General features: G+C 39.9%; 1 long non-coding RNA gene across 4 annotated transcripts; it reads right to left on the bottom strand.

Annotated features, from left to right (window-relative positions):
• Nucleotides 1-26,295: 26,295 nt before the first annotated feature.
• Nucleotides 26,296-65,001, bottom strand: LOC123371860. Of its 4 annotated transcripts, none has more exons than XR_006579963.1 (5): nt 64,885-65,001; nt 64,568-64,672; nt 63,416-63,566; nt 58,315-58,419; nt 42,528-43,361 (listed from the first exon to the last, which is right to left on the bottom strand). It is a non-coding gene; the product is annotated as an uncharacterized LOC123371860 (long non-coding RNA). The 4 variants fall into 4 exon arrangements; XR_006579962.1 differs by having other exon boundaries at nt 64,568-64,775; nt 64,885-64,990; XR_006579961.1 differs by lacking the exon at nt 42,528-43,361 and adding an exon at nt 26,296-26,370 and having other exon boundaries at nt 64,568-64,990.
• Between the last annotated feature and the right edge of the window lie 7,088 nt (nt 65,002-72,089).

The raw sequence follows: 72,089 nt of genomic DNA, 5'->3' as shown, positions 1-72,089 counted from the left end.
CTAGAATCACTGACAACTATTCATGCTCTGAAAATGATTTATTAATCACCCATAACTTTATAAAATTATTTTAAAGGCTCTCCTCATAGCCACAGAAGTTTTCTGAAAGAAGACTAAAGTCGATGCTAAAATTTCAAACTTCCACCTTAAAAAAGAAAGAAAAAAAGAGTACTCAGTTCACTCACAGATAAGAATAATACATTTTAAGGCCAGAAGAAACAAAATATAATCAAGCCCTAATGGCATATATTTTAGAAAGACATCCAGTCTTGATTTAAAGACTTCAAGTGACAGAGAATCCATCATGCCATTAGGTATATTGTTCGAATGGTTAATTATCATCATTGTAAAAAAATGTGCAACTTGGTTTTAGTCTGAATTTGTCTAGTTTCAGTTTCCAACCAATGGAAGCTATAAATCTAAAATAGCTTTTGTTCAGACTTACAGCAGCAAAAAGAAATCACCTTTGGGCAGAGACCAACTGTGGACATTTTCAGTCCAGGATGTAAATGTTTTGAAAATGGATGAGCTTATGATGATAATGGGCAAAGATGAGGGGCAGGGTAGGTTGCTCTGAGTCTTTTCTTCCTCCCCGCTCCAGCTAGAATGCAGGTGGAGTTTGGGCTTGGGCTGGAAGGTTTGGTGGGGAAGACAATTTCTCCCCCTCTCCCTCATGCCATTGGCCAGGGTGAATGGACAGAAAAGTGAGTTGATTGTTTCTCACTCCACCATCCCCTTGCTGTATGTGAAGCCCACAGGGTGTGTAGTGGCCATTTTACTGTGCCCTGCCCTGTAAAGGAGGTATCGTTTGAATTACGTTTCCAGGATCCTGTGAATCTGACAGATCACTAGTTTGTGGGCTCAGAAAGGAATTTTTCCTTGGGACAAGATTATCAAGGTACCTGATGATTTTTCACCTTTCTCATTAGCATGCTGGAGGCCTGATTTTGGGTTAATGAAGAGCAAAGAAAGGCTTTAAAAGTTGTGTTTAGTTTATAAGTAGAATTTGTAATGTCATTGAAACTTATGGCTGGTGTCCAGCATGGATGAGAATCTCCCAGAAGTAATATGAGACACGTAACTAGCCGTCTCTATTAGCCTGGAGGAAGAAGGGGAAACCTTAAGTCTTTGTAGAACAAGGTCCCCTTCATCTATATCCTTATTCACCCTCATGGGTGATGCAAGAAAATTGAAAAGTGAACTGAATCCTTAGAGTTAGGCTGAAGGTGAGACAATCTTGAACATTGGTTATTTGATATGGTGGCCATTTAAACAGTGCACTGGACTCAAAGAATTGCCTGGAATTTTAAGATGGGGTTAGACCACCCATTGATGTTAAAACGTTAATAAAGTTGTGGCCTTTTGCTTTAAAATCCATCTCTGTGTCTGAGCTACATGCTCCTGTATGTCCTATGCAATGGAAATACTTTTGTAACCTTAACTACAATAGGAACTACTGGACTCTGGTTGTAATAGTGGTAGCATTTATACATGAATACTAATGTGGCTGTGCAACTACTCTTTATTTCACATTTTAAAATAAACTATCAAAAACACATTTCAAAGCTACATGTTAATAATGGACATTTTTGTGGTGATACATAACATGTAGATCAGCTGTGTATTTGTCAGTAATTTCCCTATAAAGAAGGGAAAATGTCAGCTCCGTAGCCTAATTACCAGTTTGGATAAAAATGACTGGATCATTGGTCACTGGAAATCTGCATATAGTCTCTATGCAGATATTTATTCCCACCTTCAGAGCTAGGTGGACAGAGAATGGCGGCTGCTGACTAAGGGCCCAGCTCAGCAGGCAGAGGTTCAGAAGTAAGAGTGGCAATACCTTACCATGCCATCCTTACTTCTGCACTGCTGCTGGTAGCAGTTCTGCCTTCAGAGCTGGGATCCTGGCCAGCAGCTGCTGCTCTCCAGCTGCCCAGCTCTGAGGGCAGTGCTGCTGCCAGCAGCAGTGCAGAAGTAAGGGTAGCAATATTGCAACAGCTCCCCCTCCCCCCCACAACCCCTTATGGCTCAAGACCCCTACAGTTACAACACCATGAAATTTCAGATTTAAATAGCTGAAATCTTGAATTGTACTATTTTTAAAATCCTGTGACTGTTAAATTCACGAAAAAGGACTGTGAATTTGGTAAGGTCCTACATATGAATGTCTGCCACATTTTCTGACTTTTAATTGTCAACCATGTTTATAATTGTACATAATATTGAGCTACACTCATTTCCCCCTGAACTAGCCGCAAACTAAAAACAGAATAGAAAATTATTGGTTTTGCTCATGTCAAATTATAAATGTGTAGCTGCCATCAGTTTCCAGATCTTCCTATTAGCAAAACAGTTGCTTTGCTTCTGTTGATATTTCTGAATTAACTGAAAACAAAAAAAGCAGATCTGGTTTCAATCAGCTCTTTCTACTTGAAAATGTGATGCAGTTTATTATATTGTCAGCAGTATTCCTTAATCATAAGTAACCAAGAATGAAAATACTCTCAACATTGACAGAAAAATATTCCAACATTGCCTGTTCAGTTTGGCTACACCTCTCTGTCATCTCAATACCCTCCACACAGAGGCACTGCATAGGAACTGTCTGCAATGGCTTTCTGCCAGCTTTGGATTTCCACCCACCCAATCACATACAATATGTTGTGGGAGTCTCCAGCTAAGTTGATCCACTGACTTTGTCTCCCTTTTTGATGCTGAAGTGACACAAAGGGACAGGAATAATTGAACAGGGTCTGGTTCAGTAACTATAATCTTTCACAACAAAGGAGCATAGGAATATTAAATATCTTTCAAAGCAAGGCATGAACTTCACCTAAGACACACGATTCTTTGCAAATCCAGAGAACACATTTTATAACTAGTAGCTGCCATCTTCTCAGTGTGGTTAGCTAAGGTACATGTGTCAAAAGAGGATGTGTCCATGTCACCTTATAACAGAAGGCAGTCCCGGAAAGATTTTTAAAAAATACCCTTAAACTGGTTTATATTTTATGTCCTAAAATTAAATAACCAAAATAATAACAGAACATGAGCTAGCATTTAAAATATAATTAAATACATTTTTAATATATAACCCATGTACCTAATAGTATAAATATGATTTTTTTAATCATAGAAATCTAGGGCTGGAATGGACCTTTGACAGGGCTTCTAGTCCAGTCTGCTGTACTAAAGCAGGACAAAGTCTAGACTATTCCTGGCATTTGTTTGTCTAACCTGTTGTTAAAAACCTCCAGTGACAGAGATTCCACAACCTCCTTAGGTAACTTGCTCCAGTACTTAACTACCCTTACAGTTAGGAAGTTTTTCATAATGTCTTAAATCTCCCTTACTTCAATTTCAGCCCATTACTTCTTGTCCTTTCCTCAGGGGAACAATTTTTCGCTCTCCTCCTCATGAGAACCTTTTACAGTACCAACATCACCTAACAAAGCTACTTCTAGAGTGTCTCCCTTTGAGGCAAAGAACCCTGGAATACCACCCCTGAAATAGTAGTGCTAACCTTGCTACTTAGAATGGCAGTGTGAACATGGGTATATGCATGTACACAGCATTATATTTGTGTCCAGCAAAGCATGAGTACTCTTGGGCACAGGTATAGGGAACATAAATGAGAATTAACATGAACTAGTGCTTGGGTATGAATGTCAGTGTAGACATAGCCTTTATGTAGTAGTTGTTACTAGACTAACAAAACTAGGCATTTCACAGATGGGTGGACCTGAGTCAAGTAGCTGTGATCCTATCTTCCTTAAATTTCAGAGGATTCATATCTGGATCTGCAAAGCAGCAAAGTTTGGAGCTGGATTCTGTTTAGACTTTCCCAAAATTTGATGGCACTGAGAACTAACGTGCTCCATTCAACCCCATCTCCATGTAGTTATGATTTTGAGTGGGAATTTTATTTATTAAAATCTTTTATTCACACCTTAGATAGGCTCCAACTTTCTTTATCGGGGATGGTCTATTTGTAAAGCTCCATCTGAGTACAATGGAGGTTTTTTATTGATTGATTTAGATGTAAGAAGTGAATTTGATTGTGCTAGCAAATACTGCAGAAGGCATTTGACAGTTGACTGTATTGTACTAAGGAAGATGTAAAATCAACACAGATTTCTAGAAGCCTTTTTGTCTCTGTATTGTTTCAGTTATAGGTAGCACTCATATTTCATTGCAGGTGTCTTTCATCTGCTCTAGGGAAGATGACAAACTCCTGTATTTGTCATTCAGCACAGTAGGCTTAAATTATAAAATATTTTAAAAAATTGATTAGGTAAAGATTTTAGGGGCTGGCAAAGAACAATGTGAAAATCTGTCAATTTTTTAAAAATGAAAGTACATAGGGAAAAGTAGAGAGTGATGAATCTCACATCAGCAGAATCAGTTTATTTGGTTTTAATTGAACCTTAAATCATTTTGTCTGACAAAGAAACAGTATGGACTCTGTAGCAATAATTAGTTGGAAAATGATTTGTAGTACATAATTCTCTCTACCACACACACTGCTCTTCAATGTCTTGCATAGAACTGGATGTTAAAAAAACGTTATTATAGATCATGGTTATCAGTACTCAATGTTCAAAAGTAATAGAGATTAGATCTTAGTGAGAAAAATTTGCTGATGTCTTAATGAATCAGAAACCAAAACTATGACTTACCATGCTCCCCTTCTTTCTAATTTGTTTATTAACATTCATGGAAGCACATTTCATTTCTATGAAGGTGTGTGGAAAGTGTATTAAGTGAATTAATTTACAGTGAAAATAAAATTTTGGAAGCAGTGGCAGTAAAAGCAGTTCTTCTACCTTTCCCCAGTCTATATTATTTATAAAGACCTCATCAGTGTTGTTTACTGTCCCATACAATGGTGCTGGAACTAGCGGTACTGGGGGTGCTGCTGCACCCCCCTGGCTTAAAGTAGCAATAACAACCCAAATACATGGTTTCCTTTATCAGCACACTCCACTATAAAAATTGTTCCAGTGCGTCTGTTCCTATATTCATTTGTTTCAGAATCTACAACTCCCATGAGGCACCACAGCAGTTCAGAAAGAGGGAGAGATTCCAAAATGAAATATTTTGGTTCAGGAAAGTTGAAGTGAGATGTTTCAACATTCCATATCAATTTTTTTTGGGAACCTTTAATTCCATGCAAAGTTTTGATATTTTGTCTCATATTGGGTTGAAAACAAATATCAAAACATTGGAATTTCCCGTGGGATGGAAATTGTTTTTCAATCAGCACTTTGTGGAAACAAAGATTAAAGTAAACAGATGCTTAGGCATTCACTGCAGCTCCTTTATCTAACAAAAACGGAGGAACAAAGGAGGGAGGTCACTATGTAGCTCAGAGGGATGGCTGGGGGCTAGAAATAGATATATAGCAAGAGTGTTTTGCTGTGAGTGTCTTGGAGACAAATAGATGCAAGGAAGCTGTTTTATGGAAAGGGAAGAGAAGGCCAGAACAAGGCTCTGGGAAAAGAGTTGCCTGTATGCAATGTTGTTCCTATAACTGTTCAGGGAAACAGGATGAGTGTACAGCTTGCAGATAAGGCAACTAAGAAAATATCCTGACTCCATGTCACCATTTTCTTATCCACATGGAAGCCACCCTACAAGACCCCAAATTTCAGCTACTGACTGACCATAAAGTCAGGAAAATGGTGTGTATATTAACAATATATTCAAGCAATTTAAAATAAGACTACTACGTATCATGATACAAGTTAACAAAGACAAAGAAACAAACCACCACCACCCACAACAACCCCGCCCCCAACACACTTCCCCCCCCAAAAAAGAAAAGAAAACAACGAACAAAAACTCACCTACCACCATGGAGTTTTCTTAGTTGGATCCCATGCTTCCATTTACTAAAGATCAGTTGTTGTTCTCTTTGTATCTGACTGAAGTGGTATAAACATTCAGCAATATCACCCTATATTTTAACCATTCAGTATAACAGTTACATTTTGTTAGGTAGATTGGAGACATAGTGAGCCTCTTTTTTGAGGGTTACATTAGTATTAGAAGTGAGCTATATTAATTATGCAGACAACTGTATTACGGGTTTTAGTTTCAGAAGTATACTCAATACGGGTGAAAGAAGTCCTTATCAGCCCAGTAAAGGTGTCAAAACATACCAGTAACTAGTATTTTCTCAGCACATTCCTATGGGGTAAACTGTTTAGCTTTGATCCTTTGATTTATCAAGCAGTGAAGTTAAATGATTACTCATATTGCAAAGCATCATAAGAGTATTCAATAGAGTTGCATTAAGATTCTCTGTCTGAGCTTAGATGAAAAGTAAACCACAGTTAAGTTTCAAAATCAAGACCTCTTATGTGACTCCTGAAGGATTCATCTGATAAAAATTTCATGTTTGAATGATATTTTCATCATGTTGTTTGGTTTTAGTTTTTATTTATTTATTTTGCACTGTATTACCATGCCTATACAAAATGATAATTTAAGCAAATTGTGGTCTGAAAAATAATGAAGTGCAGCACAACTATGGGAACAGGACAAAATCAACTTTTTTTTAAATTCAGAATACATACTATATGAACCTAAAGAAATATATAACAATAACCTAACAGAGTTCTCAATATGACTCCTCTCCACATCTATAGCACATGATATGGAAACTTCCAGTATTGTATTTTCTCCCCAGTGCATGTATATTAATCCCATTATATTTAACAAGAGTTACAGTATATTCACAGATCTTTGGAAAATACTTTTTTGCATAAATTTGGGAGTAAAAACCCAAAATATTATAAGATATAGATAATTTTATGCTTGTGAAAGGATCTAGATTTATAGTGTGGTCAGGCGATTTGAAGTAACATTTGTGAAATATGAACATCAGGGATACTACTAATCCCATTTTTGGTATGCAACCCGATTACATCATTCAATGCTCAGTTACAGACAAATGGTTTATTTGCTGAGAGAAGAAAAACAAAGACCTATGAAATCAACTTCTTTCCCTATCAAACCTATTTCTTCTTTTATCTGTCTATAGCTTCTAAGGAAATGGAGTTTTCTGTGACAAAAAAACCCAGACATTTCCTTTTATTCAGAGGTCTCTCCCACAATACTTTTATCCTTTCTTCTTTAATGTAATAATATAATCTCACAGTACCAATATTAAAGTTTAGATTTTAAGTGATTGTATTTTCTAGACCTGGAAGGGACCTCGAGAGGTCATCTTGTCCAATTCCCTGCACTCAAGGCAGGACTAAGAGAGGTGTTGGTCTAACCTGGTCTTAAAAATCTCTAGTGATGAAGACTACACAACCTCCCTAGGCAATTTATTCCAGTGCTTAATGACCCTGACAGTTAGGAAGTTTTTCCTAATGACTAACCTAAACCTCCCTTGCTCCAATTTAAGCCCATTGCTTCTTGTCCTATCCTCAGAGGTTAAGAAAAAACATTTTTTCTTCCTCCTCTTTGTAACAATCTTTTATGTACTTGAAAACTGTTAACATGTCCCCTCTCAGTCTTCTCTTCTCCAGATTAAACAAACCCAGTTTTTTTCAATCTTGCCTCATAGGTCATGCTTTCTAGACCTTTACTCATTTTTGTTGCTCTTCTCTGGACTCTCTCCAATTTGTCCACATTCTTCCTGAAGGATGTCAGCATTACAGAGTAAAGTCTTGCCCTTAGATTAGAAAAACAATATTCCACATTCATTTTTAGCTTTTAACATTAAAATAATTGGTGTACGAGGCTGAGACTGCCTAATTTCGGTTAAGGTGAACCTCTACCATATTTGGATGGTCTTCAAAACAGATTTGAGAAAATGAACAATCCCATATACAGGATATATAAAAATATGTCTATTTGACAAAGTAAAAGTATATAATGACTTTAATGATTATAAAACTTCTTAAAATAAACTGATTTAGGACACTGAGAAACAGAATAGGAAATGTGAGAAGTAATGATTATAATGATTCAAGGTCATATTTGCTTTGTGAATATCATATTACTCACATTTTTTCATGTAGTGGACAGTGTGTTCCCAACTAGTTTAGAATGTGGAAAATTCTGAATCATGTAAATGTTTAAAAAGTGTCAAAATACACAAATTCTAGTTTAATTTATATTTTGCTGCCAGTACAACTACAAAATAACCAGTGTAATTTGTATATTAAGTCAAAGGCACTGAACTCAAAAAGGTTACATAATTCTCTATTGGTTAGCTTTTAGAAAAGCTGAAGAGAAATGTGCACAAAGATATGCTACAAAAGTAGTGTTAAATTCATTTACATCAAGTGCTCATTTCTGCCTCTCTTATAGTAATAATTGGGCAAATGAAGGTCAGATGAACTCTATCTCCATTAAATGATAGAGTTATGACAAGGCTTCCTATGTCCCAAGTGTATATATGTCCCTGGTAAATCAACAGTTCCAGCAGCAGTGCTTCCCCTCAGTTAGGAAATGCTGCTTCTGCATAGTGCACTACTTGACAGTGACCTGACAATCAGCTGTAATTAACTAGTTGAACAAGTCCAGATGAAAATTTATAGTTTAGTGGTCATCATCTGGCCCAAGGACTGTATTTTTGACATCCCTGTCAGATATCAATGTATAGTATTTAGGAACAATGAGTACTTTGTACTGCAGTTCACCAGAGGACTTCAGATTCCAGGTTTGTCAATATAGCATCTTTCATGAACAACAGAGGCCTGATCAAACTCACAGTGAAATCAGTGGGAAGTTTTTTCCATTTATTTCAATGGGAGTTGGATCAGGACCTAAATTAACATACATTCATTTTTATTTGGAAAGTTGTTTTCTAAATTTTTATTTCTCACTTATTCATGCGTTTTACATTAAACCACTGGAAAAATTTTGATTTATAGGAGGAATAGCCATCTGATTGTCATTTTTATCCCATGTTAATGTCCCATGTGGATAGTTGGTAGATAAAATAGCAGATATTCATCCTTTAAGATGTGAATGTTCCAGACAAAAATAAATAAATGAATACTTATACTATTTGGGACTTTATATGTCAGGTCATGAACATGGAGATATTTGCAAAAAATCTATTTTCTAACTCTTATTTCTTTGGCTAATATATGTCTATCCAGATTTAACAAGACTAAAACCAAACTGACAGAAAGGAAATCTTGTAGTATGATAACCGTCTAACAGGATTCTGAATAATCTCGGTAATGATAGCTTGAAAAACTCACCGCACATGTGGCATATATAAAACTGTTTCCTGTGATGCTGTATGGGAAACATCTATGCAGCAAGGATAAAAATGATAAATCATAGAGAATGTTTTACTTTGCTTTTGGTGAAAACTTTCTAGGACACCATCAATTTGCTGATTACACTTCAGTTTAAACATTTTATACCTGCCATTGTCAAATGTACCACATAGGAGCTTAGAGAGGGAAAAATAGTTTATTTATATTCTATATTTGAGAGGACTTCATGTTTTACTGTCTACCTTGTATGAACAGTTTCCCCATTTTGTGTGGATGTTTAAAAGTGACACATCAAAGAAAAATATCACAGAAAAATAATTTTTTAAAATGTAAAAAAAGGCGGCAAAATCAGGGACAGGAGTAATACTTGAAACAATCTGACTCATTTTAAAATCAGATTGTTGCATTTCAGCCTAATGATGCCCCTTTCATACTATAGTGGAATCATTTATGCAACAGGAATTAGGATTCAATCAAACTGCCACTGAAGTAGAGGGAAATCTTTCCATTGACTCCAGTGGGAGTTGGATCTGGCCATTAAGAACTAATTCCTAAATTTTAACTGATACTATGGGTGTTCCTAAAACACAAAATTGTAATATGTTGTTCCATACTTGCAGAATGTATACTTATGGAGCATTACACGGTAGAATTGTCTGCAATGGGCCAAAGCCTTATTTGGCATACACTAACACTAATGTAAGTCCATTGAAGTCAGTGGAGCTGTACTGATTTATACTAACTGACGATCCTCTAAGGGTTCATTTTTTTCATTAACAAATAAGCCTACAAATATCTTTAACAAAGCATTAAAAGATTATTTTCCTGGCATCCACATCTGTGAAATGTTGCAGCTTAAGCTATTATGACTCCTTTACACCTATGCAATTCCAATATTTTCAAACTCTGGTATCTATTAGTATGTACCTGTGAATCCCATTGTCTTCAATAAGGTTACACAGGTGTAACTAAGGACAGAATTTGGCTTTGCAACTGGACCTTAGTTAAATTTCTGTTAATTCATGAACCTGAATGGAGTCCATCTCACTCTCCCTTTGCTCTGGTGGCTCTACAGTGGCAAAAGGGAGTAAATAGTAGAAAAACATTATTTTTGTCACTAAGGGCAGTAGTTAGGACTCCAACTACACCAAGGGAATAAGGCTATTCATTAACAAATTACCACTTTTACAAAGTTACTTTGCTGAGTAGAATCACTCTTTACAGCCATAAATATTGGACCTGATTCTCCTCTCACTGATGCTGGTGTAAATCAGGCATAACCCTACATTAGAAAAATAGAATTTTACAGTTGTAAACCAGAGTGAGAGGAGAATCAGTCCCAATGTCTGTCCATATACTTGAGAAATGTTGAATAGGTCTAAAAAGTAGTTGTTACTCAATGGTGGTGAAAATAAATCAAATGAGAAATGACTGTTTTTCTCTAAAGCTAATGCATAATTTCTCAGCGAAAAAGGAGTCCCAAAATGCTGATTATTTATTATGCTAGGTGAATGGATAGTTTAAGGCAGTGTTTCTCAGCTGGTGAATCATGACCACCACCACACCCCCAAATGGATCATGAAAGCAATCAGGTGGTGGAGGGAGGGGGGGGGCGTTGAAAGGCATTGATAATTTTATTATAATCCAAAGCAAAGAAAATCTTGCTCCCCACTCCCTGCATGTCCTTACCCTTGAAAGTCAAGTATTCATCCTCTTGAAAACACCTCCTCTGAAACCTTCCCGCACCATCAAACATTGCTTAGGGCATAGCGAGGGTTCCATCAACCCTATCTAGCCGAGGCTATGCTTTGCATGTGTTCTATGTTATCCCATATTTTTCCCTCTCTAAGTGCTGTTTGAGGGAGGGATTCTTTCTGTTGATCCCTTTTATGTATTCCGCCAGCTGCCAAATGGCACAGTTGTCACGGCAAGTGCTCTGGTTTCATTCTTAACACATTATTTCCATCTTCGCTCTGGATGCCCTCAGAGATAAAGAGCTGCTGAACTCTCCGATGAATCTCAGTATCTGTTATAACTACATCCCATTCTCCACCTAGTATTTTCCTGAGGCATTTGCTTCTGTAGCTATTTAGGCACCTGTCTTTACCTTGGGTGGATTTCCAGCTTTCACAGCCATATATCAAGGTGGAAATCACATTTGAGTTGAAGGTTCATAGTTTGTTCTTCATGCTATAGGATTTTAATGACCATATCTTGTGCAAGCTTGTGAATGCAGCTGCCCCCCCAATACAACCAAATAATACAACTAAAGAACAATAAAGACAGGGGTGGCAGGGAAGACATGGACCCACCCAAATCCTCAACATCCGGCGTGTCTGGCTGTACAGGCAGCTCGTGGTCCTCCTCAGGACTGCAGAAGTCTTCTACGGGCAGCCCTGCTTCTGGCTTTGGCTGGGGGGTGGAAAGGGAGGTGTAACCCTCAAAAGTTTGAGGGCCACTGGAGACCAGCCCTACATTTTGATGATTCTATGGAATTCAAAAATACAATACACGCCCTTCTCAGAATAGCAACATAAACCAAATGATTAATGCAATTGAAACCACACTGAGGACAATGGAGAGGTTTTTTCCAGTGCATTACAGATTCTCTTATTTCTTATCTCTAATCTCACTTTGACTTCAATGGGACTACTCACAGTGCACAAAGTTAAGTACATGTGTGAATCTTTGCTAGATCAGGGACTCACTGTGGTGATTGTATTGTGAAACCCCTGCTACATGCCAATGCACAGCATGTGTTAAATGTATATTAGGGAACCTTTATTTTAAAGGATATCACTTTAAGTCTTGTGCATTTCAAAACATGAGTGAAGCAACCTCAGATACTATACATTCCCCTGAGCACCCTGCCAAGTTTTCTGATTTTACAATCGAATTTTTCTAATTTAAATTTAAAAAAATGTCTCCCATGTTGCTGTGTGAAAGACTCACATGCACAACAGGAGATATGCTACTGGCTTTGGTGAAACAGTGAACTCTCTACATCCATAGACATAGTGCTCTCAAATGTATAAAGTAAACAAAATGAAAAAAAAATCTCAGAGATAGTAATTTTAGGTGTTAGTTGTAAAAGTGTAGTTAAAAATATCAGAACATACTTTGAGTGTGTCCTTTTAAATCACTAGCTTTTATTATTCTCTTAGGGCTGGTCTACACTGAAAAATTACATTGGCATAGCTAGTTTCCCGGGGGTGTGAAAAATCTGTACTCCTGAGAGATGTTGTTAAGCTGACCTACACCCTGGTGTAGACAGCCTTTCAGGGAGGTTGATTACCTATAGTGACAGGAGAACCCCGCCTGCCACTGCAATAAGTGTCTACACTGAAGCACTATAACCATGCAGCTGCAGCTGTGCCGCTGTAGTATTTTAAGTGTAGATATAGTGTTAGCCCCTTGGCTTTTGTTATGTCGAGTTTATCAGAAGTAATAGAAATTGGATCAAGTCATCCTGATAGCTTGTTCCTAAAATAACTATTCTGATTCTTCTTGGCTGGAGAAGTGTCTCTCAGTAACATGGTTTACAATATGATGTGCCTTTTGGCTAATTTATTATAGCGAGGCTGGCCACACTGCTTATTATTAAGGTTGTCCAATACTGCCTATTATAAGACCTGTTTTCAATTGCTCATAACTTTGCCAAACTTTAACAATTTGGGCTGAATTTTTCCATGGTGAGTTTTCTGCCTCAGGCTGTAAGTTTTTTGGGAAAAAAGAAATCAGCCAAGATGGTTCAATTGTTTCTGAGAACAAGGCTAGTGACAAATACATTGTCTAGCAATGTTAAAAGCATTATGGTGACTTTTTGAGAAATTCTAGCACCTCCAGAGTTTGGATCAAGGACTTTGTGCAACCTTAATTCAGCCCCCTTATATGTATGCATTAAACTACAGTCTTTAATTGACATGATTGCACACTATATACTGCATACTATATTTTCTACATTTCTTGACAGAAAACTGTTCTGGTGAAACATTTTCAACTAGCTCTAAGCACAAATCTGGGAAAGGGTGAAGAAAAAAAATATCTACAGCTATACCCACAAGCTCAAGATCTTTTCCTCCGACCCCAGACAAATAAAGTAATTTCGGTCTTTTCTTACCTTGCATTTGAGAGCTAAGTATCTCTTACACACACACAATCATACATCTTTCTAAATTTAAAATTATTTTCTATACAGTTTCAACCTCCTGTGCCCCACTTATGATGAAAGAAATGCTGTTTTGGAGGCTTGCAATTATAACTGTTAATTAACTTCAACAATTGCTGTTGTACTGGCTGGCTGAATTTTGTTTTTGGACACTCTCGGAATCTCAGAAGGTGTGGCTCCTCCCAAGCAGTGTTGCCAACACCAAATATTCAAAAATCATGAGAGACATCTGATTTGAGCTTTTAGCATTCTCATTATTAAGCATTTCTCATTAACTATGAGGACAAGAACTTTACTTTAAAAATGACAGCTTAGATTATTATGTAATCAGATGACTCAAGACAAAAAAACCAAATATTGCAAGACTTGCAATAAAATTTTGAGTATGGGAATGGCCCTTGGCCCAGGAAGTAATTCTTAAATTAGGTCAGAGGCATATTTTTTTCTGTCTCTCTCAAAGAGAAAGTTGGAATGTAACAGCAACAACAGCAGGTGTATATGAGCTTGACACATCTACAGAACTAAGGAAATCTGTGTTTAAACAGCAGTTGCAAATCCTTAAAAGGTAGATGTCATGATTACTAAATAGCTAATAGTTTTAGATCTTTTCATGTGCTCTTAAGGAGCAACAAAATCCATATATACATTAAAGAGTAATTTATGTTCAGCAAGGACATGACATCCTCTCTGTAGCAAAGAGAAAAAAACACAGACAGTATTTCTAATCTCCATGCAATAAAAAAGCAATTATAAAGACTCTGAATTGCATTATCTTAAAATGCAGTGTGGTTACAGTTATATGGGCTTATACACCTTAAACATATTAGTTGAATTCCTACACTGTATTTATCAGAGCTAAACAGCTTTTCCTTGTTGCCTATCTCCACAACAGTACAGCGTTTGCTACAAATTCTATTTTACAATTGGCTCCACATAATTCATTTCTACTTGTCCTTAAAGTTTTAGCATTTTGTATTTTGCTAAAATCTAAGATCTAACTATTTTAACACAGCTTATTTTATAATGTTTGGTATCTCTTATACCATATAAATGTGACAGACAATAGCAATAATTTAAACTAATCGAATCTGCATAATTGCTACACCATCTAATTTGCCCTCTAGGGTGCTCTTTACCAAAATGAACAAACAAAAATCATCTTTGTCAAGACATTATTTCCTTGTTTATTATGGATATAACTCAAAATACAAATTCTATCATTATTCGTTAGGTTTTTTTGTTTTGTTTTTGTTTTGTTTTTGTTGTTTTTTTTAATAAACACGTTCATTTTAGGCCCTGGCTCCAATCCTACACTACCTTGTGTGTGGCACAGTGAAGCTGTGCATACAGTGACAATGTGGTGAAGATCATAGTAGAAATCTCAATGCAATATGATCACTCCCTCAACAATCTCCTCCCCCCTCCAAAAAATCCAACCACCAACAGAACAAGCTAGTGGGGTGTATGCAGCCTATGTAGGTTCTTCCACATAGTGAAACAATCTAGGCCCATGATTCCCTCACATAAATTATCATTGAGTAAAAGAGTGAAAAAGACATTTTCTCCCTTTTCTTTTAGTTTCACTGCCAGTTCCATAGCAGTGAAGTCATACTGGACTTACTGTGAGTTACAGAGGGGCATTCTTCAGAGAGAAGTGGTAATTCAGTTTAGAGGTTCACATGCAGCTCCTCATATCTGTACTCTAAAGTCCAGAGTGGGGGTGAAACCGATGACAGAGGTTAAAGGGAATAAGAAGGGTTTTTACTATATATAAAGGGAAAAAGAAATCCTAGAGAGAAAATAAGCCCATTTAGAACTGAGAGAAGTGATTGTTTTGATGAAATTATATCAAAATCATCTACAGCAGTGGTTCTCCAACTCTTTTATTCTGCTGACCAGTTCATAAGAGAGATATTCCTCTCTCCTCCCCCTTCTCTCCCCCACTATTAACCACCTCCTTTGCCAGACTCCCACTTCCCCGGTGACTGGTTCTAAACTTTTTTTCTTCCGCAGACCACCAGGAAAGGCTCCACTGACCATTGGTTTGAGAATAGTATGTGGTTCTTGAAGTACCATTTCAGAATAACTAATTACAGTATTTATTGCATCCTGGAGCATAGAATCAGAGTTTAAGGCAAGAAGGGACCAATGGTTCATAGTCTGACTGCCTATATAACACAGGCCGCCAACACCACTCAGCACCTGCACCAGGGGCGGCTCCAGGCCCCAGCATGCCAAACGCGTGCTTGGGGCGGCATGCCGTGGGGAGTGCTCTGCCGGTCGCCAGGAGGGCGGCAGGCGGCTCTGGTGGACTGTCCGCAGACATGCCTGTGGAGGGTCCGCTGGTCCCGCAGCTCCGGTGGACCTCCCACCTGTGGGACCAGCGGACCCTCCGCAGGCATGTCTGCGGGAAGTCCACCGGAGCCGCAGGACTGGCGACCGGCAGAGCGACCCCCGCGGTGTGCCGCTGTGCCTGGGGTGGCAAAATGGCTAGAGCCACCCCTGACCTGCACACTAAACCCAACAACCAAAATTAGACCAAATTATTGCAACCTGAAGAGACTAAGTTATTGTCTCACACAGGCAGAGAACAGGAGTGACTGAAGTGAACCAATGCCCAAGACCCCTACATAGTTGGGAATTGATTGATATACCCAGATGATCTGGCAAGCAATCCATGTTCCACACTGCAGAAAAAAGAGGAAAAAACCCAAGGTCACTGTCAATCCTCTCCAACCCCACATATGATGATCAGTTGTACCCTGAGCATGGAGGCAAGAGCCAGCCAACCAAGCACAGACAGAGAAGTATCAGTACCTAAGGGCAGGTCTACACTAAGGGCGGGGGTCGAACTAGGGTACGCAAGTTCAGCTACGTGAATAGCGCAGCTGAACTCGAAGTACCCTAGTTCGAACTACTTACCCGTCCAGACGCCGCGGGATCGAAGTCCGCGGCTCCAAGGTTGACTCCGCCACCGCCTTTTGCTTAAATAGCTCTTCACCCTCCATGCTGTTTAGTCCTTTGACCCATGTATAGAGAGAAATCATATCCCCTTTCAGCCTTCTTGTTTGCTAGACTAACCAAGTCAAGCTTTTCCAGCCTTTTCTGGTCATCTCTGCACCTCTTCCTGTGCCTATAAATACAAATATTAAAGATGATCTGTTCCAAGACTGATCCTTGAGAAACTCCAAAAGTATCCTTCCTCCAGTTCAATAGTTCACCTTTCACCACAATAGGCGACATAGCAGACATTTAGCAAACTGACAGAACAAATGAGTAAGACAGCCACTACTGACACATACTAGATACCTATTACCTAAAGTGTACCATGTACAGTCCATGTTTCTAGTAATTTCAAAGTTTATATGATTTAAAGTAGGATGTAGGGAAGTTCAACTGTACTAGCAGAAAATATCCATTATACTATCCACTATCACACACACTGTCATAAACAGATAGTTAAGGGTTAATGTCTCTTTTACCTGTAAAGGGTTAAGAAGCTCAGTAAACCTGGCTGACACCTGACCAGAGGACCAATAAGGGGACAAGATACTTTCAAATCTTGGTGGAGGGAAGTCTTTTGTTTGTGCTCTTTGTTTGGGGGTTGTTCGCTCTTGGGACTAAGAGGGACCAGACATCAATCCAGGCTCTCCAAATCTTTTTGAATCAGCCTCTCATGTTTCAAACTTGTAAGTAATAGCCAGGCAAGGCGTGTTAGTCTTATTTTTGTTTTCTCAACTTGTAAATGTTCCTTTTTGCTGAGAGGATTTTACCTCTGTTTGCTGTAACTTTGAACCTAAGGCTAGAGGGGTTCCTCTGGGCTATATAAATTTGATTACCCTGTAAAGTATTTTCCATCCTAATTTTACAGAGATAATTTTTACCTTTCTTTTTTTAATTAAAAGCTTTCTTTTTAAGAACCTGATTGATTTTTTCCTTGTGTTAAGATCCAAGGGGATTGGATCTGGACTCACCAGGAATTGGTGGGGGAAGGGAGGGGAGGATGGTTAAATTCTCCTTGTGTTAAGATTCAAGGGGTTGGATTGGTGTTCACCAGGAACTTGGTGAAAAAGCCTCTCAAGGCTGCCCAGGGAGGGAAAGGTTTTGGGGGGACAGAAAGTGATCCAGACACTGAAATTTCTGGATGGTGGCAGTGTTACCAGATCTAAGCTAGTAATTAAGCTTAGAAGTGTCCATGCAGGTCCCCACATCTGTACCCTAAAGTTCAGAGTGGGGGAGGAACCTTGACACACACACACGGGGGAAAATGAGAATTAAATTGTTCGGGTGTAAGTACTTGTTGATGACTGAGATTGGTGTTAGGTTTATGATGACCACAGTGACAGTTTAAGCATGCTCATATAGATCAGTCCAGTGCCCGCACCTTTTTCCAGAAGCAATTCTGTGATTGCAAATATCTTCCAGAAAAGCAGAAACACCCCCACAGACCCATATACTCTTCTCCTCAGCATCCTCTTCTCCCTCCAGAAGCATGTACAATTTGGCCTTTTCATGGTGAATTCCCCTGCTGTCCCAGAATTGTGGGCCAATTCTGAAACCCTTACTTACACTGAGTAGTACCTTCCTTAGCAAATAGAGACTTGTGCAACTAGGTTCCATCTAACCTAGAGACCCTGAGATTCTCAATTCCATGCATATATAGCTGTGTCACTCCATGTTAATGTCACACTAGATGGAAATGCATGTGATATATGGGATTGGGATGTATATATAGCACATATCAGAGTGCATGGGATATACATCTAATGTATATTAGATGGATGACATCTAATATATATGCACAAAATTGGAACAGTACTAAATAATGTACCAACACAGATCCAATATTGTAAATGTTGATTTAATATCTAGAGTTGGGTCTGAACCAGTTCTGAATATCCACAAACTCTGGGAAACTTTTGCTTTGTCTCTGAACTGTGCAAGTGGCTTTTAATTTTATAATAAACTGAATCAAATACCATTTTAAAAAAACACCATTGAATTTTGGAAAAATTAATATGTAGATTTCAACTTTTCATCCTGGATCTATTTCCAACCCATTCTCACACCTATAAAGATGCAGAAAATTAACGCATAACTGTTTGGCAAATAAAAGCAGTGACTCTTGTGCACTACATAGAGTATTGCTGCTTACACTGGAAATACATCCTTGGAGACTGGCACATCTTAGCAAACCAGAATCCCCAGATCATTGGGCTTTTCCACTTCAGTTTGCTTTTCAACTGTATTTTTACTGTCTTAATCTTTGATTTTATTGAGGTTCCCGAGGGAGGATTTATACCAAAGTGGAAACTAACAATGCAGGTCTGTCTCAAGGAAAATTTGTAAAAATGCAAAAGGTTAGGAAGTGGGGGTGGACAACAATGAATATTTTATTAATCAAAACAGGCTTAGCAAGCTATATAATGAAATGCACTTAACATGCTTGTTGGGGGCCAACTTAAAATTAAATGAGCTGGTGCAAAGTACCCAAGAGCCATGACTTATTAATTGAATATAAAAGGGCATGCCTTTCAAATAAATGCACGCTTCAGATCCATCTTCAATCTGCAGTAAGTACTTCCCTGCTTTAACTATGGGATGATTAAAGAAACCATTGCCCATTAACTATTATTGAGGTTGTGCAAAAATAACCCACCAAAACTGGTGAGGTTTAAACCCCTGTGATCAGCTTCATAAGAAGTTGTTTTATGAATAAACTCCAGTATTACACACCTAACCAAAATAGTCTGCTGCTCCTGTTTCACAAGTAGGCCAACTTAATTGCAATAGCATGAAACTAACCCAGAATCAGCAATAGCTTTTTTTAAGTTCTAAGAGGGTCACACAGTTTAAATATTTGATAATCTGGATGCTAAAAGCATTCTTTATTTTCATTTACCAACTACTAAACTTTTATATAAGCAAGTAGTATAACCCAGTAGCATAACCCATATTTTTTATTCAGCTTGATGGCTTCCTTTGATAAACAAATGCAGCTATAGTAGGCAGGTTCAATAAGGTGAACTTTTAGGAATGCAGAGAAATTTAAATTGGAACATGCTCACTGTTTCTCTCTGGGGTTAAAATGATATCAATCAAATGCACAAAGAATCCTATTCATAAACAACTGCCCTGTGGAATGAGGATACAGGCTACCCACAATTTGTACCCTTTTTAGGGCTCTTATTTTAATATATATGTAAAATCCTTGGTGGGTGTGGAGACAAGGCCTCTACCCCAAAGAATTGATAGTCTAAATAAGAAAGTGAAACACACAATGTGAGGGTAGGAAGAGGAAGATATATATTCACAGCTGGATTTTAGTGGCATGTTACTCCAGTCTTCCCAGAGAAAGAATATTCCTTTTTACAACACCAAAACCTGATCTGCACAGGGAAGCTGCAAAGTAGATCAGGAGATGGAACAGGAAGGGGGTGAGTGAGAGAGGGGAGGCAGGAGGAAAGAAGAGTGCATAAACACTGACTCCCACACAATTCTCTTTCCTAGGTCTGTCTGTCCCTGTTTCTCTAGTAGGGCTTTACAAGCAGCAGGTCTTACTCTAGCCCCCCAAAAGGGGGCACTTGTTCATGTTCTTCTAATTAAAATTGTTGTAGCTGGGTGAGGGGGGAAGGGAGAATATTCATTTCAGTGGATCCCTCTTCTCTCTCTCTCTCTCTCTCAAGTCCATAATAGAACTGTCAGTTGGCAAGACTGTCTCTTTGGAATGCAGCATCCTTTGAAATTTCTTCCATGGCTGGATGGAAGATGTATTTTATGCCCACAATTTCCTTTTGTGCCTGACAAAACAGTGGGGGTGGGGAGCGGGTGAATGGAATGAGGGAAGACAAGAGGTCTGTAGGTTCTTAAATTTTTTAAAGGATTATCTGTGTGTTTGCTTATGGAAGCATTACAATCAGCATCAGGGAAATAATACCACTAGCAGCATTTTGACTTGCCAGGGAGCGTGTGCACTGTGATGTTATAAAGGTCACAGAACTTCATTAAATTGTATTCAAAATTCAGATGCAAAGTTATACTCATTCAGAAGTGATTGTTTTGTTCATACATTTATTATCCAACCATGATTTTTTTTAGGTTGGTCATGATGATATACTCTAATATTAATAGCAAAGAATCCTGTGGCACCTTATAGACTAACAGACGTTTTGCAGCATGAGCTTTCGTGGGTGAATGCCCACTTCGTCGGATGCAAGACTCTTGCATCCGATGAAGTGGGCATTCACCCACGAAAGCTCATGCTGCAAAACGTCTGTTAGTCTATAAGGTGCCACAGGATTCTTTGCTGCTTTTACAGAACCAGACTAACACGGCTACCTCTCTGATACTCTAATATTAATGTTTCAAAGTTCAGTTGATTTTTACAGTGTGTGTGTGTGTGTGTGTGTGTGTGTGTGTGTGTGTGTGTGTGTGTGTGTGTGAAACAAACATTTGACAATTTTTTTTTCTAATGAGGAAAATGTATTTTTATTCAACTTTACAGAAGTTGAGTGGACTTTCCCCAAACATTACTAAATGATTCCCCTATGAGGGGAACCTGTTACATGGAAAATTTCATCCAAAAAGGGATTTTAAGGAATGAAAGAAAACAGGGTGTTATTACTTAGTAACCTTAACTATTTTATTAGTATTAATTATTAATAGTGCCTAGAAAATCTAGCTGATATCCGGACACCATTGTGCTAAGTGCTGTAAATAATGACACAGCCCCTATCCTGGAAACTCACATTGTATAGATATGATCCTGCAACTGACTCCACATTGGCTGTTTCCAGCACCCATGTGATGCCCCACTGATGTCAATGGGAGTCCACCCATTGAAAGTTAACTGCAGAATCAGGGCCTAAGTAGGTTATGGGGGAAAATATATTCCCATTTTACAGATAGTAAACTGAGTCCCAGTGAGATTAGGGTCCCACTCCTGCAATTTGTTGCATGTGACTAGGGTCCTTACAGAGCTCCACTGACTGATGGACACTCAATGTGGGGGCAAGCCTCCCTCATATGCAGTTAATTGCATAATCAGGACCTAAGTAACTTGCTTAGAGGAAGGCTGGTGCAGAGCCCACCCTGGAACTCAGGTCACATGAGTTCTAGTCTGCTGCCTTGACTACAAGACCATCCCTTCTCTTTAATATAGCTTTTGATACCAAGAAAATTCTTATAATATGGATTTTCTTATTTTAAATGTTCTCTTTCTGATCATGAATTATTCATGACCAGAGTACAATTTTCCTGAATTAATTCCTTATTCAAATTTCCATACTAACATTTTTGGTGAATAATTCTTAGTCAGTAACTCACTGATAAGCAAATTCATTGCTAGTGTATAAGCAGCAAAGAGTCTTGTGGCACCTTATAGACTAACAGACGTTTTGGAGCATGAGCTTTCGTGGGCGAATACCCACTTCATCGGATGCATGCTAGTTAGTGTATGACATTCAGAATTTGAGTCATAATGACTGGACAGATATGTCACATTGTACATTTCTGTTCCCTGACTGGATAAGCATTACTCCTATACGCAGATTTAAAGTGTGGTTACTTGCAATTAGAAATTTAAAATTCACTTTCCACAAATAGTCTGCAATCACAAAAAAAGCGCTAGTGAACATTTCTGGCATTAAACCCATTTGTTAGAGTATTTGTGAAAAGCAAAGGGTAATTAACACAATTGAAGCAATTTGTGTATAAAATGCAATAATATAGGCACAGCAATTTTGTTTGCAGTACTTTTAGGTATTCACATTTCTAACATGTACTTAATGCACTTTTTAGGGGTATAATAGTCCTGTCGAATCTGCACTGTCAGAGTAGTCTTTCTGTTCTGTTGTATAAGAATATATATCCTATATTGACTAAAGTTCAGTTGTATGAGTGTGGGATCTCAGAAGAGAATTTTGCATTTAAAATAGAATAATCACAAAAAGTCAGAAATATGCAGAAATTAACTTTTAGACAGTAACAAACAAAATGATTGCATTCTGTCCATGTTGAAGTCAGGGCATTTGCATAAGCATTTTTAGTCATATCTTGATTTGGTTAATTAAGAATAATGTATGTTTAATTAAAAATATGCCCTAACTTTGATCTTTTGACAATACTATCACCAGTGAATATAAAATATTTCAACATGCAAGGAAAGGATTAATTCTAAGGGAATTATTGTTCATAAATTGGAATGATATTATCTCATTAAGTACTGCATGCTAATTTAATTGATAACATTGTTTCTTTTTAACAAAACCCAAGCGTGATTACAAATCTAGAAATTATTTGATACATGTGTTATTTTACTTTGAGGGGAAAAAATGAGTTTTTGTTTTTTTTTTAAATATACACAAAAATCCCACAAAACATTTGTATTCAATGTCAGGGGCGTGGAACTATGCTGATTTACACCAGCTGAGGATCTGGCCCATAGTATTTATTAATATTGAGATATTTCAAAGAAGAAGTTGTTCAGTGGTGTTGTGACAGGTAGTCTGCCCCTTAAAAATACTTATACCTAGTGCTCAGCCCACTCCATCATGTGGCATGGCCCTTTAAGATTTTGAGAGAGATATACAAGGACATAAGAAATATTGATAGAGGAAGTGGTCCCGGAGATAGATGTTGTTTGGGAGGTTATATATACACTGCAATTAGGCACCTGTATATTGGTCCCCTTCTCGCAGCTCACCCCCAATTGGCTGGGTGAGAGTGAAGCTGTGCCCTCACTTCTGTGCAAGGCTTCTGACCGTGGGCCCTTAGGGTATGTCTACATACATAGTCAGGCTCACAGGGCTTGGACTAGGGGGCTGTTTAATTGACCTGTAGATGTTTTGGGGTTGGGCTGCAGCCCAAGCTCTGGGACCCTTCCACCTCGCAAGGTCCTAGAGCCCATACTCCAGCCTGAGCCTGAATCCCTACAGTGCAATTAAACAGTCCCTTAGTCCGAGCCCTGTGAGCCTGAGTATGTATGTAGATATGTATGTAGACAATTAAACAGTCCCTTAGCTCAAGTCCCTTACCCCGAGTAATCTGTCACGGGCCAGCCATGGGTATATAAAATTGCAGTGTAGACAGCCTTTCAAGAGGAGTAGTGAGGGCAAAAGAAACCTAACTTGTTTAAAGACTGAGCTTGATAAGTTTATGGAGTGGCTGTTATATGAGGTTACCTACAATGGCATGTGGCCCATCCACTACCACTATTAGCAAATATCTCCAGTGGCCAGAGGTGGGACACTAGTGGGAAGAGAATTGCTTCCCAGGTGTCTGGCTGGTGAGTCTCACCCACATGCTTAGGGTCTAACTGATCACCATATTTGGGGTCAGGAAGGAATTTTTCCCAGTTTAGATTGGCAGAGACTCTGTTTTTTGTTTTTGTTTTTTGCCTTCCTCTGCAGCATGAGACAAGAAGAGGTCACTTGCTGGTTTGAACAAAAGTAAATAGTAGATTCTCTGTAACTTGAAGTCTAAAGACTTCATTTAAAAATGAAGACTTGAGGACTTCAGTAATGCCAAAGGTTATGTGTCTAGTACAGAAGGGGGTGGGTGAGGTTCTATGTCCTGTGATGTGCAGGAGGTCAGACTAGGTGATCATGATGGTCCCTTCTGGCCTTAAAGTTTGAGTCTATTAAATAATGAAGTAGGCAATTAGATTATGGGCTGTTCCTGGTGGCACCTTCACAGTTCATGAGTGCAGTGACATCAGAGTATATGCTCCATAACTAATCAAAGGACTATGTGACCCACTGTACCTCACACCTAAAAGAATGAGCATGATACTTGGGGTGAAACCCTGGCTCCATTGAACTCTGTGTCAACACACTTATTGATAAATAGAGCCAGAAGTTATCTTTTACATTTGAATTTGCTTGTGGGGGGAAAAATAGTTTTCTGACAAGCAAAACGAATGAACAGATGAGAGAAAGTGAGTATGAACAAAAAGGGGGATATCTGTAAAGGATAGTGAAGATTTTCACATTACTCTGCACCCTAGTGTCAGTATATTTGCACAATTGCACTGTTTAAGTTTCTCTCATAAAACTAGTCTGTGTTATACATGCATTAGATATGTATTCAAAAACTCAAGTAACAAGGAAGTGATTGCACAACTAAACTATTCTATACATGTGCAATCTGCTTTTTGTAATAATGTCAAGTGCCTATGTAGGTGTTTTTTTTTTTTAAAAACCTACCTTGTTTATTCTCTAATTACTTAGGAGCTCTAAATGTTATCTGACGAAAAATGTAATGGATATAATTAAGGGAAAGTAAATTAACTGTATAATTTAATTTGATCCAGTAAGTAATGCAGTCAGTATTGTTCCCTGTCATATACAAGTGAACGCCAATTAGAATTGACCTTTTGCATGTTAATTTGAAAATGATTGCAATATGTGATCCACTTCACAAGAGTAACTTTATGAAATATTTTATAAGGAGTTATTACTGAGGAAAGGGAATGTATCATCTTTAGGTTATTTTGTAAGCTCATTAACTTAATACATAACATACATTGCATCTATGTTTCTATTAATCCACTTCTGAGGACTGCAGTATCGGTCCTTTAGATTCTTGGTAATTTATGTTTGTAGAATGAGAAACTGTCCCAAGATTATATATGCATTCTTTCATGTGATCAGTTCTGATTTTTTTTCCTTTTGTATATGAGCTTAGTGCACCTTACTTATTGACCTTGGAATTATATACCATTTATTTTGATTTTCAGATTGTAAACGAGGAGATAAGAAATACATCTAAATGCATATGTATATGATTGTTTAGGTTGTTTTTAGACTCCAAAATGTTTATAAAACTATAGAACACTGGATTTTTCAGACAGAGAGAAATGAAATCTGAGGATAATTAAACACAGCTACATTTTCCAAATGCATTATGATGAGAGAAAGACCTGTTGAAAATCTCTCTCCCCCCCCCCCTATGGCTTAAAAATTCATAATCTAATACATAGTGCTACTTACCAATGATACTATCAGAGCTCTAATGTCTTGCACTGGAAATCAATGTGAGAAATACTGTATAGGAACAACAAGGAGACCTTTAGAGTTCTTGTTCAAAGGTGGGATAAAACATTAGTGTGCTGAAATTTGCACTGGGGGTTCATGGTGGTTCTCATGAAATGATTATTGATCTCAATCAGATAGTGCAAGTGCACATCCTCAACTCAGTGGTACCTCCTCATGCCTGGATACAGCATTTCAGGGGGTCATCATTTATGGCATTCTGTTTAATCTTCCTTATATTTGCAACTTCTCTCAACACCCTGTCTGGGTGTGCTGTAGCTTGGGTCTCCAGCCAGGTCAGGTAGCAATATAAACCCCTTCCGGGGTAGCACACACAAGTCCAAATAAAAGTTTAAACAAATCTTCAAACTAACAGCCCTTCCGCCCCTCTCAGGCTTCAGTGTTGTTCCCTTATTGGATCTACCCAAATCTGCTCCTGTGGTGTTTTTCTGCTGTTATAGTCTGCTTAAACCCCATCCCAGGGCTTCTTTCCACCACAAAGAAGTCTTCTCTGCAGACTCTCCAACTGAGCTCCCTCAGTCTACTTATAAGGCCTACCTCTGCTTTCTCTTGCCAGAGGGCAATTAGTTAATGCAAAGCATGACTAACTGGGTCCTTTCCCTTGCCTTGCAGGTGACGAGAGTTAAGCCCCATCATGGATGGCCACAAACTAACTCTGAAATGTTTTTTGGAGATCTGAGTTCCGAAATTCTCACACCTACAAGGGAAGTTCCCTCCCCCTGCCTTCACAGGCTCTCTTTCCTTCTTTCCCTAGCCATCTCCCATCAGTCCCCAGGTTTTCCTTACAAACTGTTCTCTTCTGTGGGAATCTAGTTGCATCTTCTGCCCTTCACTAGGTCATCACCTCATCTGCTCACCTCATCTTCAGCCTTTGGAATGGAGAGAAGGCCTGATCCTGTAGAGAAACAGGCCAAAGGCAAATGTAAACTCTCATTTTCCCACTGCAATTGGCTCTACACTAAGCCACAAGGACAGGTGAGCCCCATAAAAACTAAAAGGGTGCTAGGGAACTCTGAAGGAAATTAGCAACCACAAAGAGGAACGAGCTTCAAATCATGGCAAAGCCTAGTCTGCCCTTCTCTCAAATCAGAAGATTGGGAGGCAGCTGATTTGGTGCCTAAGGTTGTGGAAGCATGATTTTTCTTTAACATTTGCTAAATGGGCCATACGTTGGAAGTTATGACAAAAATGTTTTTCAGTGAAAAATGCTGATTTTTGACCAAAAAGATTCTGGTCAAAAACAAAGGGAGACTGGGAGAGACAGCAAGAGACATTGTAAGTAGCCAATAGCTTGGTGGTTCGGGTACTCATATGGGCAGTAGGAGAACCTGCTTCTAGTCCCTGTTCTGCCTGATTCAGAGCAGCAACTTGCACCTGTCTTCCACGTTCCAGGTGAGTGCCATAACGACTGGAATATAGACTCAGTCTCTCTCTGGCCCAATGAATATATAAAATTCTTTATGCAAAGTGGAAAAGTTCCAATGGTTGAGACTGACACTAGCTTGTTGGTTAGTGATCGAATCTGAAATGTGGGAGATCTAGGGCACATCTACACTGCTCGGCAGTTTGGACTACAGGAGTATGAATAGCAGTGCGCACGAAGTGTTGCATTGCAACTCCCCCATCTGAATGCTGCAGGTGCAAACTAAAAGATTCTTAGTTCGAATAAATGTAATTGTCTTCAAAGAGGATTACATTTATTCAAACTAGGATAGTTTTAGTTCACACCCACAGCATCCACACAGGGGAGTTGCAATGCAGCATTTTATTGTGCACTGTTATTCACATCCTTGTAATCCAAACTGTGGGGCAGTGTTGAAATGTTCAAGGTTCAAATACCTGCTCCTTTTGAGGCAGAGCAGGGCTTGAACCTGGGTCTCTGACACCCCATATAAGTGCCCTAATTGTTGCAATATTGGCTATTCTGGGACAGGTCTCTTATTTTTTTTCCCTCATGAAAAATTTCAAAAGGTCTCCTTTTCATTCTGCCACAGAACAAAAACTCATTTCAAAACACTGAATTGTTTGTGAAACAGAATTCCTGTTTTCTAATCAGCACCTAACCGTAAGAGCCTTGATAATCAACTGAACTCTACGGGCCTGACTCAAACCCCAATGAAGTCAATGGAAGGACTCCCACAGACTTCACTGAACTTTGGATCAGGGCTTAAAAGAGGATTCAATCCTAAATACTTTGCATACGTTTGACAATTGTTAAACAAGTGGGTAAGGTTAGTGTTTGTAAATTTCATGTCTCTGCTTCTGTCAAGAAGACAATTTTCCAGATAAGTAGAGTATTTTGTTACTTTGCCTGACAAAACCAGGAGAAGAAAGTTATATTTTGACACATAGAACCAACAGCTTCATATTGTTTGAAATTATAAGTTGTTACACGGATCACTCAGGTAAAGGGTAAAGTGTCTCCCTCCCCCATCTCGTCTGGAAACTAGAAAAACAGCTAGAACCTATTGTACAGGACTCTGTATCTATGATCTTTGCAGCTTGACAGTTTCAGAGATAAGCTGTCTTCACACATACTTTACTAATGAACTGGTAGCTGTATATTCATTTTCCAGCCTCTGCTATACTTGAAAAACATTGACTTTATGCCAGAATAAAGGTTTAAAAAGATTGTTTAAAACGATTCATCTACTTTGAAAGTCAGTCTCTTGCATTCATTGTAATGGGAACAAGTTTATAATGCATATGACAGTAGAAAAGAAATTATAGGAAGTTATGTGCCATATGCTACCCTATGTGATTTTTTCCCATATAGGGGACAAGAAACAGTTTTTATACTCAAGAGTTTTCTGGTTCCAAGGACCTCCTACCCTCCATGGAATGAAGTAGTTCACACTACTCTGCAGTTCACACTTAGGAAGACTCACAAAGATAATCCGGTAGTTTGCAGGATCAGGCTGTTAGAAAGTATTATCTTACCAGGGACATACATTTGGTTGCATGCTCAGAAAGTTTCTTATATTATATGGTTCTATGCTTGTGTATCTTACAAATGTGTGGTTTTGGTAAGCTACGGAACTCAAGCCAACAACTTCTAACACACACTCTGCAAAAACAATAGAGACGTATATATTTGTCAGAATAGACCAATTCTGAACTGGTACATCTGAATGATGTTAATGCAGTTACTGATTCCACTTTATCCACAGGTATCATACAAACTCTTTACAAACATTTTTATTTTGGATGGACCAGGTACAGATGGTATTTTAGGTACAGCTGGTATTGCCACCTATGATTAAAGGTGCAAGACACTTCCTATTATCAGACCTCATTTTCCACTGCTTATAACTTGACTAAACTTTAACTGCTTGGGTTGAAATGCTACATACTGAGCATTTGTCTCAGGCTGAATTTGTTTTTTCAAAATTTTTAGTCACAATGATTTAACTGTTTCTGAGAATAAGTCTAGAGAATGCTATACATGCCATTGTAATAACTCCTACACTGAGGGCTGAAAGGACTAAGGTGGAGTAAGCACCTACACAGACTCTAAGCCTGCTGAGGAGAAATCCCCAGCAGCTGACCCATGGGTGTTTTCTGCTCTTTGCACTTTGACTGTGAATATGGGACATGAAATGTTAAACCAATGAATTTTTTTGACTTTGGAGAGGTTTTTTTTTAGTGAGATAGAGAAGGAAACAAAACTCCCACACCATTTCCAGGAGAAGTTTTATAGTTTAGCATAAGCCAATGCAGTTTTGCCAACAAAAGTTTAAAAAAAATATAATTTATCACTAATGTGAAATTTGAAAATTAAAGACGAATGTGTTACCACCACAAAATTTCACAATGCGTTTTCTTTCCTCATAATTCACTATGTATTTGAGAATTCTCTTTTGTTGCTGACCTTCCAAAGAAGAGTAAAAACAGAGAAAATTAAGAACTTAAAACAAACAAACAAACAACAACAAAAAAACATAGCTGGAGTCAGCAGCTTGATCAGCACACTACATCTGCAAATACGTATGTAGAGTAGTCCCATTGGCTTCAGTTGGATTATTCATGGGTGTGAAGTTATTCACATGCTTAAGTGTCTAAGATCAAGACCCAAAGAAGTATCTTTAAAAAACAGATGTTTCAAATAATCAAATCTTCATTGTTCTGAAGATCTCACATTAATCAAAAATGAAAAATGCTGTTAAAATTACCATAAGGCTGAAAATTCTAGATTCCCTTCTGTGCCAGAGCACTGCTTGACACAAGAAAGAACGGAAGTTGGTGTACGGGGAGATTTTGGCAAACCAGTAGAGTGCCTGAAACCACTATGGCTTATTGTTAAAAGCAACCTATTAAGCAGTCTCAGCTTGACCAAGGCAGGAGAGGAGGGGGTTTGGGGTGCCACAGAAAGGGCAGCTTGACCCCATGTCCTTCCTGATAAGAATTGTGTTGAAGTTGCTGATACATGCATTTTAAAAGAGCAGGATGTGCCCCAGGGGTCTCAAGGCTGCAAACTCTGGAAAAACCCACACCTGGTTAATCAATAATCAGAAGGAACCTCTTTCTTGACCATTGAAACTGCTTACTTAACAAGTTTTCTTTAAGGGACATGTCATTCTATTACTAATGTATAAATAAGGGGAAAAAAGCTTGAGATAGTTGGACTCATTTGGGGACTCTTTTGGACTCTCCCTCTGGATACATCTTGCATTCCCCACTGGCAGATAGAAGATTTTGCCACCAGAAGCCTGCCACTGTGTCACTCAAGAGCCACACTCAGCTTTGGTAATTATCAAGGGTTGGGGGTGATTTACTAACTTGTTGCAGACATGTGTAAGTGCTTGAGACTAAGTAAAGTTTAGCTTTAAGTGAAAGCACTCTTGTGTTGCCCGGTTTGTGCCAGCCATCTATCGGTCGGACGGCCAAGTCTCCCCTGATTTATTTCCTGACACCACCTAAAAGTTACCAAGAGCTTTGTGTTGAAAGAACCCCGGGTAACATTGGGGGACAGGCACCAGGGAGCTAGTTATGGCTCTCTGGTCCTTAGCTCAGCCCCAAAGAGACTTCAAGCTGCAGCAGGCTGCTTGTAGATCTCCCAGTGGTGTGGAGGCCTTTAATGGCTCTGTGCCAGGAGAGGATGGGCCTACGGATCATTGCTCCTCCATGTCCCTGCCAAGCCCTCCCACCTAAAACACACCTCTTACAACAAGAGAGCAGCACTCAGGTCCAGCACAGAGTTGCCCTCTGACAGGGGGATTCTTTTCTGGCCATTAGCAGCCTGTGTACTGCTTGAGTGTGGTCCGAGCACTGCCTGAGTGGCCCAAAGGAAGCATAACAGGTTAGAGAATCTGGCCATAAGAAAAGACGCTTTTAATTGCTCTGTGAGGAGATCCAGTGCGTCACACACATTGTACTAATAAGCTGCTAGCTGTATATTTTATTCAATGTTCAATGTCTGCTTAAAATCATGATTTCTCTAGCCTTTATTTTATGCATTATAACAGTACCTTATATTCAGAGAATTCTTTGCTTCCGGGAGCATCCTGAAGTGACATAATGCTGATCCCATTGAAGTCAATGAGAGTATATTTAGCAACAAGATTTGAGTCTATATAAAAAGGGTTAACATCAAACACATTATTAAAATACAGCCACCTCCAGTGCTATCATATTTTTTTTGCGAGAGAGAGACTAAATAATTTATCAATTTTTAACTATAATAGAATTTATACTGACAAAATGCAATTATCCAAGTTGGAACTTGGCAAGACACTGGGATTAATACCATTAGAACTGCAAAAGTGACACAAGTTTTTTAAAGATGAAAGTAATCAATTTGATATCTAATCCAAAAGATGGCTTCTTTAATCACACCTTTAAGGGCTTTGCTGAGTCTAAATTAATGTGGGCACAATGGCAAAATGAGGACAGACACATGCATTGTATTAAGTGGCAGGTCACAACTTTTGTAAAACTTTAACACAGGGGATGAATGCTACCTATCCATAAACCACTCTCTCCTATACCAGATAATTAACTGGTTCCAGTGTGGGGATTACAGGGCTCCTTACCATATAACCTGTAATGCAGGGTACACTTTCCTCAGGACTTAGCTCTGAGTTCTAGTACCCTACCCCACACACAGGGGATAGAGTGCAGTCGAGTAGGGACCTCAGCCTGGAGGCCAAAGAGTCTAACCTTACACATAAACCCAAGACCCATCACCAAAATCCCAGGTATTTTACCTCTGGGAACTATTCATTGTATTATCTTAATTGCACTAGAAACCAGCCACAAGTTGCAAGAAATAAACAACTCCACCCCAGCACCTTATTTAGGAATTAAGCACATTCCTAGTTAACCCACTGTGACTGGAAAGTGGTTTGAGAAAGTAAAAAACCTCCTGGTCCTCTGCCAATTGGCCTATGTGAGAAAAAACTCCGTCCTGACCCCCTAACTGAGTGATCAATTAGATACACATCATCTGTCAGGCTGGCTTCCCATTCCTAGTTTGGATGGATACAGTGGATTGCTAGAACAGCCATCACAGCCAGCCCCCATGCTGGATTAAATCTTGGAAACAGCAAACAGAGCTGTAAATGGGAGGAGTTTGAGTGGGAGTTCTGTTGGAGGAGAAGGGAGGAGCAAGTCTCTGGTCCTTAGGAACAGTGAGTTTTTTTGTGGGTATTGTGTGTTTTTTCTGTCGTGTGTGGTTTTTTCCCCCTTTCTTCAGTTTGTAGAGGCTAGTAGGGGTGAGTGTGCTGTGAGGGAAGCACAGCTCTGGTTATGGGGGCAGGACTTTCCTGATTAGGGGGCCGTAAAGGCAGCCAAACAGCCAGCCAGAGCATAGGAGCAGCAAACAGAGTTGGAAACAGGGGAGTTTGAATGGGAGTTTGGGGGTGTGGTGTTCTGGTTTTGTTTTGGTGTTTCTTTGGGTCTTTGGTTGTTTTCTTTGTTGTTGTTGTTGACCAAGACACTGGCATTAATACCTGTAGAACTGAAAAAAAAACTGCCATAAGCCTTTTAAAGATCTGGAGAACAGAAGGGTGTGCTGTCTGCTATGATATGGAATGTGAACATATAGATTATCAGGGTTGGAAGGGATCTCAGGAGGTCATGTAGTCAAACCTCATATTCAAAGCAGGACCAATCCCCAGGCAGGTTTTTACCCCAGTTCCCTAAATAGACCCCTTATGGATTGAACTCACAACCCTGGGTTTAACAGGTCAATGCTCAAACCACTGAACTATCCCCCAAACCCTAAGGCTGAAAAGGATCCTCGTGGGAGCAGGAAAGAATCCACTGAATGTGGAGGAGGCTTGGAATTACTTTAGGTCAAAGTTGCAGAAGCTATCTGAAGCCTGCATCCCAAGCAAGGGAAAAAAATTCATAGGGAAGGGCTTCAGACCAAGCTAGATGAGCAAGCATCTCAAACAGGTGATTAAGAGAAAGCAGAAAGCTTACAAGGAATGGAAGATGGAGGGGATCAGCAAAGAAAGCTACCTCTTGGAGGTCAGAAAATGTAGGGATATAGTGAGAACTGCCAAAAGCCAAGCAGAGTTGGACTTTGCCAAGGGAATTCAAACCAATAGTAAAAGGTTTTACAGTCATATAAATAAGAAGAAAACAAGGAAAGAAGAAGTGGGACCACGAAGCACTGAAGATGAGGTAGAGATTAAAAAGTAATCCAGGCATGGCCCAACACCTCGAACAAATACTTTGCTTCAGTTTTTAATAAGACTAATGAAGAGTTTAGGGGTAGGGCTGGGTGGCTAATGGCAATGACAATATGGAGGTAGAAATTACTACATCTGAGGTGGAAGTCAAACTGAAACAGTTTAATGGGACTAAATAGGGGGTCCTGGATAATCTCTATCCAAGAATATTAAAAGAACTGGCATGTGAAATTGTAATCCCAATAGCAAGGATTTTTAATGAAGCTGTAAACTCAGGGTTGTATCCTATGAATTCTTAATATAGCTCCTATTTTTAAGAAAGGGTGAAAAAAATGATCTGAGAAACTACGGACCTGTTAGTTTTACCTCTATTGTATGTGAGGTCTTGGAACAAATTTTGAAAGAGAAAGTATTTAAAAACATAGATGTGAAAAGTAATTGGGATAAAATAAAACATGGTTTTACAAAAGGTAGATCGTGCCTGACCAAACTGATCATCTTCTTTGAGAAGATAACTGATTTTTTAGACAAAAGAAATGACGTAGATCTAATCTACCTGGATATGGGAAATTATTAGTTAAATTGGAGAAGATGGCGAGTAATATAAGAATTTAAAGGTGGATAAGGAACTAATCTTATTTAACATTTTTATTACTGACTTTGGTACAAAAATGAATGTGCACTAATACAATTTCTGGATGACACAAAGTTAGGAGGTATTGCCAATACAGGTGAGGACCATAATATCCTAAAAGAAGATCTGGATGACCTTATAAACTGAAGTATTAGAAATGGGATGAAATTTAATAGTGCAAAGTGCAAGGTCATGCATTTAAGGACTAACAACAACAAGTTTTGCTATAAACTGCAGACTTATCCATTGGAAGTGACAGAGGAGGCGAAAGACCTGGGTGTATTGGTTGATCACAGGATGACTATGAGCCAACAATGTGATGCATCCACAAAAAAAGGCTAATTCAGTTCTAGGATGCATCAGACGAACTGTTTCCAATAGAGACAGGGAAATGTTAGTATTATTATATGAGGCAGTGGTGAGACCTCATCTGGAATACAGTGTGCAATTCTAGTCTCCCATGTTTATGAAAGATGAATTCAAACTGAAACTGCCAAAGAGAATGGCTGCTAGGATGATCCATGGAATGAAAAACCTACCTTATGAAAGGAGACTCAAAGAGCTTGGCTTGTTTAGCCTAACCAAAAGAAGGCTGAATGCTCTCTATAAATACATAGAGGGATAAATACCAAGGAGGGAGAGGAGTTATTTAAGTTAAGCACCAATGTGGACACAAGAACAAATGGATATAAATTGTCCATCAACCAGTTTAGGCTCGAAATTAGACGAAGATTTCTAACTATCTGAAGTGTAAAGTTCTGAAACAGCCTTCCAACTGGAATAATAGAGGGAAAAATCCTAACTGGCTTCAAGACTGTGCTTGATAACTTTATGGAGGGATGGTATGATGGGACTCTGTATGATGGCATGTGGCCCCTTGGTGACTGCCAGTAGCAAAAGTCCCCAACATCTGGTGATGGGACACTAGCTGGGGACAGCTCTGAGTTACTACAGAGAATTCTTTCCCGGGTATATCTGCCTGGTGGGTCTTGCCTACATGCTCAGAGTCTAACTGATCACCCTATTTGGGGTCAGGAAGGAATTTTTCCCAGGTCAGATTGTCAGAGACCCTGGGTTTTTTTTTTGCCTTCCCCTGCAGCATGGGGCACAGGTCACTTGCCGGTTTAAATTAGTGTAAACAGGCCCGCTGATGGGGGGGGGCAAATGGGGCAATTGCCATGGGGGCTGGGTGATTTAAAAGGGCCCAAGGGGCCCCGGCAACTGCTGAGAGCAGCGCAGTGGGGCTAAGACAGGCTTCCTGCTTGCCCTCGCTCTGTGCTGCTCCTGGAAGTGGCTGGCACGTCCCTGCGGTCCCTGGGGGGCAGAGGGCAGCGGTAGGGGGGTCTCAGCACACAGCCCAGGAACTCTGGCCAATGGGAGCTGCAGGGGCAGTGCCTGTGGGCAGCAGCATGCGGAGAACCCCTGGGCGCCCCACCTAGAAGCCACTGCCAGAGGGGTGTGCCAGTCGCTTTCAGGAGCCCCCCAAGGTAAGCACTGGCCCCCTGACCCTCTCCTGCACCCCAACCCCCTGCCCCAGCCTAGAGCCTGGACTCCACACCCAAACTTCCTCCCAGACCCCTCCTGCACCCAAATTCCCTCCCAGAGCCCGTACCCCATACCCCCTCCCACACCAAAACTCCCTCCCAGAGCCCACACCCCAGACCACCTCTCACACCCAAACTCTCCCACCCCCCTCAGAGCCTGCACTCCAACCCCCTGCCGCAGCCTGGTGAAGGTGAGTGAGGGTGGAGGAGAGCGAGTGATGGAGGGAGGGGGAATGGAGTGAGCAGGGGCAGGGCCTTGGAGAAGTGGTGGGACAGGGGCATGGTCTCAGGGAAGGGGTGGGGCAGGGGCAGGGCAAGGGTCTTTGGGTTTGCACGATAAGACAGTTGGCAACCCTACTGGGTGGGCATGTGGAAGCCCTGGCCGTGCCAGAAGAGTGCACCCAGCAGCCCAGCCAGCAGCTTGCTGGGCACCAGCCAGTGCAGGCGCAACACCACCCAAATGTCAGGTCAGACACGGTTTGTGGGTGTGTGGGGGGCCCACTGACTGTTCTGCCCTGGGCCCCGGAACTGCTGTCAGTGGGCCTGAGTGTAAATGATGAATTCTTTGTAACTTGAAGTCTTTAAACCATGATTTGAGGACTCCAGTAACTCAGCCAGAGTTTAGGGGTATATTTCAGGAGTGGGTGGGTGAGGTTCTGCTGCCTGCAATGTGCAGGTCAGATTAGATAATTATGATGATCCCTTCTGACCTGAAAGTTTATGAGTCTACATATATAAAAAGAAAAACATATTTTTTCTAAAAAACTGAGAAAAAAAATCCCAGTCCAACCACACCCCCTAAATCACTGCATTTTTCCATTGCCATTCCATTGTAAAAAATGTCTAACAAGAATGCACAGCAGACTTGCATGTAAATTACTCACAAACACTGACTGTCTGTGAAAGGTTTTTAGTTGCTTCACCTCTGCCTCTTCTCTCTTCCTGTATCAGAGGGGTAGCCGTGTTAGTCTGGTTCTGTAGAAGCAGCAAAGAATCCTGTGGCACCTTATAGACTAACAGATGTTTTGTAGCATGAGCTTTCGTGGGTGAATACTTGCATCCGAAGAAATGGGAAGAAGTGGGTATTCACCCACGAAAGCTCATGCTACAAAACGTCTGTTAGTCTATAAGGTGCCACAGGATTCTTTGCTGCTTCTCTCTTCCTGTTCCTCATAATTTATGTGGATTCTGAATTTTTTATGTCAGTGGTTGTCCAGCTGCTTCTTTAATGTTAACACCTTCATAAATTGAGGAAAATGTTAAAAAAGTTTAAAAGGAAAAATTGAGCAGTTCTCACCACAATATTTTGTAGAATTGTTTTAAACAATCATTTATGACAATACATTTTGACTTTTCTGACAGTTACCATCTCCTCTCTACAGAGTCACAAAACAATGAACGCTACCTCTGTACTTGAAGCAGAGATTAAGATTTATTTGCTTAGAGAAAAAGGTCTTTAACTTCCCTTCCTGAGCATCAGCAGGCATAAGCATATCTATTATATCAAAAATTCATGCTCCTGCAGTTATCAAGGTTCATGAAATGAAAGTCATATTTCAAGTACCTGCCCATTGCAATTCCTGGCCTTTATTCCTGATACACACTGATGTGGTGTTTGGGAGATACTCTTCTGTCTCACTGATTTTAGAGGCAGCATAATTAATTGAAAATCCCTATGTTCAAAGTTTTTCTTTAATGACGTTAGAAATGTCACATAATTTTTCTGAGTAGTTTAAAATGCTACAAAATGTAGCAAGTGTGAAAGGAAATGCTATGAAATGTCATACCGCACACATTGAGCGTTTGACCTCATCTATATTCCTCTGCCCTCTAGCACAGATAGAGCACATCTGACATTTGATATTTTGTGTGAGAAAATCTCACTGAGCATTGTCACAACCAAGTGTGTCCAATTTTTTCCTCACTGCCTAAGCATGTAGAAGCTCTGTGAATCAAAAAGTGTCAATATTTCTTCAGATCATAAATCTTTCCTTTCTTTGAACCACTGCTACCTATGAAAGATAAATGTATTCAACAGCTCAGGTAGAGTGCTATAAATACTAAATAAATAAGTGTCTTCACTGGAAGCAGTACATCTTCTGCCTTTAACATCACCATCTATCAAGTTCCTTTCCCCCCTTAAAATCCCTAGACCCAGAAGGACTCCCCCAGCAGCCTCTGTAACAGCTATACAGCAGCACCATGGGCTATGGGGGAAATCCCCTTTCACCCTCTACAGGAGCTGGACCAGATTAGGGGAGTGGGGATGACATGTCCCTTCCTCCAGGTCTTGTGGTCTCAGAGGGAGGTAAAATTCCCAGGGACAGAACAAGCACCTAGCAGCCAGAGTAAGAAGTGCAGCACAAGGGGCAGAACAGCCCTTTTCCACTCCCCAGGATGTAGGCCAGATCCCTGGGGAGGAACCTTTCTCCCAGCTTCACATCCCCTTGACATTTGTGAGGTTATCACATATTGATTTCTTTAGTTTAGACCTGGGGCATTATTATCTGTAGCTGATAGGCTGTTTGTTCTAACCTCCTCCTGCCCCCTCCATGACTATTCCCCCAACCTCACTCCCTCTTCTCTCCATCTTTCCCTTCCTCTTCTGTCTCTTCCTTCCTTTCCCCATCTCCCTTTGTCTCTCCCCTTCCCTTGCTCCTTTTAACTCATCTCTCTCTGGTTGTAAAGCAGGTATTCTAATGTTTCCTTTCCTCCAAGCCTTTGTCTTATCTATTTAATAAGCTCTTCAGGGAAGGAAGCGTCTGCCACTATATGTTTGTACAGTTCCAGCACACTGGTGCCCCAATCTTGGCCAGGGCTACCATTATTAATAAATTAATTAATTAATAATCATATTCTGTCGTTCCTTCTCTTACATTTAAAATAATATGACAAACAAAACAGAAACAAACAAACAAGAATCATGGAAGAGGCATAGTGTGTAGCACTAGGTCAATAACTGATTTTTTGGTTCTCTGGCAGGTCCAGAATTGGGGCAGAGGATGGACTTTAGTATAGAATGTGCTGTGTCTCTGTGGAGTAACTCATCTAGGAGGGTCCAGAAACATCCAGAATAGGGTGTGGCAGTTTCTAGACATGCTGAGTAGCTGTTTCTGAAACCATTCCATGATGGGCAAGGAATCTTGTGGGTTCCACACATAATTACCATTTAAAAGCTGAGTCAATAGGAACTAAGATGGGGAAAAGGCTATAAATAGAAGTTAAAGGCTTCCAGGGAATGAGTGAATCAAGGGGGCAGGTTTTCATCAAGGAGAAACAAACAGAACACTCACACCATAGCCTGGCCAGTCATGAAACTGGTTTTCAAAGCTTCTCCGATGCGCAGCGCTTCCTGGTGTGCTCTTCTAATCGCCCTGGTGTCTGGCTGTGTGTAATCAGCAGCCAGGCGATTTGCCTCAACCTCCCATCCTGCCATAAATGTCTCCCCCTTACTCTCACAGAGATTGTGGAATACACAGCAAGCAGCAATAACAATGGGAATATTGGTTTGGCTGAGGTCTGAGCGAGTAAGTAAAGTGCGCCAGTGACCCTTTAAACATCCAAATGCACATTCTACCACCATTCTTCACTTGCTCAGCCTATAGTTGAACAGCTCCTGACTACTGTCTAGGCTGCCTGTATATGGATTCATGAGCCATGGCATTAAGGGGTAGGCTGGGTCCCCAGGGATAACTATAGGCATTTCAACATCCTCAACAGTTATTTTCTGGTCTGGGAAGTAAATCCCTTGCTGCAGCCATTTAAACAGATTAATGTTCCTGAAGACACGAGCGTCATGAATTCTTCCCAGCCATCCCATGTTGATGTTGGTGAAATGTCCCTTATGATCCACCAGTGCTTGCAGCACCATTGAAAAGTACCCCTTGCAGGTTACGTACTGACTGCCCTGGTGCTCTGGTGCCAAGATAGGGATATAGGTTCCATCTATCGCCCTACCAAAGTTAGGGAATCCCATTGCAGCAAATCCATCAAATATGACCTGCACATGTCCCAGAGTCACTACCTTTGGTAGCAGCAGCTCAGTAATTGTGTTGGCTACTTGCATCACAGCAGCCCCCACAGTAGATTTGCCCACTCCAAATTGATTCCCGACTGACCGGTAGCTGTCTGGTGTTGCAAGTTTCCACAGGGTTATCGCCACTCACTTCTCAACTGTGAGGGCTGCTCTCATCTTGGTATTCTCGTGCTTCAGGGCAGGGGAAGCAAGTCACAAAGTTCCATGAAAGTGGCCCTACGCATACAAAAGTTTTGCAGCCACTGGGAATCGTCCCACACCTGCAACACTATGCGGTCTCACCTGTCTGTGCTTGTTTCCCGGGCCCAGAATCAGCATTCCATGGCATGAACCTGCCCCATTAACACCATGATCTCCAAAGTGCTGTGGCCCGCGGTTTGGGAGAATTGTGTGTCCATGTCCTCATCACTCTCGTTACCGCGCGGCCGCCTCCTCCTCACCTGGTTTTGCAGGTTCTGGTTCAGAATAAACTGCATGATAATGTGTGAGATGTTTACAATGTTAATGACTGCTGCGTTGAGCTGAGCGGGCTCCATGCTTGCCGTGGTATGGCATCTGTATAGGTAACCCAGGAAAAAAGGCGCAAAATGGTTGTCAACCGTTGCTTTCACGGAGGGAGGGAGGAAGGGAGGGGGGGCCTGACGACATGTACCCAGAACCACCCGCGATGATGTTTTTTGCCCCATCAGGCATTGGGATCTCAACCCAGAATTCCAATGGGCGGGGGAGACTGCAGGAACTATGGGATAGCTTCCCACAGTGCAACACTCCGGAAGTCGATGCTAGCCTCGGTACTATGGATGCACACTGCCGAATTAATGTGCTTAGTGTGGCCTCATGAACTCAACTTTATACAATCTGTTTCCAAAAATCGAATTCTGTAAAATTGGAGTAATTAGTGTAGACATAAGAACCTGTACCCTACTCTCTCTTTTCAGGTCACTCAGAACTATTAACACCTACTTATCAGCGATTTTACATACAATTGCCCTGAGGTTTAACTCTGTGTAATGCTTTCTGTTAGGACAGGTCTCTGGCCTATACTTCAGCAAGGAGTTAAGCTGAGAGGTACAGAAAGAAGGGGGAGTGCAATAGTGTTCTAATCTAAATAATATTGCCTCAACACCACCTTCCCTGTTACAAATGGAATGGATCAAATTCAGAGGCAACCTACATTGAACAGTAGAACCTCAGAGTTACAAACACCAGAGTTACGAACTGAATGGTCAACCACACCACTCACTTGGAACCAGACGCATGTAATCAGGCACCAGCAACAAAAAAGCACAATACTGTGTTAAATGTAAACTACTAAAAACATAAAGGGAAAGCAGCATTTTTCTTCTGCATAGTAAAGTTTCAAGGCTGTATTAAGTCAATGTTCAGTTGTAAACTTTTGAAAGAACAAGCATAACATTTGCTCAGAGTTGTGAACATTTCAGAGTTATGGACAACCTCCATTTCCAAGATGTTCGTAACTCTGAGGTTCTACTGTATTTTGCATGGCGGGCAGGATAGTGAGAGAATAACTTACATGCTGAGATAGACTAAGAATGAGGTTTCAGAAGGAAACACAAAGCAGGAGGGTAGGAAGGTACAAAACATATGTGCAGAGCCTTCTAGTCTATCTTACAACTTCCTACATCCTCATGTTTGCTTTTCACTGCTAAAACCTTGCCCCTTCTGCCTCCTTAGCAAGTATATTTTATCTTTTCATTTATGTATTACTAACATGGAATTAAAACCAAGAATAGTAAATACCACAAATATAAAAGAAAAGAGTGGGGTAGAACATTTTAAATCTTCTTTAATTAATGATAAGGGTCAAGCCCTTAGTAAACAAACTATAGTTATTAATATCAACCCACTTTTACATCACAGCTTTATACAAAATATTGTTCACAGTTATCTAACGTAAGTGACAATGGGGGCAATCCTTCTCTTTGACATTCAAAGCCATAATAGAGTTGTATAAATGTCCTTTTAAAACTTAAAGTCACATAAAAATGGGTTCAGGTTTCATTTCAAACTTGAAACTCATTTAAGGTTCCTCTAAAGGTTCATTACCAGGAACCTTCCATTTTCTGTTATACTTTCCTGCTGTCCCCCTTATCTCCCTCCCACCATATCATCTGGACCTTCTGCTGCCTGGAAAATTAAGATATGCCTACTTACAACCAATAAAATCCCCATTGATGTAACTTCTGATTTTGGCCCATCATGATTTTAGAGGTACAGTTTTTCTAGATTTTCTGGCTGTCACACTAGAGTGTCATGTCTTATGGCGGTTGAGTCAGTAGCAATGTTTTGTAAAGCTTAATGAGAAATGACTAATACAATCAAACGTTACAACACTGACATGCATTAGCCAAGAATATATATTTCACAATACCCCAGTTTCCTTACTGTTAAGGATTAGTTCCCTTATTTCACCACTGAAAGATTTCTTTTAAAAAAGAAAATCCAAACTTATGGCTAGAAGTAGTTTAGGGCAGTGTTCAGTTTTACTTGATTTACAAAATACCCAACATACTCCAAGGTTTGACAGTATTCTACAAGTTCCAGCACCTTATTCACATTTTATTTAGTATAGTCAGGATTTAGACATGTTAGTTACATGGTCATAAACTACAGCTATTTTCTGTAATGCTCAATTTATTCCTTAATCCCTTGGGGCCTGATCCTGCCACACTGATATAACTGGAAATTCTGCCATTGATTTATATTAGAGCAGGACTGAGCGTTTGGAAGGTAAATTATTATTACTATGATATAGGAATTTTATAGCACCCAGAGGCACTTCAGAGAAGACAAAGTCCTGATCCCTGCCCTCAAACACCATCCAAATTACAGTTGTAAAATATAGAACTGGGGAGAGTGGGGGGCGGGGGTAAGGGTGTGAATAGTATAGAAGAGTGAAAGAGGATGAGGGTAAGAGCAAAAATATCATTTGGTTACTCTGTTTGACCATGTACACATCATAGTGGCTCTGGTAAGGTTATTTTAATATGTCTAAATAAGGACGATAAAGGCATAAAGAGAGATACTTATAGAAATCAATATACATTTCACAATAATTGTATAATACTTGCTCATAATGTTACCATATATATTTTTATTTCTGTATTTCATATGGACAACATTAGATAGAAAAATGTATTTTATTTGAAAAAAAAAAATGTTGAGTACAGGGGATTTGAATTCATAAAACTACAATTCACTCAGAAAGCATCCATAGAAATTGATGAGGAGGACAAAGGAAATTATAATACACACACATACCCTTAATTCCTGTTTTTATATATAACAGGAGTTAAGCATAAAAATATTATAGGCATGTTGTAATTTCCCCCCAAAGAAATATTGGAAACCCAGTTAAACAAATTTTAAACAAATCTAAATTTATTAAAGTATGGAAATGCACAGTTGAGGTATTCAGATAACCTTAACTTCACACTCTGGAGATGCTACAAAACTATATAATTATGATTAGAGCATAAAAGTGTTTGCTTTACTGGATTAGATTAAATTTGTATTTAAAGAGATTGGATTTTTCCTCTCCATTGATGGTGTCAGTACAGGGCAGAGTTGTCAGGTGCCACCATCTTCACTAAGGACAGTTCATGGAAGATAGGTCCATCAATGGCTGTTAGCCAAGATAGGGATGCAAACCTGTGTTTTGGGTTTTCCTAAACCTCCAAGTGCCAGAAGAATCTGGCACTGGCCACTGTCAGAGACAGAATACTGGGCTAGATGTCTGACCCAGTATGGCCATTCTTATGTTTGTATTTCAAGTTTGCATGGTTTGGCATCCAGAAGTTTTAACTGGGGTTGTGGTCCTCCAGGGCTAAAGGCGACTCGAGATGTACAGAAATAAAGTTCACAGATCTGAGCTTCTATGGAGAGCTGACGCATTTGCACAGAAGGCCAACCCTTCTGTGCTGCTCAGCGGTTCTCTCTTATCCCGCATGGCAGCAAAGCTCCTGTGGGTTTTATTCTGCCAAGACATCCCCATCTGTCCCTCTGTTCTTTGTTCTGAGGAGGTTAGAAAGTGTGGAAATGAGTGATAATGAGGTCAGCATTAATCCTTACAGGAAATGTTCTGTGGGAATAATGGCTAGCCATACTCCTTTCGTCAGACAACCACACTTTGTCTAAAACAATAGAGTACCCATTGCACTGTGCCTAGGTTTCCAAACAAATATTTTCTAATGGGTTTTCTGCTCTGCTCTGTACACTACCAAGTATGGTCAGAATTTGGCCTGTACATTTGGCTTTAACTCAATAATAGTTGTTATTTCTCATAACCATTGTCAGTAGATAGTTGTGTGAATTCTCTTATTGATTTAGCTGATGAAGTAATTTTGCCATCTTCTTTGCATTGACTGGTAATTGCTGTCCTTGTCAGTATCAGTTTGTATGCTATCTATTTTATTCAACATTTTGATATTTCTGCAGAGGGAAGATTAGTGGAGTAGGGGATGAAACCATGCAAGGTAGGAAGAGAAACAACTAGAAAAGGCAGCAACAGGGGTGGAATAATGGAAGGAAAAGACTTTTAGAGAAATGGAGAAAGAGGAGAAGGGAAATAGAGTTAAAAGAGAAATACGGAAGCAAAAAGAAACCTAGAAAATACAGGCCTAAATAGAAACAAAATGTAAAAAACAGAATCAAAGACAAGAAAAAGAGGAGTAAGGAGTGAATGAAAAATGAATTAAAGCAAACTACAATCCAGGTAATAAATAGTATGGAGCAAGAGAGTATGACTCATTGTACGTATCTGTAAACACAACGGCCCCTTAACATACTCCTTCCCTGTGTCATCCTCACAGGTCACCTTGGTATCCTGATAGCCTGAGACAGATGAAGTAGGAGGGAAGCTGGTTAGAGCACAAGTGTCATAGGCTTCATGCCAACTCTGCCTGTGGCACAGAGGCTTTTTGAGGTCATAACCCATGGTTGTGCTGGAGGCAAAGGGTTACACCATGCCATCTCCAATGTCCCAATCAACAGAACTGTTACAGGTGGTACAGCCTGGTTAATTTAGGCTCTCTCTATCTGAATACACAATCAAGAATGTTATGTTAGGTGGAGTTTTCAGGCTTCTTTGCAGATAACAATAGGGTTCACATGGAACTATCTGCCTCTATAACATCAGGGCTATGTCTGGGAATGCAAGTGTAAAGGCTTTATTGCTAGAGTTTCAGCAACTGGTGCTCATTCCTGTTCGGAAGGAGCTGGGGCAGGGAATTCAAGCCATAACCATAGAATGGTCCTATATTTTATTAGCTGGTAAAATCCAACTGGGTGGTAAGGGAATGTTATTGGAAAGGATTGTAATTATCTTTCTTTGGGAGGCGGGTGTGTATGTGTGTGTGTGTGCTCTCACCTTCCCTCTTGGTCTGAACCCTCCCCAATTTATCAACATTCTTCTTGTATTGTGGACACCAGAATTGGACCCAGTATTCCATCATTCCATCCAGTATTCAATCATACCAATGGTCAAATAGTGCTGCAAAGTGCATCTATTCTCCCAAGCTACCAATGTGGGCTGACTGCAAGTGCTGGAAGACTGGGTGGGTGATGAGGATAATTTATGTAGACTATATTTCTCTCCAGGCCGTGATTTTTCCTTAGCTATAGTAGAATTTGCATGTTTATTTAAGCTATTACTCTTTCTTCCATGGCATATCATGATAATATATTAAATAATGTGATTCATTTGGGATCCATTAGTCTTTGGTGGCTTATGAGGAACATTAGAATGTACAAAATATTGCTGGTTAGCAGTAGACATTCAGAAAATGGTAATAGCATTGTGGTAGGTGCTTCCTGAACTACTACCAACATTAATTAATGTAATTATTTCTTGGGAATTTATAACAGGGTAATCTGAAACATTTAAAATACTGGATTTTGTTAGTAGGTGACAGTCAACATATAGTGTGATGTGGGCATTAAAGGTCACCACATCAATACCATTAAAAGTTTATAATGTTCTGTATTTTATTTAGCAAACCAAATATTTTGAAGGATACATTGCTTAATCAACTAAATGCTATAGCTTATTTCCACTACTAGTTGTTTGTCTGATAAACTGTCTTTTTGTATGGACTAATCTTGCTGTATTGCATGTGAAGTGGTTGAAAACTGTCTTGAGCTGTCAAACTTAAAATTTGAGTGGAAAGGAAAACTGTAAGACATAACTATGTGGGGAAACCACTTAGCAGTAAAATCACATTTTCTAATTGAGTTTCTCCAACATATTTCAAGTGACTATAGCAACTTCCAATAGCTCTTCTAAATGTTCAAATTAAACTTAATTTGTGTAGAGTTTATAGGCTTTATACCACTAAGTTCTACTAATGTTCTTCCTGTTACAAAAATACTGAACTCTATGACAGTTTTAATTACTGCAAGAGAATTGGAATAGACAGGGAGGTAGCCTGCTGCTATGTCATATTGATGTAGAGCTCCACTGTGGGCCCCTTGAACACCTATGAAGGCTCTTGGGGAATGAACAAGCAGGGACGGGCAGTGAAATTTTGGGTGATGCAGCTTCATTGTGCTCCTTCATCAGGCTGGATTGTAGGGTTATAATTAAATCATATATACCTACAACATTAAAAATATATTCATTATTAACATTTGTGAGTCCCAAACATTATATATTTTATTGTTGTAGGTGTATACAGTTTATGGCCTTGAATATGAATAACTTATGCCCCACTTCAACTTGAGTTTCTTGTAAGCCACACATACATAAAAGACTTAGTGCTTCTTGGAGCAGCTAGTCCTGGAACCCACAAGAGTAGAGGCAATTCTTGATTTAGTCCTAATTGGAGCACAGAATCTTGTCCAACAGGTGAATATAGCTGGACTGCTTGGTAATAGTGACGATAATATAATTAAATTTAACATCCCAGTGGCAGGGAAAACACAGCAGCCCAGCACTGTAGCATTTAATTTCAGAAACGGGAACTACACAAAAATGAGGAGTTTAGTTAAAGAGAAATTAAAAGGTACAGCATCAAAAGTGAAATCCCTGCAAGCTGCATGGAAACTTTTCAAAGACACCATAATAAAGGTTCAACTTAAATGTATACTCCAAATTAAAAAAAAATATAGTAAGAGAACCAAAAAAGTGCCACCGTGGCTAAACAACAAAGTAAAGGAAGTAGTGAGAGGCAAAAAGGCATCCTTTAAAAAGCAGAAGTTAAATCCTAGTGAGAAGAATAGAAAGATGCATAAACACTGACAAATTAAGTGTAAAAATTTAATTAGGAAGGCCAAAAAAGAATTAGAAGAACAGCTAGCCAAAGACTCAAAAACTAATAGCAATTTTTTTTAAGTACATCAGAAGCAGGAAGCCTGCTAAACAATCTGTGGGGCCACTGGACGATCGAGATGCTAAAGAAGCATTCAAGAATGATAAACTAGTTGCAGAGAAACTAAATGAATTCTTTGCATCGGTCTTCATGGTTGAGGATGTGAGGGAGATTCCCAAACCTGAGCCATTCCTTTAAGGTGACAAATCTGAGGAATTGTCCCAGATTAAGGTGTCATTAGAGGATGTTTTGGGACAAATTGATAAAGAAAACACTAATAAGTCACCAGGACCAGATGGTATTCACCCAAGAGTTCTGAAGAAACTCAAATGTGAAATTGAAGACCTACTAACTGTAGTCTGTAACCTATCATTTAAATCAGCTTCTGTACCAAATGACTGGAGGATAGCTAAAGTGACGCCAATTTTTTAAAAGGGCTCCAGAGGTGATCCCAGCAATTACAGGCCAGTAAGCCTGACTTCAGTACCAGGCAAACTGGTTGAAACTATAGTAAAGAACAAAATTGTCAGACACATAGATGAACATAATTTGTTGGGGAAGGGTCAACATATTTTTTGTAAAGGGAAATCATGTCTCACCAATCTCATAGAATTCTTTGAGGGGGTCAACAAGCATGTGGACAAGGGGGATCCAGTGGATATAGTGTACTTAGATTTTCAGAAAGCCTTTGACAAGGTCCCTCATCAAAGGCTCTTAAGCAAAATAGGCAGTCATGGCATAAGAGGGAAGGTTCTCTCATGGATTGATAAATGGTTAAAAGATAGGAATCAAAGGGTAGGGATAAATGGTCAGTTTTCAGAATGGAGAGAGGTAAATAGCGGTGTCCCCCAGAGGTCTGTACTAGGCCCAATCCTATTCAACATATTTTTAAATGATCTGGAAAAAGGGGTAAACAGTGAGGTGGCAAAATTTGCAGATGATACAAAACTACTCAAGATAATTAAGTCCTGGGCAAACTGAGAAGAGCTAAAAAAATATCTCTCAAAACTGGGTGACTGAGCAACAAAATGGCAGATGAAATTCAGTGTTGATAAATGCAAAGTAATGCACATATGAAAATATTATCCTAACTATACATAAAAATTGATGGTGTCTAAATTAGCTGTTACCACTCAAGAAAGATCTTGGAGTCATTGTGAATAGTTCTCTGAAAATATCCAATCAAAGTGCAGCGGCAGTCAAAAAAGCAAACAGAATGTGGGGAATCATTAGGAAAGGGATAGATAATAAGACAGAAAATATCACATTGCCACTATATAAATCTATGGTATGCCCACACCTTGAACACTGCGTGCAGATGTGGTGACCCCCAACTCCAAAAAAGATATATTGGAATTGGAGAAGGTTCAGAAAAGGGAAACAAAAGTGATTAGGGGTATGAAAGGGCTTCCATATGAGGAGATATTAATAAGACCGTGACTTTTCAGTTTGGAAAAGAGATGACTAAAGGGGGATATGATTGATGTCTATAAAATCGTGACTGGTGTGGAAAAAAGTAAATAAGGAGTTATTTACTCCCTCTCATAACATAAGATCTAGGGGTTACCAAATGAAATTAATAGGCAGCAGATTTAAAACAAAGAAAAGGAAGTATTTCTTCACATAATGCATAGTCAACCTGTGGAACTCTTTGCCAGAAGATGTTGTGAAGGCCAAGACTATAACAGAGTTAAAAAAACAACTAGATAAATTCATGGAGGATAGGTCCATCAATGGCTATTAGCCAGATTGGGCAGGGATGGTGTCCCTGCCTCTGATTGCCAGAAGCTGGGGATGAGCGACAGGGAATGGATCACTTGATGATCCATCATCATGTTCATTTCCTCTGGGGAAACTAGCATTGGGCACTGTCGGAAGACAGGATACTGGGCTAGATGGACCTTTGGTCTGACCCCGTATGGCCATTCTCATGTACAAAGATCAGAAAATGGGGCAAAAATAAGAAAAAAGGGACAATAATGGTGCAAAGAAGCAAATCAACTAAATCAGAAATTATGGTTTATATCAGCATCAGTCATCTTTTTGTTACAGTACAAACATCATTGTATATGCAAAGAAAGTGTCAGTCACTCTCCCTTTGTGTTTGAGTTCTATATTTAATCTGCAGCATGCCAGGTTTCTGATGCTGTATCTCATTTTATTATAAAACCTAGGATCCAAATAAATAAGTCTAAGTGAGTCTATGATTTGATCTTGAGAAGCTCAAGAACCTACTAAGAGCTCTCTTGGGGTGCAGGTTATACCCAATTTAGACTCCATGAGGACTCTCATCTAGTTACAGTTGTGTAAGTCACATTTAACCTCATATATTGCTTCAGAATTAACTCAGAGTCTGTGTGGGAGGCAGGCTAAACTGGCTTAACTCATATGGGGTGGAGCCAGAAGAAAGGAGTGTAGCAAAAAAAAAAAGACAGGTAACGGTAGGATGTAGGAAACTATATTACATTATCTATTATAGATTGGCCCTTTTTACACCATCTTTTGGCAGCTTGGTGTGTAAATTACCCCAAATGAAGAGTCTTTCATGGTCAGTTGCACATTGGAAAATTGATGTTAGTTGGGACAGTCTAAAACAGGTTTTCTCAAACAGGGGTTGTCGCTTGTGTAGGGAAAGCCCCTTGCGGACCGGGCTGGTGTGTTTACCTGCCCTGTCTGCAGGTCCGGCCAATCACGTCTCCCACTGGCAGCGGATCGCTGCTCCGGGCCAATGGGAGCAGCTGGAAGCAGTGCAGGCCGAGGGACTTACTGGCCGTCACTTCCAGCAGCTCCCATTGGCCCGGAGCAGCGATCCGCTGCCAGTGGGAGCCGTGATTGGCTGGACCTGCAGATGGGGCAAGTAAACACACCGACCCAGTCCGCCAGGGGCTTTCCCTACACAAGCGGCGACCCCTGTTTGAGAAACCCTGGTCTAAAGGAGTCTGAGTGTAAGGAAAGATGTGTAATTTACATAGCCTTGCACATCACCTCTGAATTTGGCCCTGGGTCTTTTCTGCAGGCTCAAAATTACAGCTGTATGAGATGGTCTAAACAACATTTAACAGGCTATAAACCATAGAAGTGTAGAACTAAAAGGAACCTCAAGAAGTTCCATGAAATCTCAAAAGTGCAAATACGGTTGTTGAAAGTTTCACTAAATTTCATGAACCTTAACAGAACTGTCAGCAAACTTGATAGTTATGCATCAAAATCAAGTGAAAAAAGGTGAAACTCATTCGGTTTGACTGAATTTCACTTTGAGTTAAACTCAAGATTGTGACCCTAATATGGCTTTAAACAAAAAACACTAAACTAAATAAATCAAAACTGCCCACATTGTTACATCTCTACTCAAGATTCCATAACTGCTGATTCTTGCTGCATAAAGTCAATGAACACTCCGGAATTTGATCTTCAGCTTCAGCCAAGAACTGTTACATGCAACTCAGGATGGGTGGGTACAATAGCCTCATGGTAGCTAGAAATTTCTGGGGAACAAGATCATTCCCTTCCTCTCCAGCCAGCAGGAGAGATAGTAGTGGAGTAAGAGCTGCTCCATGAGCACTATGCCAACCAAGGACCCCCTTATGTAGGGATACTCTGCTGTGGCCAAGTAAAGTAACTTTAGAGCTGCTTTGAAGGAGGAGAGTGATGCAAAACGACTCTAGTACAAGGGAAAATTTGGCCTGTCTTTCAAGATAAAAAACAAACATTTTTTCAATCTTAGAACATAAATACTCAAAGTTGGTCTCCATGTCCTATTGCTAGGGGGCTACCAAATTCACAGACCATTCTGGTCAATTTCATGGTCACAGGAATTTAAAAATAATAATTTTTTATTATTTCAGCTATTTAAATGTGAAATTTCAGAGTTTTGTAATTTTAGAGGTCCTGCTCCTTAAAGGAGTTTGGGGGTGGGTGGGTCGCAAGGCTATTGTAGAGGGGATTGAGGTGCTGCTACCCTTACCTCTGTGTAAGCGGGGGAAGGGTCCCGCTATTGTAGGGAACTTTCCTGGCTTCTGCATTACCCCAGTGAAGTGGGCTAGCAAAAGGATCTGAGTCCTCGCTCCCACTTCCTTTACGCAGAGGCCTCCCTGCCCTCAAGGACTCCCCTTCCACTCTCCTGTCTGGCAGAGTCCTCGTAACCCCGACAAGGCTGGGCCCAGGATTCCTGGGGGGCTTGACTCCCAACCCTGCTGTGGTCACCTAGGACAGGGGCTAGGGTGTCCTTTGTACTGGGCACCGTCCCTAATCCACTGATCATTTCACACAATTCAAAGCAAATACAAGTTGTTTAATTAACAATCAATGAAAAATAAAGAATAAGGAAAAATGGGAAAGGTTAAAGGAAAACACATCACCCTGCTCTGTGGCAGGGAACATTGCAAATAGTGTCTCTGGATATCAAGGCACTTTGCAGTTTGTTCCTTGTAGGTCCCAGGTGTCCTTCTCAGGCCCTGGCAGTGCTGCAGGGATGCTGCGGGTTGGACACTTACAATGGTGGTGGCCAAACAACTCCGGGCTTTGGGTGGTGGGACCCTTCTTCCCAGCATCAGCCCCCTGTCGGGTTAAGATCCTCCTCCCAGCTTGGCCTGCAAGGACCCTTGGCTAGGGGTATCTTTCTGTGCTGGGCCCTTTGCCCAAGGTCCCCCTCTGGCTGGCCCCAGTTGCTCACCACACCTGGCTCTGTGGCTGCAGCTCTGCTCCCAGCACAGGATCTGCTCTGCCTGGGCTGTGTCTCTGGCTCTGTGGCTGCAGCCCTGCTCCCAGCACAGGATCTGCTCTCCCTGGGCTGTGTCTCTGGCCCCTCTGGATCTGTCACAGCTCTACTCCCCAGCTCAGCTTGGGCCCCTGCTTTCTCCTTAGCTTGGCCCCACTCTGCCTGATGCACGCAATTCCAGATCACATGGAGGACAGGACCCCTCTGGCCTCCTGACTCCCTGATTAGCCTGCCCACCCTGTCAATCAGGCTGACCTGGAGCATTGGCCTCACCCCAATCTTTTAGTGCTGGTAGCTAGCCAACCAAAACACCCCCACTGAATGTTAGTAAGGGGGCAACAGTCCTCTTACATCTGCGCTACTGCTGCTGGTGGCATCTGCTTTCAGAGCTGGGCAGCTGGAGAGTGGCAGCTGCTGGCCAGGAGCCCAGGTCTGAAGGCAGAGCCGCCGCCAACAGCAGCGCAGAAGTAAGGGTGGCATGGTATGATATTGCCACCCTTACTTCTGCACTGCTGCTTACAGAGCTGGGCCCTCAGTCACCAGCCACCAGTCTCTGGCTGTCCAGCTCTGAAGGCAGCAGCGCAGAAGTAAGGGTGGTATGGTATGGTATTGCCACCCTTACTTCTGTGCTACTGCTGGCAGGGTGCTGCCTTCAAAGCTGGGTGCCTGGCTAACAGCCGCCCAGGTCTGAAGACAGTGCAGAAATAAGGGTGGCAATATTCAAATCCCTAAAATTACCTTGTGATCCCCTGCACTCTCTTTTTGGTCAGGACCCCAATTTGAGAAATGCTGGTCTCCCCTGTGAAATTTATATAGTATAAGGAAAAAGCACACAAAAGACCAGATTTCACAGTCTGTGATGCATTTTTCATGGCTGCGAATTTGATGGGCCCTACCTATTGCTTGAGAGCAACCAGTAGCACCAAAAGTGATCTTTTGGGAATTAGAAGTGTCTGTGTCATTTGTTGATCAGGGTATATCAAAGTTATTAAGAACATAAGAACATAAGAAAGGCCGTACCGGGTCAGACCAAAGGTCCATCTAGCCCAGTATCTGTCTACCGACAGTGGCCAATGCCAGGTGCCCATGAGGGAGTGAACCTAACAGGCAATGATCAAGTGATCTCTCTCCTGCCATCCATCTCCATCCTCTGACGAACAGAGGCTAGGGACACCATTCTTACCCATCCTGGCTAATAGCCATTTATGGACTTAGCCACCATGAATTTATCCAGTCCCCTTTTAAACATTGTTATAGTCCTAGCCTTCACAACCTCCTCAGGTAAGGAGTTCCACAAGTTGACTGTGCGCTGCGTGAAGAAGAACTTCCTTTTATTTGTTTTAAACCTGCTGCCTATTAATTTCATTTGGTGACCCCTAGTTCTTGTATTATGGGAATAAGTAAATAACTTTTCCTTATCCACTTTCTCAACATCACTCATGATTTTATATACCTCTATCATGTCCCCCCTTAGTCTTCTCTTTTCCAAACTGAAGAGTCCTAGCCTCTTTAATCTTTCCTCATATGGGACCTTCTCTAAACCCCTAATCATTTTAGTTGCTCTTTTCTGTACCTTTTCTAGTGTTAGAATATCTTTTTTGAGGTGAGGAGACCACATCTGTACACAGTATTCGAGATGTGGGCGTACCATGGATTTATATAAGGGCAATAATATATTCTCAGTCTTATTCTCTATCCCCTTTTTAATGATTCCTAACATCCTGTTTGCTTTTTTGACCGCCTCTGCACACTGCGTGGACATCTTCAGAGAACTATCCACGATAACTCCAAGATCTTTTTCCTGACTCGTTGTAGCTAAATTAGCCCCCATCATGTTGTATGTATAGTTGGGGTTATTTTTTTCCAATGTGCATTACTTTACATTTATCCACATTAAATTTCATTTGCCATTTTGTTGCCCAATCACTTAGTTTTGTGAGATCTTTTTGAAGTTCTTCACAATCTGCTTTGGTCTTAACTATCTTGAGTAGTTTAGTATCATCTGCAAACTTTGCCACCTCACTGTTTACCCCTTTCTCCAGATCATTTATGAATAAATTGAATAGGATTGGTCCTAGGACTGACCCTTGGGGAACACCACTACTTACCCCTCTCCATTCTGAGAATTTACCATTAATTCCTACCCTTTGTTCCCTGTCCTTTAACCAGTTCTCAATCCATGAAAGGACCTTTCCTTTTATCCCATGACAGCTTAATTTACGTAAGAGCCTTTGGTGAGGGACCTTGTCAAAGGCTTTCTGGAAATCTAAGTACACTATGTCCACCGGATCCCCCTTGTCCACATGTTTGTTGACCCCTTCAAAGAACTCTAATAGATTAGTAAGACACGATTTCCCTTTACAGAAACCATGTTGACTATTGCTCAAGAGTTTATGTTTTTCTATGTGTCTGACAATTTTATTCTTTACTATTGTTTCAACTAATTTGCCCGGTACCGACATTAGACTTACCGATCTGTAATTGCCGGGATCACCCCTAGAGCCTTTTTTAAATATTGGCGTTACATTAGCTAACTTCCAGTCATTGGGTACCGAAGCCGATTTAAAGGACAGGTTACAAACCTTAGTTAATAGTTCCGCAACTTCACATTTGAGTTCTTTCAGAACTCTTGGGTGAATGCCATCTGGTCCCGGTGACTTGTTAATGTTGAGTTTATCAATTAATTCCAAAACCTCCTCTAGTGATACTTCAATCTGTGACAGTTCCTCAGATTTGTCACCTACAAAAGCCAGCTCAGGTTTGGGAATCTCCCTAACATCCTCAGCCGTGAAGACTGAAGCAAAGAATCCATTTAGTTTCTCCGCAATGACTTTATCATCTTTAAGCGCTCCTTTTGTATTTTCATCGTCAAGGCCCCACTGGTTGTTTAGCAGGCTTCCTGCTTCTGATGTACTTAAAAAACATGTACTTAAAAACATTATTACCTTTGGAGTTTTTGGCTAGCCGTTCTTCAAACTCCTCTTTGGCTTTTCTTATTACACTCTTGCACTTAAGTTGGCAGTGTTTGTGCTCCTTTCTATTTGCCTCACTAGGATTTGACTTCCACTTTTTAAAGGAAGTCTTTTTATCTCTCACTGCTTCTTTTACATGGTTGTTAAGCCACGGTGGCTCTTTTTTTAGTTCTTTTACTGTTTTTCTTAATTTGGGGTATACATTGAAGTTGGGCCTCTATTATGGTGTCTTTAAAAAGGGCCCACGCAACTTGCAGGGATTTCACTTTAGTCACTGTACCTTTTAACTTTTGTCTAACTAACCCCCTCATTTTTGTATAGTTCCCCCTTTTGAAATTAAAGGCCACAGTGTTGGGCAGTTGAGATGTTCTTCCCACCACAGGGATGTTGAATGCTATTGTATTATGGTCACTATTTCCAAGCGGTCCTGCTATAGTTACCTCTTGGACCAGCTCCTGCGCTCCACTCAGGATTAGGTTATTCATGATCATAGAGCTATGACACTAACCTGTTTTCCACTATCCACTTCCAGTGTCTGCTTATTTTGTTTATAAATTAAATGTAAATTGTACATACACCCTTTGCTACATAAATCACTAAAAAAGATATAAGTTGGTATATCTAAAACTGTCATACTATAGACTCATAGGGCTAGTCTACACTTACCGTCCGGGTCGATGCGGTGAGTTTGACTTCTCTGAGTTCGAACTATCGCGTCTGATCTAGACGCGATAGTTCGAACTCCGGAAGCGCCGCGGTCGACTCCGGTACTCCACCACTGCAAAAGGCGGTGGCGGAGTTGACCTTGGAGCTGCGGACTTCGATCCCGCGGCGTCTGGACGGGTAAGTAGTTCGAACTAGGGTACTTCGAGTTCAGCTACGCTATTCACGTAGCTGAACTTGCGTACCCTAGTTCGACCCCCGCCCTTAGTGTAGACCTGCCCATAGACTCATGGACTTTAAAGTCAGAAGGGACCTTATGTTCATCTAGTCTGACCTCCTGCACAATGCAGGCCACAGAATCTCACCCACCCACTCCTGTAACAAACCCCAACCTATGTCTGAGTTACTGAAGTCCTCAAATTGTGGTTTGAAGTCCGCAAGCTGCAGAGAATCCTCCAGCAAGTGACCCGTGCCCCATGCTGCAGAGGAAAGTGAAAAACCTCCAGGGCCTCTGCCAATCTGCCTTGGAGGAAAATTCCTTCCCGACCCCAAATATGGTGATCAGTTAAACCCTGAGCATGTGGCAAGACTCACCAGCCAGCATCCAGGAAAGAATTCTCTGTAGTAACTCAGATCCCACTCCATCTAACATCCCATCCCAGACCACTGGGCATACTTACCTGCTGATAATCAAAGATCAGTTGCCAAATTAATTGCCAAAATTAGGCTACCCCATCATACCATCCCCTCCATAAACTTATCAAGCTTAGTCTTAAAGCCAGATATGTCTTTTGCCCCCACTACTCCCCTTGGAAGGCTGTTCCAGAATTTCACTGCTCTAATAGTTAGAAACCTTCGTCTAACTATATGCCGTTAGGAATCAATTCTGAACTCCTTGTAGTCAATGGAAAACTTCCATGGAATTAATGGACCAGGATTTGGCCTTTTGAAAAGTTATTTATTGAGACTTAACGCATGAGATCTTTTCTGAAGCCTCTGCTTATTTGGGTGGATTTAGAATTGGAGGCCTACTAATTAATGTGGTTTTAGGTTTCCAAAAGGGATTAGTCATGTACTGACCCTATTCATCAAGATTTTGGGGAGGGGGGAAAACATAATTACAGTAAAAACTGTCCTAAAAAGTAACTGATATTGCCAGCTACAAAATCTCCTTCCTGAATTTGCTAACTCAAAGTTAAGCCACATTATTTTATCTGTTAATGGGGAAATGGATTAATGACCACTCGGACATATTTAACTGTATCAAACAGATTGTGAACAACATGCTTGGGTGTCTGGAAATTAGAAATGCCTACACTCCAGTGTAGAATACAAATGGACAAGGGAGTCAAAAGAAACGTATCAAGTAATCTTAGTGCAGTCTGAGAGGAAGAACTAAAGCCATCTCAATGAAATCTTACTATCCCTGTACCTCTGGGAAGCAGGACAGCAAGATTCCATGGTCAGCTATATGAAATACTGTGGAAAAGTCTAGCAACAACTATGGACAATAACTCATTTTCATGGTGTGATAAATTTAGGGGGTGAGGGTAGCTCCCTTTTATGGACACCCAGCCAGCGATCTAGCCATAAAGTCCCTCTTGGTGGCTGTTCCCTGGTTGCTTTACCTGTAAAGGGTTAACAAAGTCCTCCAGGTAAAGGAAAGGCAGTGGGCCAAAGAGCCAATGGGAAGGCTAGAACTTTTTTAAATGGGGGGGGGGAAACTTCCCCTTTGTCTCTGTTGTTTTTCACCAGGAAAGAGGGGAATAGGGAGCAGTTATGCTATGAGAAGCTTTAAGCCTTGTATGAGTAGATCAGCAGATCATACCTAGAACTACTTATTTGGAACCTCCAGATGTGTAAGTAGATCAGGAATGTTTAGAAAGATGCAATTAGGTTTATTTCTGTTTATTTCTTATGGCTTGTGAACTCCTCTGTGCTAACCCCAGATGCTTTTGTTTGCTCGTAACATTTAAGCTGAACCCCCAATAGAGCTATTTTGGATGCTTAAGTTTTGGAATTGCTCTTTTAAAATCTAGCAGAAGCCTAAGTTCCAGATGTATTTTCTTGCTTTTTTTTAAATAAAATTTACCTTTTTTAAGAACAAGATTGGATTTTTGGTGTCCTAAGAGGTTTGTGTGTATGTTGTTTAATTAGCTGGGGGCAACAGCTGATTTCCTTTGTTTTCTTTCTCAGCTCTTCCCCGGGGCGGGGAGGGAGAAGGGGGTGAAAGGGCTTGAGGTTACCCCACAGAAAGGAATTCCCAAGTGCACCTTTCTGGATTCCAAGGGGTTTGCATTTGGGTGGTGGCAGCATCTACCCAGCCAAGGTCAGAGAGAAGCTGTAGCTTTGGGAGTTTAATACAAGCCTGGAGTGGCCAGTATTATTTTTTTGAATCCTTGCAGGCCACCACTTTCTTCACTCAAAGTGCCAGAGTGGGGAATCAGCCTTGACACATGGTCAAGAGGAAATCATCCATCAGTGCTGTCTGTGTTCCATGTCCTTGCCTGAAGCCTGATTGGGAGGGGCCTGGGATATAGAATCATATAAATGTAGGGCTGGAAGGGACCTCAAGTAGTCATCTAGTCCAGGCCCCTGTTCTGAGGTATGATTAAGCATACCTAGTCCATCCCTGACAGCTGTGTGGCTACCTGTTCTTAAAAGTTTCCACTAACAGGAATATTTAGCAGATGTTTTAATGGAAAACAGCAATTATCATGAGCCCTACAAATGTGGAGCAATTTCCAATTCTCAAAAGAAGGAGCAAGATGATATCCCTATCATGCAAGCAGGAGTGTATTGGGGCCTGTAAGTGCATGTTTTATCCATATTACTACCTAGGTAACAAACAGGGTGTCATACATAAACCTGATTTAGCTGAGCTAGCTCTCTGGTGCCTGAAGCAGAGGGACATTTACATTTTGCAGAATAGTTAAAGTGAAAAATGCAAAAAAAGTTTATGATCCTTCAAGTGATTGCTGCCAATTACTGCCGTTTCTGAAATCCTGCTGAGATTTCATTGCATACCTAGTATTTAATATTTATAGAATTAGGGGATCTATGTGGGTATTGCTGAGGAATTGAAACATCTTTGATAAAAGCACATCAGTAGTCATGTCATCAGTAGTCATTCAAAGTAGCAAGGAGTGATATGTAAATACACAATAGTACCACTGCCTACTGCTAAATGATTGATTTGTTTAGAAAAATTTAGGCACTTATTCATAAAAAACCCATGTACAACAGAGTTATGAAACAACATTCAACCTTTAAGAAGAGACAGTGAAGTAAGGGTCTCTTGAGCTTACCCCACTCAGGATTCTTGGTCAAAAGGAGTGAAGGAGTATTCTTCCATAAAGTGTAATGCTGCAGGACTGCAGTCCAATGGACTCATGGGATTTTCTTAATCACCACTGATGAGAACAAAAGCGTAAATAAGCCTAAGGTGACAGCTAGTTATTTTTGTATCTATTTCAAATTACTTCTCTGAATTACCGTTGTTGGTCGTTGACCCATGGGTGGCGGGTATAATAGGCCAGAGGAGGCTAAGCCTCCCTTAACCTAGGCCGTGGCTCCACCCTCCCTCCCCCTCTCCCCCGAAGCTGGTGGAGGCTCAGCTCAGGCCGGTGGCCTGGAGCTCGGGGCTCGGCCGTTTAGTGGCCAACGGTGGCTCGGGCTGGCCTAGGGGTCCGGCCAATGCTCGGGCCAGCCTGGAGGTTGGGCTGATGCTTGGGCCGGCCAGTGGCTGTGGGTCAGGCTGGCTGAGGCAGGCAGACCGGTGCTGAGGCCTGCCGGAGTGGATAGGGTGGGCAGGCTGGTGGCTCAGGGCAGCTGGGGCGGGCGGGCCGGTGCTTGCGGTGGTTCAGCTGGGGCTCCTCTGGCCAAATTGGGGGGATTGGTGGCTCGGGGGTCTGGTGGGTGAGGAAGGGGAGGGATAGGAGCAGGGCCTCAGGCAGAAGGGGCGGGGCTGGGGCCTTGACTTAGTTGTAGTTGAAGTGCAGGTGAGGCAAAAATGCTACCTTCCTCTCAGTTCAAGAATTTAAAAAAAGCTTCTGAGAAGCGTGCTTGGCATTTGCACTTAGAGAAAGTCTTTTAAAAGATGAAGTCTCATTGGTTTGCATCTTCCAAAACATTTGACTCAGTTTTTATGTCCAATTTTCCAGTCCCTCTCCACACAGAGTGCCAAGTGAATTTTGAGAATTTATGTAAAGTCTGAAAATGGTTTAAAAAATCAATAGAGAAGATATTTACATATTTACAGACTCATTTACATGTAAGTGCCTGAGGTAGGCAATGAAGTGAATGATAGAGTTTAGCCTATGGTTTATAAAAATGGACCTTTACATTTTGTGCTAACAGACTAGTAGTAACCAACTAGTAACCAACAAACAGCTACAAGAACTTTTTGTTTTTTGGCCTGGCCAGAGTAAGTTCTACAGAGAAAGACTGGAGATCAGAAGTCAGCACACTTGAAATTACTCTTACAACCTGCTAACACCACCTTAAAACACCACTTCTACAGCAGTAAGACTTGCACTGGAGATGTCTGTAAGAGAGAATAATTTGGTGAAGACAGATATTTCGTAGGTAGATGTGGTTCAACTATCTGTGGAAAACAATTTGTTGGATTTGGTCCCTTTTTGTCCATGAATTGTGCAAAAAAAGATTTTTAAAAGCATTCATTTTTGTTATTGTTCAACAAATAGATTTATATAAATTTCTTGTAGTGAATTCTCAGAATATTCAGCACTTGCAATTTGCTCTTCAGTTTGTCCAACTTTGAATAGGTCTGTATTTGTGAATAAGATTTCTTACTATACACCAGCACTACACATCCTCGATCAGAGGCCTTGCCACATCCCAGTGAGTATGCCGAAGTCACATTATGAGTCCACAGCCACACAATTAGTAACAGAGAAACTAACTAAACATATCAAAATTATGGTGTATATGACATCCATCAAAGGGTTAATCAGTAGTGCTACCAGTCAGAAAGTGACTGAGCGAAGAGCTACAAAAGGCTCTCTCAAAACTAGGTGACTAGGCAACAAAATGGCAGATGAAATTCATTGTTGATAAATGCAAAGTAATGCACATTGGAAAACATAATCCCAATTATACATATAAAATGATGGGGTCTAAATTAGCTGTTACCACTCAGGAAAGAGATCTTGGAGTCATTGTGGATAGTTCTCCGAAAACATCCATTCAATGTGCAGCGGCAGTCAAAAAAGTGAACAGAATGTTGGGAATCATTAAGAAATGGTTAGATAATAAGATAGAAAATATCATATTGCCTCTATATAAATCCATGGTACGCCGACATCTTGAATATTGAGTGCGGATGTGGTCGCCTCAAAAAAGATATATTGGAATTGGAAAAGATTCAGAAAAGGGCAACAAAAATGATAAGGGGTATGGAACATCTTCTATATGAGGAGAGATTAATAAAATGGGACTTTTCAACTTGGAAAAGAGACGACTAAGAGGGATATGATTGAGGTCTATAAAATCATGACTGGTGTGGAGAAAGTAAATAAGGAAGTGTTATTTACTCCGTCTCATAATACAAGAACTAGGGGATCACCAAATGAAATTAATAGGCAGCAGGTTTAAAATAAACAAAAGGAAGTATTTCTTCACACAGTGTACAGTCAACCTGTGCAACTCTTTGTCAGAGGGTGTTGTGAAGACCAAGACTATAACAGGGTTCGAAAAAGAACTGGATAAATTCATGGGAGGATAGGTCCATCAATGGCTATTAGCCAGGATGGGTGGAGATGGTGTCCCTAGCCTCTGTTTGACAGAAGCTGGGAATGAGCAACAGGGAATGGATCACTTGATGATACCTGTTCTGTTCATTCCCTCTAGGCACCTTGTATTGGGCACTGCTGGAAGACAGGATACCTGGCTAGATGGACCTTTGGTCTGATCCAGTATGACCATTTTTAAGTTCTTAATTGTCCTGCCTTCAGGGTATATTCAGGCAGTGTGAAGAGGGTGGCTTACCCCCTTACGAGCCAGAGGCCTGCGTCCAGCCAAGGGGATTACTGAAAAGGCACACCTGAGAGAGATCTGCTGCCTCGCTATACAGAGTCACAAGAAGCAGAAGAGGATGGGGCTTAGAAAGTTGCAGGAACTGCAGAGAAAAGAGGCCTGCCAGTAGTTTGGTAGGAGATATCTTTTAGGGCAGGAACTAAGGCCAGGAGGGTAATTGCCTAATGTTGTTACTTTCATTTTGGTTTGCTGTTTTTGGAAAACAAATAAAGCCCAGCCAGAAGGGCTGGTGAGACTGATCTGTGTGGAGTTTAGCTGGGGAGTCCAGAAGAGGGGAAAGATTGATGACAGGAGGCCTGCAGATTGACCTCAGTGCATGACGGGCTGCTTGAGAGGCGGATGACTTTACCACTTGAATTTATTATTATTTTTATATTATGGATGGGTAAGATAAATGTTTATTTTTAAGCATTTTTTATTGTTATTGACTGAAATTTTCACAGTTGTGGAGAATCATCATTTATGTAACACATTCATAGTTTAATATAAAGCTTTATAACCATTAAAACACAAATTGTCAAAATATACTAAATAAATATCCTTAAATCAAACTCTAAGCTCTCAAGCAGTATTTTTCTGACTTTGCCTATCTGTACATTCCAATTATTATCAATGGAAACATCTGTTTGTTTTTTGTGTGTAGGGTAAAATCAGTATTTACCAATAAATATCTAATTTTCCCAAGCTCGCCTACAACACTGTGCGAGGTTGTTTTAATTATTTAACGCTCCTATCTCATGTTTCATTGGCTGCATATTGATTCTATAATCTGTTGTGGGTGGTGATTTGCAATCAACCAAAATACTCTTCTTTATCTTGTTTATGCAGTTTAAATAATCTTACTGAAGCAGCTATTTTTCTAAATTGGTTCTAGATTCTTAGGCCCAAATTTTCAGAGGGGCACACAAAACATGCGTGTTTGTATGTGCATCCATTTAAAAATGTGCCCCTTAAATTATTATTATTCTACTATTATTCTAGAGAGATCATTTTATATGGTCAGTAACAGATGTCATTTGTGCTATTCATTTGTTGAAAAGAGTTCATTCTGTAGATTTTTTTTTTTAAAAGCTTAGAACAGCCATTTCTGGGTTAAATCTGCAGCCACAGTAAAGGAGGCTAACACTGACAAACTGGCGCAAAATTCATAGAGTTATAATATACTTTATATGAAATACATCTGTACATTTAATTGGTCAGAGTTGGAATTAGAGTTGACTTATATCAGAAGGTCATTTTTGTTTGGACTAATTCAATTTTTCTGTCTGGTTCATGCATCGGTACATAACAGTTATTTATTCAGCTATTTTCCATGGTTAATTCTCAAGCAGCCAATCAGTCATAGATTATGTTGACATCTTATGAACTTTCACATACTTTTCACCGTTAAACTTAGGGTAAATTTTTAGGCCAATAATCACAACAGACTCTAGTAGAGTTATCCTTTTTTATGGCATGATTTGTTGCAGGAGTTACAAGATTCCATGGGATTGACTGTTATTTCAAGAAAACTGAATTTTACTGCCTATACTGTGGGATATCATAAGAACTTGTATGTCAACTAATACATTTTGAGTGTTACTACCATAAAATTAGTGTAATTCCTTGTGCAAAAGTCAACAAGCTAATAAAAATATCAAGCCAAGCCCTTTGAAGGAGACTGCCAGTTTTCTGACAACACTTTCATGAGGTCACTGTGTCATTTCATAATCTCTTGTGTTTTCTTTTGCCTACCTCTACTGTCAACCTCAGTCACAAAGTAAGACAGCATAGGCACTTATTCATGAACATTGTGAGAAGCTGCTTGACATTCAAACTTCAAAAGAGATTTCTTGTGGCATAATAATTCCTATGCTTTGACAACCAATGGCAAAATGAAATGCTTATGAAATATTTATGATCATTTCATTCCAAACATATGTGATTGTATATATTTCCTAGGATGACTTCTAGCCATAACGGCATCCAGAAAGTATTTTTCTAAAAAACATGTAAACAAAAGGTGTTATTCTTAAATCCTGAAAGCATGAGTGATAAAAACAATACAGATTATTGGAAAGAGCAAAGTTCCACCTCTGCAAGTGCAGGAAATTGGTAATGTGATATATTTCTATGTTACAATAATAGAGGTTTTCCTTAATTCTATAAATAGTCAATGCAACCAAGTAGTTGCCTTCTGTGTGTATACAACCAGTTATGTTTCAGAGGTACATGAGCCTTTTCCTCACGTGATGAGCCCATTCCCAAGCAGACATTACACTTTGTCGGGTGACCCTACATTTGTAACAAATAGCACAATATATAATTTTTCAAATTTACTCCAGGAAAAGACTTGTTATATTGGTGACATACCTCGGTAAAGTTCTGATTCAGCTGTTATCCAGAAGGTTCATAATGATCAGGATATACTGAACTTGAACCACAATTCCTTAGTGATCGTGATAGCTTACAAATACTCTTCTACCTGTGGTGCTCCTGGGTTTTCCAGTACAACAGGAAAGACCTAGTTAAAACAATAAAAATACCTGTCTTCACTTCTGGGTCATTCTTGTATAATGAAAAATAGAGATGGGCTCAGGCTGCATAATCTGGATCTAACATTAATCTCCCCAAGGTTTGATGGTGTTTTAGTCCAGTATTTATTTATTAATGTTTACACTGCCTCCTCTCTGCCCTCATGCTCCTTTCTTTTGTCTCTCTCACTTCAGTTGTCTGCTCCCAATGAAGGAAGGGGACAGGGAATCAATTATTTACTATAGATTGATTATATTCTAACTGGGCTGGAGATATTCCTTCACCACTAGCTATGAGAATAGGGATCTTGAAATTCGATGGTGAATCGTTGTTTACTACTCCTGAGAATCAGAGTATTGGCAGGGGGGGGAAGTTGTATGTGGTTTTTAAGCACTTTTTTTTTTTTACAGTTCCTAAATCCCTTCAGATTACAAAACTGTTTCAATTTTAAACCTATTACTAATCATGTTTTTTTACAGGAGCTTCTCACTGTCCAGCCTCAAATACTTAGGTCCCTTTTAAAATGGGATTTTCTGGCAAAAAAATAGACTCAAGCAAGAAAAAGCTAAAGTTTTCCTAGAAAGAACATAGTATTGGAGAATTTTAGTCTTTGCATTGCTCCATGAGTATCTATTATGGTAATAAGACAATCAAATAATTTCTTAAGATCTCTTGGAGTAAAAAAATCTCATTTACTCACTAATATCTGGCTACCACACAGTTTGAAAAATGCAAATTTTGTTCCTTTTCTGTCAAATGGTATCTAGGGCTCTTTAAACTGAGTCCACAACACCATGTAAAAACATCTGTCCCCACCTATTCTGACTTTTACTTGAATTTGGCATCACTACCCCCTGTTCAGTGAGTGAGGTTACAGTTAATATGATGTAACAACAAGAATTATCCTAAGTACGGTTCTTCTGCCTCTCAGTCATACAATAAGAATAACATTACATTACCCATGCATTCAAAATAAGAATGAATTTTTACCCCAAACTGGTCAGTTTAGCAAAGCAGATCTGTCTGCTGATCGCCTACACAGAGTTGGTCTGTCTATGCAAATACAGTCTGCTCCTGATTTCCTTTGCCCCAGTTCTTCAATAGAAGGGAGAGGAGAGGTCATTCAGACACTGGCTTACAGGAGCAGGGAGTGAACTTGAGCGTCCCACATCCTAGGTGTGCGCTTTAACCTGCTGGGCTGTAAAATTATTCTCACATCCATTCCCTGCCCCAAAGGCTATGAATAGCCATTAAGCCAAGGAAAGAGAGTGTGACTGACTGTACAGCCCAGTGGTTAGAGCACTCACCTAGCATTCACCCACATTCTGAGCCTCACGAAATTTGTAGTAGTCTGTTCCAGTGTATTGGTGGAGCCTGTTAGTGAGATAGGGTCTAAGCTCTGAAATTTAGTTCCTGAATGGTGTTTGGCAGTTGAAAAAAGTTCAGTGTTCCAATCCATGTTTTCAGTTGAAGCTGATATCTAAAAGGTACAAAGCTAACATTGAACTTTGGAATCTCTCATACTACATGAGCAAGTTATTTGCCGATTCTGTATCTCACACACAAAGTGCAAGATCATTTTTTGTTTTGTTATTAAAAATATGCTAGTAAAACAAGGAAGAAATGTCAGTTCTAGGTCTATACTACATAGCCGCAAGTTAGGATACATATATGGCAACAAAGAGCACACCAGACTATATGGTATTTAATTTTGCTAGCAGTTTTAAAAATATTGAGAAGGATTCACATCAGAACATGCAATTTAAGTTGGTTCCTAGAGAGGAGGGAGACAGCACAATTTCACCGAATGTAATATTTCTCAAAACCCCTCATTATTTGTTTTGCCTGTTTTTCTCTTATATGCATTTTAACTGCAAACACTCTGTAGATGACTTAAGTAGTACAGGTATAAAACTCAAGACAAGGTGGAGCAAATTACTCAAAGCCTGTGAAAGCAGCAAAGAATCCTGTGGCACCTTATAGACTAACAGACGTTTTGCAGCATGAGCTTTCGTGGGTGAATTCCCACTTCGTCGGATGCAAGTTACTCAAAGCCTGTGTTTATCAATAAGGGGTTCTCAATACCTTATGTGACAGTTACCTTAGAGGTGGTGACTTGAATTGCAAGCCAACAAGTGAATGAAGAAAGGACTAGGAAACAAAACAAATGTAAGAGAATTATTCATATCAATCTTCACACATTAACCTTGTAATTGTCTTGAAAAGTTGTGTGTACAATCCCAGGCACTTGTAGTTTTGACAGTTTATCTCACACTTCTACTATTTCCCCCCTTCATGGGGTAATATTCTGAAGGTTAAAATATTCTTGAGCAGTTTTTTATACATATTTTCCCACCACAAATTATTCATGTTGTCTTAAATTAACTTTTTAAAATATTGTCATGTACATGGCTAGGGTAACTCCACTGAAGTTGCAAAAAGTATTATTTTGTCTCATTTATTCTACCTCAGCCAATGCAAAGAACAGTTTAGTCAACATTTAGTTTCAACTCCTATCTGCCCCTCAAACTGAATTTTAAGATAGGGATACAGCACAGGATTTGATATACAGGGATGTAAAAGCGAGAAGCATTAACAAGTGTAATGCAATAAATTGTCAGAAGACTCACAAAGAATCATATTAATCTAGAATGCATATTTTCATATAATTTGGTCAAAAACAGAGCAGATGGAGTTCAATTATCTGCATTAGATTGACAGTCAGCTGACACAAGCTACCTCTAATAGCAAACTGAAGAGGAAAGTAATTTACCACAATAAAGAAGCATAGTAAACCTATCAGAGCAGCAGTTTTGGGAAACACATTCCAAGTTGCCTGCCCAGACAGCAGGTTATGCAAAGTGATTAATCTCAGAGCTCCTCAGCAAATGCAACTTTAACAACACACTGGAATGATTTGAGAGGGGAGATGCAGTATGTATATGTGGATTAATGATTTGCACACTTATATATTCCAACTGTCTCTATATCATTCCATGATCTAATATTGCTTATGTTAATGATGTAATCCACTGAGATCACTTAGGGCGGCATAAATATTGAAGTTTGTCTTAGTACAACTTCAAAAACTCACAGCTTTACAGAAGAAATAAAGACTTTCTAGAAGTTTTTTGACTCCTTTAGTTGAGATAATAGTTAGATTTTTTTTGGTCTATTTGCTCTTTCACTTTGATTTTAAAGATAATTTGCTAATCTACACTGCACTGAGAAATCTTGTACACTTTAGTCAGCTCATCAGGACCCCCACCCCATCTCAAATGTCCTTCATGGGGAATTCCTCTGGCACTGAAATGTAGGTACTGTATAATAGAGGCACTGGGAACAACTGAACAAAAACAATCCCCATCTGAAATGCTGTTAGTTTTATTAAATAATAATCACTATTCATTATCCTTTTCTCTCTTGCTGATGATTTGGCATGGAGGGGGGCAGCATATTGTGCCATCAGATGGAAAATCTGTGTAACAGGCTAACCTTGGGCTCTCACATGGCAACAGCAGTGTCTGGCAGGGATTGCCAGCCTTTTAGAAGTGACTATTGGGTTTTGTAATAAATTAATGGGAGGAAGCAGATAGAACTGATTATGAATCATGATGAAACTATCTTCCTTCCCTATTATCATTGCCAATGAGCTTCTGGAAGAGAAGAATTTGGACAATCAGATGTACTGACATCAGCTGTGTGGCTCAAGCTTACCCCCCAAGGAAGACAGAAATGATGTTGATAGGGTCAGATACAGGTTGAGAAACTTGACCTTATCCTTGGTAGACTGTATCTGACCATTGATCATTACGGTAGTTGTTGGGGCAGTTTTAAATTCCTCACTACTCCTACATACACATCTCAGTTGTGGCCAAGACAGCTTCTTCCATTTTTAGCCAGGCCTGTTCCTTGTGGACATGGACCTTCCTACCATGAAACATGCCTTGGTCACCTCCAAACTGAATTACTTCAGCTCGTTCTATCCTGAGTTAAAAGTAGAGTAAATAGAAATGCATTTTAAAGAAAGCCACACTACCCACACTATTTGCATATGTCACTATTCAGCTTATTATAATTCCTTTACACTCTCAAATACCCACAAGCTGTACAAATCTCTTATAGAATATTATATGCTGCCAGCACATTTTCTATTCAGAGTAAGCACGCAGAGGTTTATTTGAACAACATCAGCAAATGATGAGTAAATATTTCCTCATGAAAATAATTTCATTATATCTTCAATCAGTCCACTAATTCCTTGCTAACTTAGTACATTTTGTGTATATAAAACTATTCATGTGATACTTTATAATCCTAGGAAATTAGATTTGCTCAATTGTTACCTGCTGGGTCCTGTTATATAATTTAACTCAGAAAATGTGTTGCTATTCTGGACTCTATGAATCTATGCTTCACTCATAAATGTGATTCCATGCACAAAACCAGACTTGGGTCTTTGATTTTCTTTTCTAATCACTTGCATTACAAAAAATTGTAAAGCACATTCTTATACTGGCAGGCAGATGAGCTACCTTTTTCATCATACATTTTTAAGAATGTATCTTATTGTATACTTGCTGATGAATATAATCAACATTATGGATCAAAGTGAAAAATATAATATTTAGAGGTGGATTAAGAGATTTGTAGCTAAATGATATACTTGAAGAAATTTCCTATGCCATACAGGTATATGAGCCCTAGTAATACTATAGGTGTCCCTAGAGTGAGTTGTATCAAGAATTTAAAAATAAAATTAGTGATTAAAAGGCAAAGGAGAATTTGTTTAATGGCCTTATTTCTGCTCCTACTGAAATCAATGGCAAAATTCCCGGGGTGAAATACTGAAGTTAATGGCAAGACTCCCATTGGTTTGAATAGGGATATAATTTCTCCCCAGATGATTGCAGTATTTCACAATCAGGCTCTGTACAATTTTGTTATTGTTTTGTTGTAGTTTTGGTGGCTTTTTTTAAGCAAAAAGTTTCTTTAAATAAGAAAACAAAGGAGACTATTTCAAAATGTGGCAAATTACTTACTGCAAAATCCACAAGCTGATAAACCTGTAAAGTTTCATACAGAAAGCAGGGCTCAGCCGCCCCCCATTTCACAACAACTGTGGAGAGAAACACAGACACTACACTCACCTTTATATAAACCATTATCCTAAAGGCTAATCTTGAAAGCTTTTATCACTTGTCTTTTCCTAGTCCACCTTTTGCTCTATTATGGAACAATAGATATGGCTCCGTATATTTACAACTAAAGACCCATTCTGGTCCAAGCATTATTTTAAGCTTTTCCTAATTTTATCAGAGAAAGAAACTCCATTGACTTGCAAATTTTCTTAATTATTCTCAGAGCAGAACAGAATTTGTTTTGAAAATTTGAAGCACATCAGCTATGCTGTTCTTCAGGTAGAACCTAGTGAAAATGAATCTTTCCAAAAAGTTGTACACTCAAAATTCTAAGACCTTTTTTTTAACTTCAGATTTCTAATGCTCTTCTTCTTTCCTAAGAACCAGTATGTTAGCAAAGTTGGTCTAAAAATAAAAAGGATTTTAAAACTTTTTGGGTGAGCTGTCTGGATATATGCAAATGGTTTAGTGACAAACTGAATTTATGTCTCCCACTTTGCAAAGAACTGGATACAAGCCAGTGATCATAGCAGAAAAGTAAATGTGCAGCAGCATGACTAAGGAGAACCAGTTCTTTTAACTCTCTGATGCATGAAAACTAGTTATGCACCTGAAACTGGTTATGCTTCAGTGGGTCTTCAGAGCACTGGGAGTGGATCAGAGAGTCTGTGGAGGAGATCTGGCTATGCAATAGTAAGTCTGATGATCAAGTTAAGTACATTAGTGAGCTTGTGGAGTAGAAATAGATATACATAATTGAACCTGCTGAGGAGAACCTGATCGGCGTAGGAGAGTTTGAGTGACTGGATGAAACAGAGTTTGTGATCTGCAAGTAGAGCTGGTCAAACTCTTTGCAGAAAGCAATTAAATGTTTGTAACCATTTTTCTCCTTTGTGGATTATCCCGTGAAGGGCCTCATTTTTATCAATGTCTTTATTATTTGCAATTATTCAAAATCTTATGCAAACCTAGTTCAGCCCATGTATTGCTTGACTGCTGATTTGTATGACCATAACTTTCATAGTTTCTAGCATAAATACATGTTCTAGTGCAAATACAAATTGAAACAAATGAACGTGGAAAACCCTACTCTGCCAAACTTCTTCCAATGGGAACACAAGGGACTTAGAAATACTGTCATATCAAATTCATTGGTTTTGCTAACACTAATGTGCATGGACACTTTTTAGCAGCATTTGCTCAGCTCTACTCTTTAATAGCATAAAAATCTTATAAGCAGATTTGACACAAGGGAATGAGAACACAGAAAGCCTTGCCATAAGTATGCCTATACTACATGGTCTAAAAATATATAATAATTTATCAAATGTAAAATGTAAATTTGAAACTAAAGGAGGGGGCAAATTGCAGCCATGCTGATAACAACAAGCAGCAGTAGTTAAACTACCTTCACATTCCAGAATCAGTCAAATGTTTGAAAGAGAAGAATATGTTCATAATATGCCACTCCTTTTAGATGATGATGTTCTGAAACAAAATACTGGAGGTCATTGCTGATACCCCCTTTCTTTCCTCTCTAGACCCCAAGTGCGTTTTATGAAGCAGAATTTTCTGGCACCATTAGAAGATAAAGAAGAGACAAATAGAACGTGTTTAAGAAGAGACGTATTCTATTTACTTTCTTTTCTTGCATAATTATATTTTGTTCTCCAGCTGAATGATAAAGGAAAAGGTGAGCTGAATGATAAAGGAAAAGAAAACAGTGCAATTCAAAGCAGTTTAGATAATAAGTCTGAGGACCCGAATAAGTGCAGATTGGATTTCAGGCTTATGCTCAAATAAATTTGTTAGTCTCTAAGGTGCCACAAGTACTCCTGTTTTTTGTTGTTTTTTTTTTGTATATTTTTGATATCTTTGTATTCCTATAGATTTCTGCAATCATCTGTCCTTGTTTGGGATTGAGTTCCCCATATGAGAAGATTATAATATATTGATCTTCAACACTATGTCTGGGTTATCTTTCAATACATTTTTATTGTACGTGCTTTCTTAAAATCCTTTCCTACAAATTACTAAAAATCTTTACTTTCAGAGCAATTGTGACAGAGGCATGTGACAGTACTTGAATTATCAAGGCTTTGTCAATCTCTTTCATATAATCCAAAAATTCTCAAGTGTGTGTCCTTTAAAGATCAGCTTTGAAATAAAGCCCAATGATGGCCAGTGGACGAGAATTAAGCTTACTTATAGAAAACTTAGTAAAACATTTATATCTCAAAAATGTTTAGGAATGAGAGACTCACTATTATTTTGTCCATACTGCAAAAATTTATTATAATCCTGTCATTTTAAAAGTTTATATTAAGTCTCAATGCTTTGATAAATATACCTTAATGCATGAACTCTGAAATAGAACATATTTATTATTATTATTAAATATTATTTACAGTCGCACCAAGAGGTTCTCATCATAATCAGGAACCTGTTATGCTAGGTGCTATGCAAATGTATTAGCAAAGAAAACCAACATCTAGTGACAGTTAAGGTTGCAGCAGAATACTAACTGTACACCCCAAACCCTAAAAAGTATATTTGAGAAGTGCCACCTACCTGGTCTGGTTTCAGGCTAGCTGCTGCCTCAGTTACTTCTCACTCACAATGGATCCCCAACCTTCCAGACTAGCCTGATTGCTGCAGTGACTTGGCCTTCTAGCTAAATCATTGAAGAAAAATACTTCTGATGGGGTGGAATTTAAGTACAAACCAAACGTAAAGCAAAGAGTTTTCCAGTGCCAGGCTCAAGCTGGACCCAGCCCCACCTTCCTGAGTGTGCCTCGTCTCTTCAGCCCCTCCTGAACTCTTTGAGTTTCTCCCTGTTCTCTTTCAAGCAGCAACTCCCAAGCCTTCCTACCTGGAGTCTCCCTTTGCTCTCCACAGTCTTCTACCATATCTCTATGCCTGAAGGCCTGACTGAACCACATGACCTCTATCATGTGACTTTGATTCTTTTCTCTACCTGGAGAAGCAAGCTAAGTGTGTTATAGGTGGGGCTGGAACCATCACCATTACAGGTGAGCACATGTAAATTAGAACTTCGGGGGAAAGATCTGTACATTTCTTTCCCCCCTTCATATTGCCTAAAAATTTGTTGATGACACACTCCGGTGCTCCAGAAGGCTTTCACTTTCATCTTAAACAAACATCTAAAAGCAATAGGTACTCCAGCTTCATCAGCTTTGCACTCAAACACAAAATCTTAATCGTGACTTCAGACATTTTTATAGCAACTACAGCAACAGACTGGCACACCTGACTGTCAGACATTCACTCCATGTTGGAACTTATTTTGCCTCAACACTGCTGAGTCAGGAGGAACAGGAGCTGCACACACTTGTGAATCAGAAGGAGAA

This window comes from Mauremys mutica, chromosome 5 (genome assembly GCF_020497125.1).
Source record: "Mauremys mutica isolate MM-2020 ecotype Southern chromosome 5, ASM2049712v1, whole genome shotgun sequence".
Classification (NCBI taxonomy): domain Eukaryota; kingdom Metazoa; phylum Chordata; order Testudines; family Geoemydidae; genus Mauremys; species Mauremys mutica.
The sequence above is the reverse complement of the archived record's forward strand: the minus strand, read 5'-3'. Positions and strand labels throughout refer to the sequence as shown.